We start from the raw sequence: 72089 nt of genomic DNA on the forward strand, positions 1-72089 counted from the left end.
GTCAGCAGACTGCAAAGAAATAAACAGCAAAGAGATACAGGACTTGTCTATTTACCAACTAAACCACTGTTTGTTTCCATGATAGGATGCAGTCAGAGATATATTTAGTGAACTGACATTTTCCTGTTCTTTCTTTTAAACATCATTTGTCAACGTCTTGAGTGTTATAAGACCTTGGGTTCAGAATATGGGACCTTTTATGTCAACTCATTGATAACCAACTGAAGAGGTAACACTAGAGTTAAATGGTAGATGATCCCAAATCATGGACAGAAAGCAGATGGTTGAAGATAATAGAATATAATACATTAAGTGTATCCTACCACTGAGTTGTTAGGTGTCTGGTCCTTGGCCTTATTGTCCTCTGGAATAAAGAGAGGGAGATGTCAATTACTTCTGAGTTTGTTATAGTACAATAATACCTCTGAATGGATTTCTTATAGACAATTCCTCTAAATACTTTCTGTCATTCAAGATAAATCACAAGCAAGCAATATACTGTTGTTCACAATGACAATACGTTTTGTATTTTTCTAAACTATTCTCGTTTTTATATTCACATAAAATGACTACTTACTATGCTTTATCCACATCTTCCATGTGACTAGGATACCAGCTGTCACCACCACCAACATGCCCAGAGAGATCAGTAGGACTTTCACATCTATGGAACTGGTGGATGGCATGCTCTATAAGAACTTTTAAATTGATCATTATAAATAGATCATTTGTGAAAAAGTTATAATTTGTTGTTTGCAGCTATACACGTGCGGAACTTCACCATGCAAATAAAGAGATTATATTATTACTATTGAGATTATTACTATACAAATGAGGTTGATTTTAAGTGTGCAACCTTTTTTCGACAGTGTGCTGGTCTCTATCTCGTCCAGTATTGTTATGTTGACTCCTACGCTCCTGGAACAGACACTTTTCAGTAGTAAGGACCTTAAAAGAGCGCAGACGGCCTCTGATCATATAAGTTTGCAACTTAACCATGCAAATGATAGACTGAGAATAACAGCAACATTGCTGCTACTTCTCACAAGGCAACCACAGAGATGTTATTCTACCCAAGAGGAAATGGTAACTCACGGGGCACACACTGGTTAAATCAACGTTGTTTGAACGTAATTTCTCAACGTATTGTGACGTGGAATCAATGTAAAATATATATTGGGTTTGAAAAAAGTCATCAACCAGTACTGTTTTCAGCTCTTAAATACATTGACTTAACCTGACTAACAGGTTGTTACATCAATCTATTTTTAACATAATCATCAAAACTATGTATGTTGAAATTGCGTTGAAAACATAAAATGTGATTTTTCTGTCTATATTCGATTGGGTGGTTGAAACTATGTTGAATTTGAGATTTGATTAGACATATTTTATTTGACCTTGTTCCAATGTTGATAGTAAAATGGTATGTTTGAATCAACTTCATTGTTTCAATGTCATGCTATTAACCTAAATAAAGAGGTATATTGAAATACAACGTGAAGTCACAGTCCTGAACAGTCACTCCTACTGGTATATGGGGCAATGCACTTCAGTGAGAACCAGTCTACCATCCAGATGCCAACCAGTCTACCATCCAGATGAAACAAGCTGTGTTCAATTCAGCTAAACTATCATGTCAACACATTTAGACATTGATCAGTTTCCACACTAATTTGCGTAGATTACCTAAATAATGTTAAATAGTTGAAAGTAACTCCTCTAACTTCTCTTACACAAGCTGTATGTGAAAGTAAATTCAGAGTGAGGTTGGGTTTATGTAGGCTACATTGACATCTGATTCGCCCAACAACGAACACCATCATTTCAACGTGAAGCTAGGTATGCTATCATTCGGCCTTGGTTGATTGTATCTTTGGAAGTTTAGAAACTTGAAGAAATGATATGATTACTATTGAAATTACGTTAATTTTATGTGTGGAACTCATTCAAAATGAGTGAGAATGACACCAACATTGCTGCTACTTCTCACAAGGCAACCACAGAGATGTTCTACCAAGAGGAAGTGCTAACAGTCTCTATATGCATTTAGGGAGGGTGTTTGGTTAGCTTTAACTGTTGTAGTGTATGATGGAATTGTAACATTTCTTTGTGTTCATATTATCAAACAATTGCCATAATATGTGGGATAATACAGCTGAATGAGTGATAATAACCTCTGGTGGACTTCCTCCATGTTCCCCTCAGCTCCTTGACTTGTGTTGTCAGTCTGAACAGGCTCAGCAGTTGGAGAGGCAGAGGGTTGTTGATTGGTTGGAGCTTGGGTTGCTGTGATGTAAAACAACAATGGCATCAATGAAATTACTGGTATACCAGATAGTCAGGTTGTATAGCAACATCACATTCATAGTTAATATTACAATTTGTTCCAGATGATGCCACTGGATTAAACAGAGTGAATCATGTTTGATCATAAAGTATGTGATTGATCTACTCACTTGACGTCATTGTAGTGGTTCTCTGTGTTGCAGTTTGTTGACTGACAGTGATGTGAACAGGCATCCCTAGTTCTCCCACTCTACACCAATACCAGTCAGTGTGCTCCATCTTCAGTCCACCCATAGTCACTGTGAAGACTTTTCTGATACCCATTAATGGCACAGAATACCCACTTCTACAACCACCACCCATCCTGCACCACTTCATATCTCCAGAGTTACTATAGTAACAACGGACAGTGACACTCCCTCCTTCTACTCCAGTCACCTCCTGTTGGTCCACATAGAGTTCTGGAGTACCTGAACACAGAGGTAAAAAACAAGAATTCAGAGGAGAAAAAAGTGTTTTTACAACAGGCTCTTTACAAATTCCTTAAAGCTGCAGTCTGTGATTGGTACATCCATTGTTGGTCTTTTAAATTCATGATAATTATATATAGCCATTAATTATTGAAGAATTTAACTTGCCTCCCGAATTTAGTTCAACTGTTACCCCATCATGACCCCAAATAGAATCTTGTTTTACTCAGTGGTTTGTAAATAATGTAATTGTAAACAAACACTGTCCAGCTTCAAAACACGGTCAGTTCTTGCACCTACGTATACAGTATAGCTCTGTCTATGAATTTCATACTGGTTACACATTTATCATTTCATTTGTTGTAAAACAATATTTATAATTGGGTCATTATTTTGTGTTTGACATTGCAGGTTTACAGGACAATCCATAGGACATTGCTGAGCACTATTCAATCTACTTTACTAGATACAAACAGTGAAGGGATCTTACCTGGAGTGACAGATAGGTAGAACCATTGTATCCTGATATCTGGTCCTCCATTGATCTCCACAACACACCTGTAATGCTCAGAGTCCTGTGACTTCAGGTTAGTCATGGTCATAGTGAAGATTCTCTTGTTGATGTCATCAGAGATTAAGGCATTACTACTGCTCTTAGGATGGTCAGTGCGTACCACATAAGAACATCCTTCCCAAAGTAATCCTTTACACCAGTATTTCACATGATTTATGTAATACTGATCATAGTGACATGGGATGGTGATGGAGCCTCCGGCCTGCACAGACACATACCTCACTGTGAACACATCAACACAAAACACATTTAGGTTGGAATTCAACAGAATCTGCACTGCAGAATAAAAATCCCATTGCTTATACACTATAAAACAGCTTGTTAATGATTGAGATTTATTACACCGTGTTTACAGTGAATTGACACACTGGACTTCAGCCCTTTATAGAAACATGTTACACATACCTGCTGATACTCTGTAGAGGATGAGGAAGAGGAGGAGGAGGAGGAGTGAGAGATGAAGAGCCATGTGAAGGTTTCAGTCTGCCTGTTATATTATATGGTACCTGAGCACAAATGTGTGTCAAGGACGAAGGCAACAGCGAGAATTATTACTTGTTCACAGACCTCACTTTCACTATCTTCCTGCTTCTGTTTGTGTGTACATGCCCCCCTCAGTGGCAGATACCAACTATTGCATCATATGGACTAGTTTAACCCAAACTCTTAGTCACTACAAAGTACTGCATATGCTAGAAATGTATAGATTTGAGGGGTCATGTGCTACAGCGATGTAGTGATGGGGACTAGACCAAGACCTCCACAGACTCTCATTTTAAACCAAGTCAGGGTTCAGGGTCCTCCGGACCACAACCCAGTCTGATATTATTTTACGTTCAACAAGAACGCTCTCTGTCTCTCACCCTTTTCTATACAGGAAATGTACAGCTCACAACCACAGATGTCCTCTAAGCATAAGTGTGAAAGTTAGCTCAGAATGCTGCAAGTTTAAGCTAAACTCATTCCATGATGTCATGTTAAATACTGAGCTATTCATTCTGTTGTTGGCTCCAATACAGCTAACTACTTCAGATACATCAGAATGTCACTCTCAAAATCACAAATGATTTTGAGAATAATACAATGTCTTAAAAAATATTCATGACATTTGTTTTGATCGCTTTCATACTATTTTCACACGTATATGGTAACATTTCACAACTCTTAGTACAAAACTCAAAACAGATCATCAAAAAGGCAGTTTTTTCAAAACTTTAAGCACATTTTCAATTGACTAAGTACAAAACACAAAATCACACAAACCTTTTCACCAAACATGATCAGTGTTTGATCTAGAAATACCTTTCATATAAAGTAATTGCCTTTAACAATGTAATAATCACAATACTTTTCATATGATTCTCTTCTCATTTGTTTAAATACATTTGACCAACATGCAATCCAACGGCGCTTAATGGTTAGTCACTTAACCGTTGGTAAACCTATTGATTTTTGACTGGTTTGTCTACTATATATGTATTTAGAGAACCACAGAAATACAATGTGTGTTTGTGTAGTTTAACATCTAAATGACATGTATGATACATGATAACCATACATAATGACCATTCATTAGTACTAATTGATTTCACATAGTCCCCTGTAGCTCAGTTGGTAGAGCATGGCGCTTGCAACGCCAGGGTTGTGGGTTCGTTTCCCACGGGGGGCCAGTATGAAAATGTATGCAATCACTAACTGTAAGTCGCTCTGGATAAGAGCGTCTGCTACATGACTAAAATGTAAAACATAGTGCAACCACTATTGGTCACCATATAAAAGGGTGTGTGTGAACACTTGCAATTTCTTTAACAAGGAGCAGGATAGACATCAAGGGAGAGGGAGAAATCAAAGAGCTGGTGGACAAGGGGCCGTCAGAGAGGTGGGCATGGGCCCCATCAAAGAGGTCAAAGAGGTGGGCATGGGCCCCATCATAGAGGTCAAAGAGGTGGGCATGGGCCCCATCAAAGAGGTCAAAGAGGTGGGCATTAGACCCATCAAAGAGGTCAAAGAGGTGGGCATGGGCCCCATCATAGAGGTGAAAGAGGTGGGCATGGGCCCCATGAAAGAGGTCAAAGAGGTGGGGAGTCGTGAAGGTTTGAGTCTGTGTGTGTGACACAGTATCTGTGTACTAATGTGTAGATCAGTCAAGGACAAAGGCACCAGTCGAGAATTACTCTACTTCCCAATGTTCACAGACCTCACTTTAACTCTTCTTGCTTCTGTTTGTGTGTACATGCCCCCGTCAGTGGCAGATAGCAACTATTGCATCATATGGACTAGTTTAACCCAAACTCATAGTCACTACAACATTGTTCAAGCCCCCATGCAGTTTCATTTTATTTTTAAATCACTGTCTGTGTTCATTTCATGAAAACAAATCAAAAATACATTTTTCATGATTTATTTTCCTGAGCCTCCTTTTGACATTGAAATGCTCTGTGTGATCATGTGTGCGTGTTGATACAAATTTAAATATATTTAAATACAGAGCCCTGATTGGCGGAGAGGATTGTATAGACTAGAGCCTACCCAGTTTACCCCTTCAAAGTAGGAGGATACATATGCAAATAAAACAGTATCAGAATAATCATTTCAGATTGTGATGTCATTCTGTGGGTCAAAAACTCCATTCCACCTGAACAGTCTGAAAATCCTGGCGTTTTTTTCTTCAAAAAGCTCTTACACTAAAAGGGCATTATCCAAATGTGTTACAATTTCACAGTATTATTTCAACCTCATTGTGTGGAAATATAATTTAAAAACAAACAAGAAACTCACATTTTTGACTGCACTGCCCCTTTCAGCAAGGGCTTTTTGGGAGCAATAGTCACGATTATCCTGTTACCTTCTGCTGGAAAATAGGTCACACATTGCCTCCTGGCTAACCACCTGTTCGTCAAGGCTTAGAAGTGCCAATTTCATCAGAAGGCTGTCTCCTTCTTAGGCTACCAAATCAGCCCGCAGGGAGTGAGGATGGACGACAAGAAGGTAGATGCAGTCAGGTTATGGCCAGTCCCGAACACCATAAAGGGGTTACAATGGTTTTTGGGGTTTGCCAACTTCTACCGCAGTTTCATCAGGAACTTCAACTTCGTCGCCGCCCCTCTCACCTCTCTCCTCAAGGGTGGTCCCCGTAGGTTGGTATGGAGCCCAGCAGCCGACGAGGCCTTCCGTCTACTCAAGGGATGTTTCACCTCCGCCCCATTGCTTAAACACTCAGATCCAACGATATCCTTTGTGGTGGCGGTGGACGCTTCAGAGGTGGGCGTGGGGGCAGTTCTGTCTCAACGACAGGGTAATCCACAGAAATTGTGTCCGTGTGCATATATCTCTTAGAAACTGACCCCTGCAGAAAGAATTTTGGACGTCGGTGATCGAGAGCTCCTGGTGTTGAAGTTGGCATTAGAGGAGTGGAGACACTGGCTGGAGGGCACCAAGGTACCATTCGTCATCCTCACCAACCATTGGAACCTGGAGTACATACGGACAGCGAGGAGGCTGAATCCTAGCTAAGCAAGGTGGGCCCTTTTCTTCACAAGGTTCGACTTCACGCTGACCTATCGCCCAGGTTCAAAGAACACCAAGGCCAATGCCCTGACCCGTCTCTACGATTCGGGAGAGGGTCCTGTCCTAAGTGCATCCTCCCGAGTCGTAGCTCCTGTGGTCTGGGATGTAGATGTTGCCAGGCTCTGGAGAGGGAGCCGCGACCACTAACTGTCCTCCCGAGCACATCTACGTTCCCACGGGAATAAGGGATTGGCTGCTGACCTTGGCACACACAGCTGTCGTCGCTGGACATCCAGGCATTTCTCGCACTACCCAATCCATCTCTGAGAAGTACTGGTGGCCCACCTTGGCGCATGGCATCATTCGCTACGTCAACTCCTGTTCCGTATGTGCCCAAACCAAATCCCCCCAGAACGCTCCAGCAGGGAAACTCCTTCCCGTCCCTCAGCGTCCCTGGTCCCATCTATCCACTGACTTAGTTACTGGTCTCCCCTCCTCTGAGGGTTTCACCACCATTTTGGTGGTTGTGGATAGATTTTCTAAATCCTGTCATTTAATCCCTCTTTCTGGCCTCCCTACCGCTCTCCAGGTCGCTGAGGCACTATTCCAGCAGGTCTTCCGGCATTATGGCCTTCCAGAGGACATTGTCTCCGACAGTGGCCCCCAATTCACATCATGGGTATGGAGAGCCTTTATGACAGTCAGCCTCATTTCCGGGTATAGGCCTCAGTCCAACGGGCAGGTAGCGAGGATGAACCAGGTGCTGGGGAGGTTCCTGAGGAGTCACTGTCAGGACCGGCAGGGAGAGTGGGCTCGACTCCTTCCATGGGCGGAGTACGCCCAGAACTCGCTACGTCACTCCTCCACTGGGTTGACCCCCTTCCAGTGTGTTCTGGGTTTTCAGCCGGCCCTGGCTCCGTGGAACCCGGGCCAGACCAAAACTCCTGCGGTTGAGTGGTTCAGCCGCACAGAAGAAGTGTGGAGCGATGACCACATGAGACTCCAGCTCGCCGTCCACCGTCAAAAGGAGCAGGCAGACCGCCACCGCAGTGCGACCCCTGTGTACCACCCTGGGGATTGTGTCTGGCTCTCTACCAGGAACCTCCCACTCCACTCCACCCTGGTCCTCTGTAGCTCAGCTGGTAGAGCACGGCGCTTGTAACGCCAAGGTAGTGGGTTCGATCCCCGGGACCACCCATACACAAAAATGTATGCACGCATGACTGTAAGTCGCTTTGGATAAAAGCGTCTGCTAAATGGCATATAATTATTATTATAGCTGAGTCCCCGGTTTCTGGGGCCATTCAAGGTTCTCTGGAGGGTCAACGAGGTGACAGATAGGTTACAGCTTCCCAGTGACTACCGTATCTCACCTTCTTTTCATGTCTCCCTTCTCAGGCCGGTGGTTCCTGGTCCCCTAGCTTATGCTGTCCCCCACGACACTCCTTCGCCCACCCCCCTCGACATCGAGGGGGTCCTGCTTATGCTGTCAGATCTCTACTGGACTCCCGACGTCATGGGGGTCGGCTCCAGTACCTGGTGGACTAGGAGGGGTATGGCCCAGAGGAGCGGTGTTGGGTTCCGGTGGAGGACATTCTGGATCCCAACATCATCCGTGATTTCCACCTTCGCCGCCCGGACCGGCCCGCTCCTCGTCCTCGGGGCTGCCCCGCTGGTCGGCGTTGTCCTGCGGCTGGAGCCGCGCTTCGGTGGGGGGAGTGGTACTGTCACGTCTACTCCCGCTCCACCCCTTCGGCATTCGACGTCGCCAGTATACTAGATTACATTCCTCTTAAGAGGTGCAGGTTAGTAGCTGGCACAGCCACAAAGTCATAACATCTGCTTTTATACCTAACTCTAACCTTAACCACACTGCTAACCCTAATGCCTAACCTTAAATTCAGACCAAAAAGCTAGTTTTTGTTTTTATACATTTTTACAATAAGCTACAGACAATTTTGACTTTGAAGCTGGCCCATCTAGCGGAAATCGCTCAGTTCTGCCTCAAGGACATCACAATAAACGTCAACCTGCTTAATTAGAAGAAGACACAAATATCAATTGAACAACATCTATTGCATAGCTTGCCATAAATGTATGTTGCATTTTACTTTATGGGTTGGTTATATAGGCTTCTTCTAACCCATTGCTTTCTACTACAGATAATAATATGATTAAGGCTATATATTTGCATTTACAAAACAGTCTGTCAGATATTTTGTCATTCCATTAATTTAATACTCCTTGATCTTCAACAATAGGTCTTGGAAATATAAATTAGTCAAATTGTTTTACCTGAGCATAACCTAAAAACCGAAGGACTATTAGCCTCCACTGTTGTTTATGATGTTGTTGTCATGGAGGACTGAGTGGGCTCATTGCTTCAAGTTGAAAAATAAAAGCTGCTCTCAGAATGGCATGCTTTGAGCACTACCAAAAAGTGATATTTGCATGTGAAAAATGTATTCCATATGCTGCATTTGCTATGGGTCTATTGTTTACGTTTTTGTTGGTGACACTTTGATATCTCGATAAGTCTATCAAAAGTGCGTGAGTTTGAGCATGCCATTTTTTTTTCAGCACTAATTAAATTGAGCAATAAAAGCCCCACTTTTGAAGCACAATACCATGGGGGGGTTTACATTTTACATTTTAGTCATTTAGCAGACGCTCTTATCCAGAGCGACTTACAGTTAGTGAATACATATTTTTTTATACTGGCCCCCCGTGGGAATCGAACCCACAACCCTGGCGTTGCAAACGCCATGCTCTATCAACGGAGCTACATCCCTGCCGGCCATTCCCTCCCCTACCCTGGACGACACTGGGCCAATTGTGCGCCGCCCATGAGTCTCCCGGTTGTGGCCGGCTGCGACAGAGCCTGGATTCAAACCAGGATCTCTAGTGGCACAGTTAGCACTGCGATGCAGTGCCTTAGACCACTGCGCCACTCAGGAGTAGAAGGTAGTAGGTAGAAACTCAAACTTTTATTCCATACACTATGCAGCTGTTGCAAGAGTGCATATTTCACTACCTGTCCACTGGGGCGTATTCATTGTGCAGATTATGTTGCAAAATGTTGCAAAAAAAGCCAATGGAATGAAACGGGGAGGGACCTACCTGACTTTGTCTGACAGAAACTCTTGTCACAGAGATTCTAAACCCAGAGGCGCAACATTGCGAGACTACCGGGACTACCTTTAGGGTACCTGTCTGGCATCTGTGCTGGTAAGGGAACAGATGCCAGACAGGTAGGATTCCAGTTGAGGTGGTTTAATAACGCTGAAGATGGACAGGCACGGAACAGCACCGCACAGTGTATGTAGTATGGATGGGCTAAGGCACTTAGTTGTCTGGCAAATTTCAACAAGGACGTACACTGGTCTTGGCTAACACAATGAAAGCTACCTGGTGGGAAAACACAAGGATGGCTGGAACTTTCTCTCACTTGACTTCTCTCGAGCTGATCTTCTCTGAGCTGGAGATCGCCCAGCATGCTCTGCTCCACTTCACCGGTGGGCGGAGCTACAGCTCTGATATGATGGACTAATTACTGATATGATTAACTACAAATACTTCACAGCCTTTTGTAGTCACAACTTTGTCTTACCGCTCGTGGTAACGTTAGCCATTACACGACTCATTAGCTAGCAAAGTAAACATTCAGAACGTTCATTTAGTGCCAAGTAGTTAGCTAGCATCACGATACATCAAGATACTGAGATATTAAATAGCTGAGATAGTCTGATCTCCACACAGCTTGATCCATATACAAAACATTCATAAGGCACTTTATTCAGCTAGACTAGACTTGTATGAGGATTATGACATGGTATATCACAAAAAAAGAGCGGAGCTCAACTTTCTACATACCTTCTTCGCCATAATGGAAAGGGAACTCAAATATGGCGGCAACGGTGAACTTGACACCAGACCAATACCATTTTATGCCAGGAGAGGGCGGAAGAACAATGCATAAGAGCTTGAATAGAGACAACATCTTGGAATTTATTCCCTTTAGAATGAGAATCAAATATTTTGACGAACTTCATACAAATACATGCAAGTGAAAACTGCTCCTGCTACATACAGTATACACCCCAGGAAGAATATGACACCTTTCCAAAAAATTATAGAGCACTTAAATATTATGGTCATTTTGTCATTTTCATAAATTCATAGAATGTTTGGGAATGAGATATACTAAAGCATTTGTGAAAATTCAATAGCAATAAAGAGTGGGAAAGCGGTCTTGCGTTTGGACAATTAATAGACACTGCAGTAAATAAAACCTAATAAAAACACATGCTCATCTAGGACCGAGTCTACACAGACCGGTGCGCCATAGTTATTCAGATCTACAGCAGGCCTATATGCAAATAAGCCATTTTTCACATGGGCCTGCCATCATTCAGTTTGAACTGTGTATTTACAGGCAGTAGCAACAGTGTGACTTTAGATCATTAGAATGCATTGGCCAAAAGCCACAAAATACACCTGAATGGATTTCTGGAAATATGTAAATACCACGGGAGTCCTCTTACATTTGGGAACTTCACAGTCCTATTGATCAAACAACTGTGAAAAGGTAGGGTCTCTCGCGCTCAGTTGCCTATGCACATCAACAACTAAAGCTGGCCAGAGCGAGATGAGAAAAAATCTAAGGAGAGAACATTAGATAAACCCTCAAACCTTTTCAGCTAGTTGGCCGTCAAAAACGCACTGATAAACAATGGGGAATAGTAGCCTGCTAGTCCATTCTGCAGCTTGCCTGCCAATGCATGCTTGTCCCAACCCATGTTTTGACAAAATTGGAACTTGCCTGCCTGCCCGCCTATTTGATCGATGCCAAATAGATTTGATTGACAACTAAGAGATATGCTAACTGTGGATAACAGTCGTTCATGTTCAGCATAGCTAGCTAGCAAAGCGGATTCACATTTCTTGCTAGCTAACCAAATGACACCAGTGTGTGTAGCTGTAGCCACTGAAAAGCGATGAAGGGAAAAAGTCTGTCACTCACCCACGCCTCCAATGACATGAAATCCTCCCAGCAGCTAGCTAGCTAACGTTAGGCTCCGTGTTTTTAGATTGCTAAATACATATCTACATAAATAGATACGCTAGCCTATTAGCCATGTTATGACTGATTTTGATTGTATTGACATCCCCAGCCTTAGTTACAGTCCTCCGTTTTTGTTCAAAATATTGAGTCATTGAAACTGAAAGACTGCATCCTGAATGGGTGGAGGCAGCAAACCATGTTAGGTCAGCTGTGATTTACAACCTGATAGCAATATTTTTTTGGACTACCAATAAATGTATTGGTGAATTATATCATGCATTGAACTGCATCCATCTATTCTGCCAACAATGTCTTACTGTACGTCATGGAATTTTGAGTCAAATAGAATCAATTTTTAAAACCTCTTATGAAGTTGGTTTTGAAGCATAAACTGGGAATTTGATATTTCTGACTGATATTATGATTGTCTGTTTGTTTCATGTCTGCAAAGTAGTTAAAACGCTGTCAGTTCCACTTTAAACTTGGCCTTTTTTCAATGCTGACTTGAATGTCATTGAGAAAACAGAAAGGTATCAACAACAAAAAATTCACAAACATATTTTCTGAATTTAAAAGTAATCCTTGAAGTAATCATCTCTTTGTAGTTTTCCAAAAGTATCTGTAATCTGATTACAATATTTTAGCTGGTAACCTAACGGATTACAGAAAAGAAAAAAAATGGTAATTTATTACTCCCAAACCCTTAGTGAATAATACTATACGATACTACAGCCATGTCCGCAAAAACACTACAGTGAATACTACAGTCATGTCTGCAAAAACACTACATTGAATACTATAGTATACCAGTCATGTCCGCAAAAAAACTGCAGTGAATACGACAGTAAAGTCTGCAAAAACACAACAGTGAATACTATTGTACACTACAGTCATGTCTGCAAAAACACTAGTCCGCAATACTATAGTATATAACTATAGTAATACTACAGTATTTAGACCATAGTATACTTTAGTATTTATTAATGTGGGTAAGCTGTAAATGTGTAATATATTTGATGTTTGAACTAGGATCACAATCGAAATAAATGTCAAAGGTTTTTTGTGTTATTCTCGACAAATTTCTAAATGCATTGTATCCACATTTGTGGTTGTATTGTTTTTTTAAGTAGTCAGATAAAATGTTCAATCAAGGGATACTACAGTGTGGAGTATAGTATTCTACAGTATATTGCAACATTCTATAGTAAGCGCTACATGATCGAGGGGGAACCTCAGTGGAAATCCCCGGCATCAGCTCCCCAAGGACAGCACGTTCAAATCAAAAGAGCATCGACAAAGCTAGCAGCTAGCAATAAAGCTAGCTAGCAGTCCAATCCATCTAAAAATTCTAAAGTAAGTACTACATGATTGAGGAATACTACAGTGTGTGGAATATAATTATCCAGTATACTACAAAATTATATTGTAAGCACTACACAATCGAGGTACACTACATTGTGGAGTATAGAATTCTACAGTATACTACAGCTTACTATAGTATTCTATAGTAAACTGTAATATTGTTTTATGTAGGAGGTTACACATACCTGCTGAGAGTCTGGGGAAGATGAGGAACAGGAGGATGAGGCGGGCAAGATTGGGAGCCATGTACTGATGTGTGTGTCAAGGACAAAGTCAACAGCGAGAAATACTCTACTTCCTTATGTTCACAGACATCACTTTCTTTAACTATCTTCCTGTGTCTGTGTACATTCCCCCCACAGTGGCAGATAGCAACTATTGCGTTAAATTGGCTAGTTTAACCCAAAAGTCATAGTCACTACAATGTACATGTATTTCAGCTTTCTCTAAGGCCTTTTATGCACCAAGAGTCACTACTATCCTGTTACCCTCTGATGGAAAACAGGCCACTAATGATACAAAGACTGGATGCAGGAGCATCATGCACCACATTTTCAATGGCCAAATTCAATATTTCTGAAGAAGGCCATTAAAGGCTGAAACGTCAGTCTTTTAAACTTGCTTAATAAAACAAATACTTTTTATGGTGAGCGAGCGTTGCACCTTTTCTTTTCTAAATTCAATATTTCTGAATTAATTCTGTATAAAATAAACTATATCATACATTTATGTCAAAGAAATTGATAGAATTCAGGTGTGCTGCATAGATGGAGTGATGGGAACTAGACCTCCACAGACTCTCACTTTAAGCCAGGTCAGGGTTCAGGGTCCTTCAGGGGCCAACTCAAAACCACAGGCAACTCAAAACCACAGATAATATCTTCATAGTGTCAAAATTAGCTCAGGTCAGGAAGTTGCAGTAACACAAGGCTGCAAGTCTTGGGTAAACTCATTCCACAACGTCATGTTAAATACTGAGCTACAGTGCATTTGGAAAGTAATCAGACCCCTTGACTTTTTCCACATTTTGTTAAATTACAGCCTTATTCTAAAATGGATTCAATAGTTTTTTCCCCTCATCAATCTACACACAATACCACATAATGACAAAGCAAAAACAGTTATTTAGACATTTTAGCAACAACCCCCCCACCCCCCCCCCCCCCTGAAATATCACATTTATGTAAGTATTTTTACCCTTTCCTCAGTACTTTGTTGAAGCACCTTTGGCAGTGATCACAGCCTTGAGTCTCGGGGGGGGGGGGGGGGGGGGAAACAATTGTGTAGATTGATGAGGGGGGAAAAACAATTGAATCATCAAGCTCTGTCAGGTTGGATGGGAACCATTGCTGCACAGCTATTTTCAGGTCTCTTCAGAGATGTTCGATCGGGTTCAAGTCCGGGCTCTGGCTGGGCCACTCAATGACATTCAGAGACTTGTCCCAAAGCCACTCCTACAGTGTCTTGGCTGTGTGCTTAGGGTCGTTGTCCTGTTGAAACGTAAACCTTTGCCCCAGTCTGAGGTCCTGAGCGCTCTGGACAGGTTTTCATCAAGGATCTCTTTGTACTTTGCTCCGTTCATCTTTCCCTCGATCCTGACTAGTCTCCCAGTCCCTGCTGCTGAAAAACATCCCCACAGCATGATGCTGCCACCACCATGCTTCACCGTAGGGATGGTGCCAGGTTTCCTCCAGACGTGACGCTTGGCATTCAAGCCAAAGAGTTCAATCTTGGTTTCATCAGACCAGAGAATCTTGTTTCTCATGGTCTGAGAATCTTTAGGTGCCTTTTGGCAAACTCCAAGCGGGCTGTCATGTGCCTTTTACTGAGGAGTGGCTTCCGTCTGGCCATTCTACCATAAAGGCCTGATTGGTGGAGTGATGCAGAGATGGTTGTCCTTCTGGAAAGTTCTTCCATCTCCACAGAGGAACTCTAGAGCTCTGTCAGAGTGACCATTGGGTTCTTGGGCTCCTCCTTGACCAAGGCCCTTCTCCCCCGATTTTTCAGTTTGGCCGGGAGGCCAGCTCTAGGAAGAGTCTTGTTGGTTCCAAACTTCTTCCATTTAAGAATGATGGATGCCACTGTGTTCTTGGGGACCTTCAATGCTGCAGAAATGTTTTGGTACCCTTCCCCAGATCTGTGCCTCGACACAATCCTGTCTCTGAGCTCTACGGACAATTCTTTCGACCTCATGGCTTGGTTTTTGCTCTGACATGCACTGTCAACTGTGGGACCTTATATAGACAGGTGTGTGAATTTCCAAATCATGTCCAATCAATTGAATTTACCACAGGTGGACTCCAATCAAGTTGTAGAAACATCTCAAGGATGATCAATGGAAACAGGATGCACTTGAGGTCAATGTCGAGTTTCATAGCAAAGGGTCTGAATACTTATATAAATACATATTTATTTAAAATTTCTCAACCTGTTTTTTTGTAAATAAGGTATGTTTTTTTTTCCATTTTTATATATTTGCAAAGTTTTCTAAAAAACTGTTTTTGCTTTGTCCTTATGGGGTATTCTGTGTAGATTGCTGAGGATTTTGATTTATTTAATCAATTTTAGAATAAGGCTGTAACGTAACAAAACGTGGAATAAGTCAAGGGTTCTGAATACTTTCCGAAGGCACTGTATACCTTCTATCTTTGGCTCCAACTCAGCAAACTACTTCCAATACATCAGAATATCACACTCAAACTCACAAAGCACAGAGCTCACATCATTTTTGATAGCCCACAGGCACTTCTCCAGTATGACATTTTCTTTTGAATTTCCTTTATTGTATTTTGGTTTTTTAGTTCTACTACCTTTGTTACTGCCTGTAGGGTTGGCCCAGCAGTTGGAGGCTTAAAAGCATTAAAGTGGAGGCAGCGATATGGAGTCACCATTGGGTTATTTTACAAAAAGATTGTGGAGTTCCAGAATCCGGTGAGGAAAATTACAGTGCAAGACAAAATAGAAAACGAAACAAAATGACAAACTTGAGACTAGACTTCAAGTTGGGCCCTAAAAGCTAAATACCTTGTGTCAAAGGTTCACCATGGTCTGCCCGGGAGGAGCTCTACCCCAGCCGTTGGTCGTGTTCCTCTGCTCAGATGTTGCTGACGCATGCCAGATCTTACAACGCCTGGTCTCAATTGGGCTCCCCTGATTAAATAAAAGTGAATAAATGATAATAACATATGATGTGGTTTGCTGATATGTAAAATACCAGGAGATCTGGTATGCATCAGCAACGTCTGAGCAGAGGAACACAACTCATATGTTATAGCAAGGACCGCACAGTCAATGACATGGAAGGCAACCATTGGTTGATGCATGCAACATCTGAGCAGGGGAACGCATCCTTTATGTTGCGTTAGCCCCACCTACGGAGACAAACCAAAACAGTTAATCAATCAAAAAACAACACATTCAAAAGGACAAATAATATTGTCTATAAGATAAGGTAAGCTACCATAAATTAATCAACGTAAATGTTGACTGCGAACAACAGTTACAAAATGACCATTTAATAAAGTGCATGGATTATGTGAATAGCGCTAGACCACACGGTTAACAAACATGTAATCTGATGTGTGCCGCTATGATGTTACTGAGATATACATGAAGGAAATGATTCTGGTGTGTGTAGGTGCTTCGGTAGCCTACTCTATAGGGCACAGCTTAGCCCCGTGACACAGCCGTAAGGCTTTGGCTAGCGACGCCTCCAACTTTGAGTTCTCCCCCCGGATCAGAAGGGTAAAACAACACTGGAAATAAAGGATTTGAGTCTTTGTCTGTGCAGCTGTTTAATGTAATAAAAAGTACATCTTTATAAGAGGCCACACAACTCTGGTCTCTCTTTTGGTACCAGCCACAGCATTACATAACAACCTCTCCCTCAACGTGATCAAGACAAAGGAGATGATTGTGGACTACAGGAAAAGGAGGACCGAGCACGCCCCCATTCTCATCGACGGGGCTGTAGTGGAGCAGGTTGAGAGCTTCAAGTTCCTTGGTGTCCACATCACCAACAAACTATCATGGTCCTAACACAACAAGACAGTCTTGAAGAGGGCACGACAAAGCCTATTCCCCCTCAGGAGACTGAAAAGATTTGGCATGGGGTCCTCAGATCCTCAAAAGGTTCTACAGCTGCACCGAGAGCATCCTGACTGGTTGCATCACCGTCTGGTATGGCAACTGCTCGGCCTCCGACCACGAGGCACTACAAAGGGTAGTGCGTACGGCCCAGTACATCGCTGGGGCCAAGCTTCCTCCCATCCAGGACCTCTATACCAGGCGGTGTCAGAGGAAGGCCCGCAAAATTGCCAAAGACTCCAGCCACCCTAATCATAGACTGTTCTCTCTGCTACCTCACGGCAAGCGGTACCAGAGCGCTAAGTCTGTCCAAAAAGCTTCTACCCCCAAGCCATAAGACTCCTGAACAGCTAATCAAATGGCTACCCGGATTACTTGCATTCCCCCCCCCCATCTATGCATAGTCACTTTACCTCTACCTACATGTACATATTACCTCAATTACCTCAACTAACATTTTTTTGACATTTTAGTCATTTAGCAGACACTCGTATCCAGAGCGACTTACAGGAGCAATTAGGGTTAAGTGCCTTGCTCAAGGGCACAGACAGATTTTTCACCTAGTCGGCACAATGCTCTTAACCACTAAGCTACCTGCCGCCCTGTGCCCCCGCACATTGACTCTGTACCGGTACCCCCTGTATATAGCCTCGCTACTGTTATTTTACTGCTGCTCTTTAATTATTTGTTATTTTCTATTTTTATTATTTTATTTCTTACTTATCTATTTTTTTACTTAACACTTTCTTAAAACTGCATTGTTGTTTAAGGGCTTGTAAGTAAGCATTTCACTGTAAGGTAGGTTGTATTCGGCGCATGTGACAAATACAATTTAATTTGATTTGATATAGAACTATTTAGCCTAATAGGATCTCTGTGGTGCCAGCAAACTCATTGTGTTCTGACTGCCATTTTATTCAGATTAGGCCTATCTTCATTCATAACTATCCCAATAGGGTGTTTGACCCACTGAATACTAATGATTTCTATCTTCATCCAGCAGGTGTCAGTAGAGTTCCACCTGCGATGTTGAAGTGATGAACCTACAGTAAGTGCAAAGTACAGCAAAATTTAGGAAGGAGTCAAGGACACAAAGCTGTTATTATTAATTTACACACATTTTTCAGAATGATTATTGATACAATTTACCCATTGATCTCGTCATAATACCGTTGTCAACTTCCATGAAACTATAATAGACAAAATAAAAAAATCCAGAAAACATTCAACTACTACATGTTCACATTTAGGGAACCTTATAGAATTAATTTGCTTATTTATGATTGTGTACAACTAAAGTTTTGGCATATTGATCGTTTATTTCCTAACTTGGCATAGGCTAAAGTATTTATGAATATTCACGAAGAGGCGTGGTCACTTGTGACGGAGCGTCTACACACCTCTTGTCAGTCAGGTTATCACAGTTTGCTGCGGGCGAAAGTCCACTATAAATTACGGAATTGTTACACCAAACACCACATTCCGTCTCTTCAAGGAATCCCCGCATGGTTCAGGTAAAACCAAATTACTTTATCTCCGTGTAGGCTTACTACTGCTCTTTGTGACTGTATCATTTCTCTGCGTTTTGGATAGGCTACCTGTAGCCCAATAATGGACTGGAACCTAACCTTAGTCCTTAGTCCAAGGACCTTACATGTTCGGTTTAACCCCCTAGAGTTTAAGGGCCCGGGGCTGGGTTTCTAGTAAGCTAACATATTGATTTGTTTAATGATGTGCATAACAAGGATCATTTAGCCACTAGATATAGAATTTTAGGACCCTGTAGGTATAAAAAAATATATATAAACATTATTAGATGAAATGTACTACTATTATCCCATAGAAGCACATTGAATAACAGATTCATGCATGGAAAAACAGATAGTTCCCCCCCAAAAATCCAAAGGAAGTTTGTTTTGAAGTGTCTGTCCTATCTATATCGTAGATCTATATCTCTCGTGTTTGTGAGTCTCATCTTTCCATAGAGGGGTCATACTAGTTTGTAGCCCAAACCGTTCGGATGCTACAGATGTTTTCTGGAGAAGACCGAATTTCGTAATGTCTCCTGGTCTGACTAACACCTGCGTAGCTCTGCCACCTTCCTCCACAGATGTGGAAGGCCGCCATAGGCGGATGCGGTGGATTGAGACTTAGCCCATGCAAAAAAAAACATATATCTAGCTTAAACAGACATATTTTAATGGTGATTTTATTATTATTAGATTTCCGCATGGGCGCAGACATCGGCTCTATCTTTTCAATGCAAGGGTTGTTTTCCCTTTGTTAGCGCAGGATAACACTGCAACTGTTAACTCCTATGTTTGCCATGAGTCTAATAACTATGATCTTGTTATTCTCCATTAGTATGTATTTTTGTGATAATTGCCAACTGCTGTACCTTTGTAACCCCTCCCAACTGACGTAACGCAATGTATGACTGATAAACACTATTCAACTGGAAATCTGTCTCATGGTCCTTTCAGTCTATAGTTCAAGTCAGTGGTTAACCAGAGCAAACATCTAGCTCCACCAATATCTAGTCTAGACATATTTCACTAAATATTATGTTACATATGGAGAGGCACGAAATACAATATGGATAGGTACGAACTACAATTTGGATAGGTACGAAATACAATTTGGATAGGGGTAAAGTGACTAGGCAACAGAATAGATAATAGACAGTAGCAACAGCATATGTGATGAGTGTGTGTGTGGCGAATGTGTGTACGTGTTATGTGAGTGTGTCTGTGTGTGTATGTAGAGTCCATTGTGTGTGTGTATAGAGTCAGAAATAGTAAAAGGGTCAATGCAGATAGTCCGGCTAGCTAGTTGGTTAACTATTTAGCAGTCTTATGGCTTGGGGGTAGAAGCTGTTCAGGAGCCTTTTGGTCCAGGACTTGGCGCTCCGGTACCACGTGCTGTATGATAGCAGAGAGAACAGTCTATGACTTGGGTGGCTGGGATGCTGGAGACGGTTGTAGACACAACATGGACCATAGCTGCAGCCACCTCTTCCAGTCAGCCACCTCTTCCAGTTCAGCTTGAGTTAGTGGTTTATTGAAAATATTGAAAAATACATTTTGAGAAACTGCCCTGTCAGTGGCTTATAAGTGTTGACATTCAACATTCATTAATTGGAGAGGGGTGAAATTTCCCCAGCCCCATCCCTCAGCTGTATAGCTGAACTAATGTTGTGAACTGTGATGCACATTGTCAAACGCCACACTGGTGTCCACTTCCTTTTCCACAAAGCTTAGAAAATTAGCTAAGCGAGATTTAATGCAGCCTATTGTTTGAGCAATTGCGATTCAGTAGACACTAAAACTAAGTTAGAATGTTGACGTTTTCTAGGAAGGAGACAATGTTTTTCTATATAATAAGAGGGTGAAGCCTTGACGATAGGATTAATCATGAAATGTTTGAATATTCTCAACATTCTGTTGTCCTCTTCTTTATGTCAGTCCTTCCTGTTTCTCCAATTAAAGTATCTGTTTCTTCTTTGAGTGTCTTTCCCGGATGTTTTTAGAATATTTTTGCACTTGTTCTGATGTTTCTATGACAATCAATGAAAAAAATTATTGCGAACAAGAGATGTAAATGCATTTTTATATGATTTGATTATTTCTATCAAATCGTAATTTTTATGAAAATCAAAGGTTGTAAAAGTAGGCCAGATGGTTTTAGAAATTGTTTCACTTGTTTGATGTTTCTATGGCAATCAATGAAAAGGTTGTTGTAAAAAAGAGATTTAAATGCATGTTTATATGATTTGATTATTTCTATCAAATCAATACTTGATGTTTTATACAAATCAAAGGTTGTAAAAGTAGGCCAGACCTTTTTAGAATAATGTTCACTTGTTTTGATGTTTCTATCACAATCAATGAAAAGGTTGTTGTAAAAAAGAGATTTAAATGCATTTTTAAATGATTTGATTATTTCTATCAAATCAACATTTGACTTTATGTGTCCACCCCTAACAAAAACATTAGCTCGTGAAAGATCCTTTCAAGTAATCAGAGAGAAATGGAAATGTATGTCAAACTTTAATTAGGCTAACGGTGAATGTCTGTTTAATGTCTGATATAAAACCTACTTTACCTCAGTCAGAGACTACTGGTTTTCTGTTCTACCTGATAGTTAAATGCACCACCCTGGTGTACCAGGTCTAAATCAGTCCCTGATCAGATGGGAACAATACAAAAATGCAGTGGAACTGACTTCGAGGTCCAGAGTTGAGTTTGAGGGGCATAGACTATCAATGTAAAAAATATGCTTTCCTATTATTGACGTCAGCGTAGCTTACTTTATATTGAACACCAGTGTATCATCATTTGTCCATTGTCTTGATTTTCTGTTCTAGTCCCTATCTTTTTCAGTATCTTCCATGGCTACTGTACATCAGCAGGTAACCTAGCCCTTGATCATGACTCTCAGTTCCATTACATTACACATGAGTCATTGGACCAGGGCATCTTCCGTTGGGGGAAGTTTTGTTAAGTGCCGCGATGCTCGGTCTGAACACTAAATGAGTGGCCAGTGGCTGCAAATCAGGTTGTTATGGACGTAGCTCTTCTGCAGATGTGTACACGTCCATAACAACCTGATTTGCAGCTACTTTAGGCCTATATCTGATAACAGCAAATTGTTATATTAATGAATTGCCTATGTAGCTAGCTAACCATGTAATGGAGATGGAGAACACAGTTTCTACTGCCGTGTCTTCTCATGTGTGTAAAGTAGCCTAAACGCACTTCATCCCATGTGAAGAGGTCTGGATCTTTATAGCACAAAGGGTAGTGACTTGCCCTCATATATAAATCATTGCTTGCCACCTACTACTGTATGTCACAACTGTACAATTTTTTTACCCATGTAGGAAGAGACACAATTGGGACTATGAATTTAAATGACCTTTGACTCATCAGACACGATGCCAGGTAGCATGTTAATGAGACCAGATTAACATGTTTAGGCTATGGATTACAATGACTTATGAGCATGGCTGTGACTACATATGAGGACACAGAGGTCAGGACCTCGTAATTTCTTCTAATAAAGCTAATAATAAAACAAATATATACTTTGTACACAATAAACAAAATCAAATACGGGTCAACCTCTAGATATTGATCCCAGCGTTGATCAAAGCTCAGAACGCTTATAGACTTGATCTGACTAAGTTATTCGCGCCTGCCTCTTTGCAAAGTTTTTATAAGTTAGGAACTAAAAAAAATAATACGTTAGGAACTTTAAAAAATAATATGTTAGGAACGTAAAAAAAGAATAAGTTAGGAACATAAAAAAAGAATACGTTAGGAACTTAAAAAATAATATGTTAGGAACTTTAAAAAAAATAATACGATAGGAACTTAAAACAATATGAACATCTCCACATGGCCTATCTTCCCTGTAGGCCGACATTAAAATATAATCAACATGCAAACAATACAGTTCTAAAAATGTCATAGGTTTCCATTTCGTCGCTGATGCTACGTGTCAGTGTGAATCATTTCTCATATTTCCCCCCTTTCAGGGGTATAACATTACAATTGTATAGCTAATAGGCTACAGTGGGGAAAAAAAGTATTTAGTCAGCCACCAATTGTGCAAGTTCTCCCACTTAAAAAGATGAGAGGCCTGTAATTTTCATCATAGGTACACGTCAACTATGACAGACAAAATGAGGAAAAAAAATCCAGAAAATCACATTGTAGGATTTTTTATGAATTTATTTGCAAATTATGGTGGAAAATAAGTATTTGGTCAATAACAAAAGTTTCTCAATACTTTGTTATATACCCTTTGTTGGCAATGACACAGGTCAAACGTTTTCTGTAAGTCTTCACAAGGTTTTCACACACTGTTGCTGGTATTTTGGCCCATTCCTCCATGCAGATCTCCTCTAGAGCAATGATATTTTGGGGCAACTCCCTCCAAAGATTTTCTATTGGGTTGAGATCTGGAGACTGGCTAGGCCACTCCAGGACCTTGAAATCCTTCTTACGAAGCCACTCCTTCGTTGCCCGGGTGGTGTGTTTGGGATCATTGTCATGCTGAAAGACCCAGCCACGTTTCATCTTCAATGCCCTTGCTGATGGAAGGAGGTTTTCACTCAAAATCTCACAATACATGGCCCCATTCATTCTTTCCTTTACACGGATCAGTCGTCCTGGTCCCTTTGCAGAAAAACAGCCCCAAAGCATGATGTTTCCACCCCCATGCTTCACAGTAGGTATGGTGTTCTTTGGATGCAACTCAGCATTCTTTGTCCTCCAAACACGACGAGTTGAGTTTTTACCAAAAAGTTCTATTTTGGTTTCATCTGACCATATGACATTCTCCCAATCCTCTTCTGGATCATCCAAATGCACTCTAGCAAACTTCAGACGGGCCTGGACATGTACTGGCTTAAGCAGGGGGACACATCTGGCACTGCAGGATTTGAGTCCCTGGCGGCGTAGTGTGTTACTGATGGTAGGCTTTGTTACTTTGGTCCCAGCTCTCTGCAGGTCATTCACTAGGTCCCCCCGTGTGGTTCTGGGATATTTGCTCACCGTTCTTGTGATCATTTTGACCCCACGGGGTGAGATCTTGCATGGAGCCCCAGATCGAGGGAGATTATCAGTGGTCTTGTATGTCTTCCATTTCCTAATAATTGCTCCCACAGTTGATTTCTTCAAACCAAGCTGCTTACCTATTGCAGATTCAGTCTTCCCAGCCTGGTGCAGGTCTACAATTTTGTTTCTGGTGTCCTTTGACAGCTCTTTGGTCTTGGCCATAGTGGAGTTTGGAGTGTGACTGTTTGAGGTTGTGGACAGGTGTCTTTTATACTGATAACAAGTTCAAACAGGTGCCATTAATACAGGTAACGAGTGGAGGACAGAGGAGCCTCTTAAAGAAGAAGTTACAGGTCTGTGAGAGCCAGAAATCTTGCCTGTTTGTAGGTGACCAAATATTTATTTTCCACCATAATTTGCAAATAAATTCATTAAAAATCCTACAATGTGATTTTCTGGAAAACATTTTCTCAATTTGTCTGTCATAGTTGACGTGTACCTATGATGAAAATTACAGGCCTCTCTCATCTTTTTAAGTGGGAGAACTTGCACAATTGGTGGCTGACTAAATACTTTTTTCCCCCACTGTATGTGTCTGTAGATGGACTGAGGTGAATGAACCTACAGTAGCCAAGGTGATAATGACTGGGATAATTTTGGCTTGTTTTGCTGTTCTCCAAACAGCATTTTAAAGTTGCATTGTATAGAAATGCAGAAAAATGAGCTTCAACATTCACAAAAATGTCCCCCCCCCCTTCAGGACCTCTCTGAAACTCCCTGATTACGGCCCTGCTTGTGAGTCGTCACCAGCATAATGGGTATGGCTGTATCATAGGTACCAGGTAGCATGGCAATCACATGAGAGCACCTGGGGCCATAAGTACGTATCGTAGTAAGAGTGCTGATTTAAGATACTTTTTGCTTTTTTAGATCACATTGAATCAGATTAAATGGACACGGAGGACCTGTTCCTAGATCAGCGCTGCTATTCTGAGACGCTTGATGCATTGGGCCACATACGGCCATCTAACATTAATGGACAGGCCCCAGATCTAACATTAATGGACAGGCCCCAGATCTAACATTAAAGGACAGGCCCCAGATCTAACATTAAAGGACAGGCCCCAGATCTAACATTAAAGGACAGGCCCCAGATCTAACATTAAAGGACAGGCCCCAGATCTAACAATAAAGGATAGGTGACAACAAGGGACCACTTCAAATGCTTTCCCACATCACAGTCATAGCAGATCAATGATTACCTCAAGGAAGGGAGGAGGAAAGGGTTCATGTTAGTATTGGAACATGTGCCACCATATCATCTAAAGACCCAGTGATGAGATTGGTAATGATCAGAGATTACTACCCTCTTCCATACTGAAGGGATGATTACTACCCCTTTCCATATTGAAGGGATGATTACTACCCCTTTCCATATTGAAGGGATGATTACTACCCCTTTCCATACTGAAGGGATGATTACTACCCCTTTCCATATTGAAGGGATGATTACTACCCCTTTCCATATTGAAGGGATGATTACTACCCTCTTCCATACTGAAGGGATGATTACTACCCCTTTCCATATTGAAAGGATGATTACTACCCTCTTCCATACTGAAGGGATGATTACTACCCTCTTCCATATTGAAGGGATGATTACTACCCTCTTCCATACTGAAGGGATGATTACAACCCCTTTCCATATTGAAGTTATGATTACTACCCCTTTCCATATTGAAGGGATGATTACTACCCCTTTCCATACTGAAGGGATGATTACTACCCCTTTCCATATTGAAGGGATGATTACTACCCCTTTCCATATTGAAGGGATGATTACTACCCTCTTCCATACTGAAGGGATGATTACTACCCCTTTCCAAATTGAAAGGATGATTACTACCCTCTTCCATACTGAAGGGATGATTACTACCCTCTTCCATATTGAAGGGATGATTACTACCCTCTTCCATATTGAAGGGATGATTACTACCCCTTTCCATATTGAAGGGATGATTACTCCCCCTTTCCATATTGAAGGGATGATTACTACCCCTTTCCATACTGAAGGGATGATTACTACCCCTTTCCATATTGAAGGGATGATTACTACCCCTTTCCATACTAAAGGGATGATTACTACCCCTTTCCAAACTAAAGGGATGATTACTACCCTCTTCCATACTAAAGGGATGATTACTACCCTCTTCCATACTAAAGGGATGATTACTACCCTCTTCCATAAAGAAGGGATGATTACTACCCTCTTCCATACTAAAGGGATGATTACTACCCTCTTCCATACTAAAGGGATGATTACTACCCTCTTCCATACTAAAGGGATGATTACTACCCTCTTCCATACTGAAGGGATGATTACTTCCATACCGAAGAGAGGATTACTTCCATATTCCATACTGAAGGGATGATTACTACCCTCTTCCATACTGAAGGGATGATTACTTCCATACCGAAGAGAGGATTACTTCCATATTCCATACTGAAGGGATGATTACTACCCTCTTCCATACTAAAGAGAGGATTACTACCCTCTTCCATACTGAAGGGATCAATGTCATCAAGAGGATTCAATGCTACAATTTCCAACCTGATTGGAGAATGTGAAGATAATGATGTTGTGTCATGCCTCAATAAAGGGTTAAATCATTTATTGATTATAAGCAGTTCATATGTGGCCTTACGGTTATTATTGATCCATTCTAATGGAAGAATACGTATTTATCTCTCCTCCGCTGCGTTTCAATCACTTCCATTGATCATTCATCCTTCCTATCACTTCCATTGATCATTCATCCTTCCTATCACTTCCATTGATCATTCATCCTTCCTATCACTTCCATTGATCATTCATCCTTCCCATCACTTCCATTGATCATTCATCCTTCCTATCACTTCCATTGATCATTCATCCTTCCTATCACTTCCATTGATCATTCATCCTTCCTATCACTTCCATTGATCATTCATCCTTCCTAACACTTCCATTGATCATTCATCCTTCCTATCACTTCCATTGATCATTCATCATTCCCATCACTTCCATTGATCATTCATCCTTCCTATCACTTCCATTGATCATTCATCCTTCCTATCACTTCCATTGATCATTCATACTTTCTATCACTTCCATTGATCATTCATCCTTCCAATCACTTCCATTGATCATTCATCCTTCCAATCACTTCCATTGATCATTCATCCTTCCAATCACTTCCATTGATCATTCATCCTTCCTATAATTTCCACTGATCATTTGTCCTTCAAATCACTTCCATTGATAATTCATCCTTCCAAGCACTTCCATTGATCATTCATCCTTCCAAGCACTTCCATTGATAATTTGTCCTTTCAATCAATCCATTGATCATTCATTCTTCTTTATGTTGTCCTGTAGAGGTCAGAGTCACACACATTTGTTCTTACTCTATTTAATAAAGGGAAAGTATTGTTAGTCAATGATGTTATAGACTTGCACATTCCAGCTGGGGATTGTATTGTGTGAGAGAGAACATTTCACATTCATTAAATTGTTCCCATTTGTTTTCCTGTTAACAAAAACAGAAAAACACTGTCTCTCTCTATGGATGTTCAATGGCATCAACTGTCATCTTTTTCACTAAGTGCAAACACACATGTGCGTGCACACACACACACACACACAAAGACTCATGATTGATGCCAAGCTGTGACAGGGCTCTGGAGATATCTGTAATTATGAGTTATCTTTCCATCGTTGGTCTCTATAAAGAGTTCATACATTCATAGAAAAAAAAGCTTTATATTGTGATGTGAATGGGGGAATCTTGGCTGTCTACCATTTCTTTATTAGACAGAGCTCATTGACACACAGTAATTGCCTAATACTGTAAATCAATTTTAGTGGATGTGTTCTAAGGAAACTCACAGTGGGTCGGAGTCGGGACCTAGATGATGTGTCCCGGAAACTTGGATTAGGACTGGGTGCTAGTAGCTATTATCCTCTGGATTAGGACTGGTTGCTAGTAGCTAATATCCTTTGGATTAGGACTGGGTGCTAGTAGCTATTATCCTCTGGATTAGGACTGGTTGCTAGTAGCTAATATCCTTTGGATTAGGACTGGTTGCTAGTAGCTAATATCCTTTGGATTAGGACTGGGTGAGGACAGAGGACCTACTCTGACAACCACTGGATTAGAGAGAGGGCAAGAGGCCAATGTTTTGGATTGCCTCTGGATGGTGGGATTATCTTCTGTAGAAAATAGTCTCTCTCTCTCTCTCTCTCTCTCTCTCTCTCTCTCTCTCTCTCTCTCTCTCTCTCTAAGATTTTGTCTGAGGTTGCATCATTAAGGTTTATCACTTTCTTATGAAGTAGTTTACAGGTAGCTCAACATTATCATCCTGCTGTGTATGTGTGTGGGGGGGTATAACGTTTTTTCTTAAACTGGACGTTCAGTAGTCCATGTGTTGTCAAAACTAAGACAGTGTGTACTGTGTGAACACTTCTTTACACTACCCTGTCTGTCCGTCTGATGATCCTGGCAGTGACAGCTCCCTCTACAGTGAGGAACTGATAAAGAGCTTTTCTCCTCCTCTGTCACGTCTTTAAGAGGGTCTTTAAGCAGCACTTTGTGATTGACTCAGACCTCCCTCTCTTAGGATGAGAGCTCCTCATCTCTGACAAGCTCTGATAGGATGCGAGCTCCTCACCTCTGAAAAACTGACGGATGGGAAACTTTAGAGAAATTATCATAATCAGACTCTCCCCATGGCATTTAATGATAATCCTTGAGCACTGTTTAAGAACTGTAGCATATAGCTCTCCCTATGGAACTATGTGTCTGTTCTATTTGTATTCCATGTGCTCCTGCCTACCTGATCTATGTTGTCCCACTTCTACGTTCTGCACCTGTGTGATCCTGCTCATTTCATCTGTGTTATACAATTTGTATGTGATGCACCTGTGTGCTGCCGTTGCGTTCCAGAGGTAGCTAGCTATGGCAAACGCAATCTGTTGTCATGGCAACACTGGGGAGCGTTGTGATGTTTTCAGAGACACTACAGGCGTCTACAGTGAGATTGCGCAGAGCCCCTCTCTGACGTGTGTGTTTCTTTAATGGAATGAGAGTGTGAACATTTCCACCAAAAGGATAGAGAGAACACTAAAAAGGCAGAGACTAAGGGTATTTATAATAGTGTGCTTGTGTGCTCGTGTGTGTGCGTTTTCGTGCACCTATTTGTGAGAAAGTTTATAGTAGTGTGTGTGATGGTATGAGACACAGAATTAGAGATCAGAACCTTTCTAAATCAGATGAGACAGGGTGAGCCTTGCTCTACACAATGCATCCAACAGTGTTTTTACAGCATGTGAATCCTTATGACGTAAAACCATAGAACTGAAGAGAGCTCAAGGGGAACTAAAGGAAGCTAGAGACATGCACTATGTCATGCTACAAAAGAGAGGGAACTGAGGGGAAGCTAGAGACACTGTGTTATGTTGCAACAGAGAGGGAACTGAAGGGAAGCTAGAGACACTATGTCATGCTGCAACAGAGAGGGAACTGAAGAGAAGCTAGAGACACTATGTCATGCTGCAACAGAGAGGGAACTGAAGGGAAGCTAGAGACACTATGTCATGCTGCAACAGAGAGGGAACTGAAGAGAAGCTAGAGACACTAGGTCATGCTGCAACAGAGAGGGAAATGAGGGGAAGCTGGAGACACTATGTCATGCTGCAACAGAGAGGGAACTGAAGGGAAGCTAGAGACACTGGGTCATGCTGCAACAGAGAGGGAACTGAAGAGAAGCTAGAGACACTATGTCATGCTGCAACAAAGAGGGAAGTGAGGGGAAGCTAGAGACCCTGTGTCATGCTGCAACAGAGAGGGAACTGAATAGAAACTAGAGACACTATGTCATGCTGCAACAGAGAGGGAACTGAGGGGTAGCTAGAGACACTATGTCAAGCTGCAACAGAGAGGGAACTGAAGAGAAGCTAGAGACACTATGTCATGCTGCAACAGAGAGGGAACTGAGGGGAAGCTAGAGACACTATGTCATGCTGCAACAGAGAGGGAACTGAGGGGAAGCTAGAGACACTATGTCATGCTGCAACAGAGAGGGAACTGAGGGGAAGCTAGAGACACTATGTCATGTAATTGTAAACAAACGCTGTCCAGCTTCAAAACACGGTCAGTTCTTGCACCTACGTATACAGTATAGCTCTGTCTATGAATTTCAGACTGGTTACACATTTATCATTTCATTTGTTGTAAAATGATATTTATAATTGGGTCATTATTTTTTATTTGACATTGCAGGTTTACAGGACAATCCATAGGACATTGCTGAGCACTATTCATTCTACTTTACTAGATACAAACAGTGAAGGGATCTTACCTGGAGTGAAAGATAGGTAGAACCATTCTATCCTGATATCTGGTCCTCCATTGATCTCCACAACACACCTGTAATTCTCAGAGTCCTGTGACTTCAGGTTAGTCATGGTCATAGTGAAGATTCTCTTGTTGATGTCATCAGAGATTGAGGCATTACTACTGCTCTTAGGATGGTCAGTACGTACCACATAAGAACACACTTCCCAACCTAATCCTTTACACCAGTATTTCACATGGTTGATGTGAATCAGATCATAGTGACATGGGATGGTGATGGAGCCTCCTGTCTGCACAGACACACACCTCACTGTGGACACATCTACACAAAACACATTTAAATTAGAATTAACATTTAACAGAATCTGTACAAAGGAAAAATACAAAATGAATCATATTGCTCCAACACACAGCTCGTTCATGATTGAGATTGATTATACAGTGTTTTAAGTGAATAGACCCAGGGGACTTCGCCCTTAATTCGTAGAAATAGTACCCTTACCTGCTGAGAGTACAAAGAGGATGAGGGTGAGGATGAGGAAGAGGAGGAGGAGGAGGAGGGAGAGATGAAGAGCCATGTTTATGGTTTCAGTCTGCCTGGTATATTATATGGTACCTGAGTACAAATGTGTGTCAAGGACCAAGGTACCAGCCAGAATGACTCTACTTCCTAATGTTAATAGACTTCACTGTCTGTAACTCTCTTCCTGCTTCTGTTTGTGTGTACATGGCCCCCTCAGTGGTAGATAGCAACTATTGCATCATATGGACTAGTTTAACCCCAAAATCATAGTCACTACAATGTAACTTATTTAAGCTTTCAGCTTTCTCTAAGGGCTCTTTGGGACAAAGAGTCACTACTATCCTGTTACCCTCTACTGGAACATAGGCCACTAATGATACAAAGACTTGATAATTGGGTGACATGCACAATATTTCCATTGTCAAAAATCTATATTTCGGTATATAAGAAACGATATGATAAATGTACTCTATGTGCTAGACATTGATAGATTAGAGGGGTCATGTGCTACAGCGATGTAGTGATGGGTACTAGACCAAGACCTCCACAGACTCTCATTTTAAACCAGGTTCATGGTTCAGGGTCCTCCGGACCACAACCCAGTCTGATATTATTTTACATTCAACAAGAACGCTCTCTGTCTCTCTCCCTTTTCTATACAGGAAATGTACAGCTCACAACCACAGATGTCCTCTAAGGATAAGTGTGAAAGTTAGCTCAGAATGCTGCAAGTTTAAGCTAAACTCATTCCATAATGTCATGTTAAATACTGAGCTATTCATTCTGTTGTTGGCTCCAATACAGCAAACTACTTCAGATACATCAGAATGTCACTCTCAAAATCACAAATGATCTTGAGAAGAATAAAATGTCTTTAAAAATATTCATGATTTTTTTTTTGATCGCTTTCATACTATTTTCACATGTATGTGGTAACATTTCACAACTCTTAGTACAAAACTGAAAACAGATCATCAAAAATGTCACGATCGTCTTCAAAAGGAGTAGACCAATACGCAGCGTGTTGAGCGAACATGATTGACTTTATTATATTAAAGTGCAAAAACCAAAACAATAGACGATACGTGAAGTCCACAGTAACAATGACCGTAAAGGAACAAAAACCCACAAACACAAAGTGAAACACAGACAGTTAAGTATGGCTCCCAATCAGAGACAACCAGCAAACAGCTGACACTCGTTGCCTCTGATTGGGAGTCCCTTAGGCCAACACAGAAAACAACAACCTAGAACACCCAACATAGAAACAACCCACACAGAACGAACACACCCTGGCTCAACATACAGAGTCCCGGAGCCAGAGCGTGACAGTACCCCCCCCTAAAGGCGCGGACTGCGACCGCGCCTCAATAAGGGCTAAACAAGGGAGGGCTGGGTGGGCATACCTCCTCGGCGGTGGTTCTGGCTCCGGCCTTGCCCACCACCCTCCAATCAACCCCCCATAGCGCCCCTGGTCCGGTCTGACCCCGCTGGCTGGATCTGGACTGGACATTGACGGAGCGGATTGCTTACGCTCCGTTGTGGAGCAGCTGACCGGTCTTACCAGGCGGACGACTCGTACCCCGGGCTTGGTGCGAGTAGCAGGAATGGGCTGAACCAGGCTGACGACTCGCACCCCTGGCTTGGTGCGAGTGGCAGGAACGGGCCGGGCTGGGCTGTCGACGCACACCGTAGGCTTGGTGCGTGGAGCAGGAACAGGCCGGGCTGGGCTGTCGACGCACACCGTAGGCTTGGTGCGTGGAGCAGGGACAGGCCGGGCTGGGCTGTCGACGCACACCGTAGGCTTGGTGCGTGGAGCAGGGACAGGCCGGGCAGGGCTGGCGACGCACACCGTAGGCTTGGTGCGTGGAGCAGGAACAGGCCGGGCTGGGCTGGCGACGCACACCGTAGGTTTGGTGCGTGGAGCAGGAACAGGCCGGGCAGGGCTGGCGACGCACACCGTAGGCTTGGTGCGTGGAGCAGGGACAGGCCATGCAGGGCTGGCGACGCACACCGTAGGCTTGGTGCGTGGAGCAGGAACAGGCCGGGCTGGGCTGGCGACGCACACCGTAGGTTTGGTGCGTGGAGCAGGAACAGGCCGGGCAGGGCTGGCGACGCACACCGTAGGCTTGGTGCGTGGAGCAGGGACAGGCCGGGCAGGGCTGGCGACGCACACCGTAGGCTTGGTGCGTGGAGCAGGAACAGGCCGGGCTGGGCTGGCGACGCACACCGTAGGTTTGGTGCGTGGAGCAGGAACAGGCCGGGCTGGGCTGGCGACGCACACCGTAGGCTTGGTGCGTGGAGCAGGAACAGGCCGGGCTGGGCTGGCGACGCACACCGTAGGTTTGGTGCGTGGAGCAGGAACAGGCCGGGCTGGGCTGGCGTTGCACACCGTAGGCTTGGTGCGTGGAGCAGGAACAGGCCGGGCAGGACTGGCGACGCACACCGTAGGCTTGGTGCGAGAGGCAGGAACAGGCCGGACCGGGCTGGAGACGCGCACCGTCCATTTGGTGCGAGGGGCCGTAACAGGCCGGACCGTACTGGGGACACACACCACTGGCTCTACTCCGGGAACTGGACCGGGCCGGACCGGACTGGTAACACACCCCAGTACCTCTCGCCGTGCCTCTAAACCTCCTTTCCCTACTTTGACCAGTGGCCCCCGTAACCTGGTGGCCTTTTGAATACGCCCCTTCTCTGCCTCCGTCAGCCCCGTCGTCCATGCCCTGTGCCCCCCCCTAAAAAATTCTTGGGGTGCCTCTCGTCCGTCCGACGATGGCACTGCTGACGCCGCTGCTCCTCTCTCGCCAGGGCCTTGATCCTACCCCAAGGTCCCTTGCCCCCGAGCATGTCCTCCCAGGACCACACTTTGCCCACCTGGGCCATCGCCAGCCTCTCCATCTCCTTTCCTGGCGCTTCCTCCCATGTCCAGTCTGCCTGCTCCTGGACACGCTGCTTGGTCGTTGTATGGTGGGTTTTTCTGTCACGATCGTCTTGAAGCGAAGTAGACCAATACGCAGCGTGTTGAGCGAACATGATTGACTTTATTATATTAAAGTGCAAAAACCAAAACAATAGACGATACGTGAAGTCCACAGTAACAATGACCGTAAAGGAACAAAAACCCACAAACACAAAGTGAAACACAGACAGTTAAGTATGGCTCCCAATCAGAGACAACCAGCAAACAGCTGACACTCGTTGCCTCTGATTGGGAGTCCCTTAGGCCAACACAGAAAACAACAACCTAGAACACCCAACATAGAAACAACCCACACAGAACGAACACACCCTGGCTCAACATACAGAGTCCCGGAGCCAGAGCGTGACAAAAAAGGCTGTTTTTTCAAAACTTTAAGCACATTTTCAATTGACTAAGTACAAAACACAAAATCACACAAACCTTTTCACCAAACATGATCAGTGTTTCATCTAGAAATACCTTTCATATAAAGTAATTGCCTTTAACAATGTAATAATCACAATACTTTTCATATGATTCTCTTCACATTTGTTTAAATACATTTGACCATCATGCAATCCAACGGCGCTTAATGGTTAGTCACTTAACCGTTGGTAAACATATTGATTTTTGACTGGTTTGTCTACTATATATGTATTTAGAGAACTACATAAATACAATGTGTGTTTGTATAGTATAAACATCTAAATGACATGTATGATACATGATAACCATACATAATGAATATTCATTAGTACTAATTGATTTCACATAGTCCCCTGTAGCTCAGTTGGTAGAGCATGGCGCTTGCAACGCCAGGGTTGTGGGTTCGTTTCCCACGGGGGGCCAGTATGAAAATGTATGCAATCACTAACTGTAAGTCGCTCTGGATAAGAGCGTCTGCTAAATGACTAAAATGTAAAACATAGTGCAACCACTATTGGTCACCATATAAAAGGGTGTGTGTGAACACTTGCAATTTCTTTAACAAGGAGCAGGATAGACAGCAAGGGGGAGGGAGAAATCAAAGAGCTGGTGGACAAGGGGCCGTCAGAGAGGTGGGCATGGGCCCCATCAAAGAGGTCAAAGAGGTGGGCATGGGCCCCATCATAGAGGTCAAAGAGGTGGGCATGGGCCCCATGAAAGAGGTCAAAGAGGTGGGGAGTCGTGAAGGTTTGAGTCTGTGTGTGTGACACAGTATCTGTGTACTAATGTGTAGATCAGTCAAGGACAAAGGCACCAGTCGAGAATGACTCTACTTCCCAATGTTCACAGACCTCACTTTAACTCTTCCTGCTTCTGTTTGTGTGTACATGCCCCCCTCAGTGGCAGATAGCAACTATTGCATTATATAGACTAGTTTAACCCAAACTCATAGTCACTACAACGTTGTTCAAGCCCCCATGCAGTTTCATTTTATTTTTAAATCACTGTCTGTGTTCATTTCATGAAAACAAATCAAAAATACATTTTTCATGATTTATTTTCCTGAGCCTCCTTTTGACATTGAAATGCTCTGTGTGATCATATGTGCGTGCTGATACAAATTTAAATATATTTAAATACAGAGCCCTGATTGGCGGAGAGGATTGTATAGACTAGAGCCTACCCAGCTTACCCCTTCAAAGTAGGAGGATACATATGCAAATAAAACAGAATCAGAATAATCATTTCAGATTGTGATGTCATTCTGTGGGTCAAAAACTCCATCCCACTTGAACATCTGAAAATCCTGGCATTTTTTTCTTCAAAAAGCTCTTACACTAAAAGGGCATTATCCAAATGTGTTACAATTTCACAGTATTATTTCAACCTCATTGTGTGGAAATATAATTTAAAAACAAACAAGAAACTCACATTTTTGATTGCACTGCCCCTTTCAGCAAGGGCTCTTTGGGATCAATAGTCACGATTATCCTGTTACCTTCTGCTGGAAAATAGGTCACTAATGATTACACAAAGAAATGTATAGAATTGAGAGGGCAGGTGCTGCAGAGATGGAGTGATGGCTGCCTTCTATACAGGAAATGAACCCTGGTCACAGTAGACACAACTCAAAACCTCAGATGTCCTCCAACCTAAAGTGTTAAAGTTATGTCAAGAAGTTGCAGTACCAGAAGGCTGCAGGTTCCATGACATGATGTTAACTACTGAGTTATAATTTCTATTGTTGGCTCCAACACAGCAAACTATTTCTGATACAACAATTTCACACCTAAACTCACAGAGCACATAATCTTGTAACAAATGATCTTGAGAACAGTATAATGTCTTTAAAAATGTTTATTAGCAAAGCATTTATATTTTCCATTAAAGCTGGAGAAGGTAAAGACAGAATAGTAGTCCAAGGCTCTGATTCAACAAGGAGAGGATTTGTTACAGTAAACCAGACGACCAAAAATCAACTACGAAACAACTCAAGAACTCAGGATTCATAAATCATGCTAAAAACAAACAAATTAAAATGTAACCTTGTTTTGTGTGTGTGTGTGTGTGTGTGTGTGTGTGTGTGTGTGTGTGTGTGTGTGTGGTTTAGTTCTACTATCCTTGTGGGGACCAGATGTCCTTACAATGACAGTAAAACAAGGACAAGTTGGGACAAGTGGGGACATTTCACTGGTCCCTACAAGGTAAAAGGCTATTTTAGGTTTAGGGGTTAGGTTTAGGGTTACGGTTAGGGTTTAGGTTAGAATTAGCATTAGGGTTAGGGAAAATAGGATTTTGAATGGGCATACTTTTTTGATCCCCACAAATACAGTAAAACAAACGTGTGTGTGTTTTATCCTGAAGAAAGCTCAAAATATTTGTGTACATGCCCCCCTCAGTGAAAGATGGTTTGGTTTGTTTCCAAGATGGCGTAGCAGTGCGGTCGCTTTTATTCATTGTCCTTGTGTAAATATCCCGTTTCTTGTTTTTTTTGTCTATTTTGTATATATTTCTAAATTTTTACTTTTCATTCTTTAACTAAATATACTTTCCTGCAACCCGCCTCACCCAACGTGGAAAGGATTATATTATTTCTTTATAACTTTCATCAAGAACCTTAAGCTGAAACTAGTGTAGCTAGTGTAGCTGCAACTGAATGGCTACTTGCTATTAGTCACCGTTAGCGTCTTCACCACTGTCCGTGGCCTACACTATCCACCAGCCAGCTCTAGCTCTAGCCTGGACAATTCGTCGGCCAGTCTGCACAGCGTGCTATCGACCCAGAGCTTATTGGACTTTCTGCCGGAATCACTGGACCCTAGTGCCGGATCATCGCAACCAGCTAGCTAGCTGCAACCTGTTGTTGGCTAATTACCATTGCCCTATAGCAAGCACCAGTTAGCCTTGAGCTAGCCTCAGGCCCATCGCCCGGCTATCTACCTCTCTGTCAACCGGACGGGACCTCCTAGTGTTGACACTGAGCCCCGCCGATCCAACACGACTGGTTTGCCGACGAAATAGTCTGATGTGGTTTCAACAGGCTTCCCGTTGCGACGACCACGAAGATCCATCTGCCAGCCCCGGCCCGCTAGCACACGCAAACTACAACTGTGCTCCCTGCTAGCTGTGCTGAAGCACCAATTTGAACTGCTCTCGGACTCGCATATTGCTGTTCACTGGACCTTATGATCACTCAGCTGCACAGCTGATGCCTGCTGGACTGTTCCTTTACACGGTACCCTGTCCTGTTTATTCTGTTTAGCCTTAGCCCAAACGTTATCGCTATTTCCAGTTGTTGTCGTAGCTCTCTCTAATAACACCTGTGACTGCTTTATGCCTCCCTCCCATGTCAATTATGCCTTGCCTATTGCTGTTTGGGTTAGTTCTTATTATACAATGTCACTGTAGAACCCCTAGTCCCTCTCAAACTGCCTCAAATAGTTCCTTTGTTCCACCCCCCATACACGCCGAGACCAGCTCAATCGGTGCCTCCAGTGACGCTATCTCTTTCATTGTTACCCAACGCTTAGGGTTACCTGAACTGTACTCATATCCTTCCATATCCTTTTCTGTACATAATGCCCTGAATCTTTTCTACAACGCCCGGAGAACTGCCCCCTTTATTCTATGTACCCAACGCACTAGAAGACCAGTTCTTAAAGCCTTTAGTCGTATCCTTATTCTAGTCCTCCTCTGTTCCTCTGGTGATGTAGAGGCTAACCCAGGCCCTGCAGCCCCCAGTATCACTCCTACTCCCCAGGAGCTATCATTTGTTGACTTCTGTAACCGTAAAAGTCTTGGTTTTCTGCACGTAAATATCAAAAGCCTCCTTCCTAAGTTTGAGTTATTCACTGCGTTAGCACACTCCGCCAACCCTGATGTTCTAGCAGTGTCTGAATCCTGGCTTAGGAAGGCCACCAAAAATTCTGAAATTTCCATCCCCAACTATAACATTTTCCATCTAGATAGAACTGCCAAAGGGGGTGGAGTTGCAATCTACTGTAGAGATAGCCTGCAGAGCTCTATCATACTATCCAGGTCTGTGCCCAAACAGTTTGAGCTTCTACTTCTAAAAATCCACCTTTCCAGAAATAAATCTCTCACTGTTGCCGCTTGCTACAGACCCCCCTCAGCCCCCAGCTGTGCCCTGGACTCCATATGTGAATTGATTGCCCCCCATCTATCCTCAGAGTTCGTACTGCTTGGTGACCTAAATTGGGATATGCTTAACACCCCGGCCATCCTACAATCTAAACTAGATGCCCTCAATCTCACACAAATTATCAACGAACCTACCAGGTACAACCCTAAATCCGTAAACATGGGTACCCTCATAGATATCATCCTGACTAACTTACCCTCTAAATACACCTCCGCTGTCTTCAACCAGGATCTCAGCGATCACTGCCTTATTGCCTGCGTCCGTAACGGGTCCGCGGTCAAACGACCACCCCTCATCACTGTCAAACGCTCCCAAAAACACTTCAGCGAGCAGGCCTTCCTAATTGACCTGGCCCAGGTATCCTGGATGGATATAGATCTCATTCCGTCAGTAGAGGATGCCTGGTTGCTCTTTAAAAGTAATTTCCTCTCAATCTTAAATAAACATGCCCCTTTCAAAAAATACAGAACTAAGAACAGATATAGCCCCTGGTTCTCCTCAGACTTGACTGCCCTTGACCAGCACAAACACATCCTGTGGCGTACTGCATTAGCATCAAATAGCCCCCGCGATATGCAACTTTTCAGGGAAGTTAGGAACCAATATACACAAGCAGTTAGGAAAGCAAAGGCTAACTTTTTCAAACAGAAATTTGCATCCTGTAGCACTAACTCCAAAAAGTTTTGGGACACTGTAAAGTCCATGGAAAATAAGAGCACTTCCTCCCAGCTGCCCACTGCACTGAGGCTAGGAAACACTATCACCACCGATAAATCTACAATAATCGAGAATTTCAACAAGCATTTTGCTACGGCTGGCCATGCTTTCCACCTGGCTACCACTACCCCGGCCACCAGCTCTGCACCCTCCGCTGCAACTTGCCCATGCCCCCCCCGCTTCTCCTTCACACAAATCCAGACAGCTGATGTTCTGAAAGAGCTGCAAAATCTGGACCCCTACAAATCATCTGGGCTAGACAATCTGGACCCTTTCTTTCTAAAACTAGCCGCCGAAATTGTCGCAACCCCTATTACTAGCCTGTTCAACCTCTCTTGCGTGACGTCTGAGATCCCCAGAGATTGGAAAGCTGCCGCGGTCATCCCCCTCTTCAAAGGGGGTGACACTCTAGATCCAAACTGTTACAGACCCATATCCATCCTGCCCTGCCTTTCAAAAGATTTTGAAAGCCAAGTCAACAAACAGATCACCGACCATTTCGAATCCCACCGTACCTTCTCCGCTATGCAATCCGGTTTCCGAGCTGGTCATGGGTGCACTTCAGCCACGCTCAAGGTCCAAAACGATATTATAACCGCGATCGATAATAGACAGTACTGTGCAGCCGTTTTCATTGACCTAGCCAAGGCTTTCGACTCTGTCAACCACCGCATTCTTATTGGCAGACTAAATAGCCTTGGTTTCTCAAATGACTGCCTCGCCTGGTTCACCAACTACTTCTCAGATAGAGTTCAATGTGTCAAATCGGAGGGCCTGTTGTCTGGACCTATGGCAGTCTCGATGGGGGTGCCACAGGGTTCAATTCTTGGGCCGACTCTTTTCTCTGTGTATATCAATGACGTCGCTCTTGCTGCTGGTGACTCTCAGATCCACCTCTACGCAGACGACACCATTTTGTATACATCTGGCCCTTCATTGGACACTGTGTTAACAAACCTCCAAACGAGCTTCAATGCCATACAACACTCCTTCAGTAGCCTCCAACTGCTCTTAAACACTAGTAAAACTAAATTTATGCTCTTCAACCGAACGCTGCTTGCACCCGCCCACCCGACTAGAATCACTACTCTCGACAGGTCTGACCTAGAGTATGTGGACAACTACAAATATCTAGGTGTCTGGTTAGACTGTAAACTCTCCTTCCAGACTCACATTAAGAATCTCCAATCCAAAGTTAAATCTAGAATCGGTTTCCTATTTCGCAACAAAGCCTCCTTCACTCATGCTGCCAAACATGCCCTCGTAAAACTGACTATCCTACCGATCCTTGACTTCGGCGATGTCATTTACAAAATAGCCTCCAACACTCTACTCAGCAAATTGGATGTAGTCTATCACAGTGACATCCGTTTTGTCTCCAAAGCCCCATATACTACCCACCACTGTGACCTGTACGCTCTTGTTGGCTGGTCCTCACTACATATTCGTCGCCAAACCCACTGGCTCCAGGCCATCTATAAATCACTGCTAGGCAAATCCCCGCCTTATCTTAGCTCATTGGTCACCATAGCAACACCCACCCGTAGTCTGCGCTCCAGCAGGTATATCTCACTGGTCATCCCCAAAGCCAACACCTCCTTTGGCCGCCATTCCTTCCAGTTCTCTGCTGCCAATGACTGGAACAAATTGCAAAAATCTCTGAAGCTGGAGACACTTATCTCCCCCACTAACTTTAAGCATCAGTTGTCAGAGCACCTTACCGATCACTGCACCTGTACACAGCCCATCTGAAATTAGCCCGCCCAACTACCTCATCCCTATATTGTTATTTATTTTGCTCATTTGTACCCCAGTATCTCTATTTGCACATTATCTCTTGCACATCTATCATTCCAGTGTTAATACTAATTGTAATTATTTTGCACTATAGCCTATTTATTGCCTTACCTCCATAACTTGCTACATTTGCACACACTGTATATATATGTATTTCTGTTGTATTTTTGACTTTGTTTTGTTTTACCCCATATGTAACTCTGTGTTGTTGTTTTTATCGCACTGCTTTGCTTTATCTTGGCCAGGTCGCAGTTGTAAATGAGAACTTGTTCTCAACTGGTTTACCTGGTTAAATAAAGGTGAAAAAAAAAAAAAAAAAGATAGCAACTATTGCATTATATATACTAGTTTAACCCAAAACTCATAGTCACTACAATGTTTTCAGCTTCCAACATTCTCTAAGGGCTCTTTGGGACCAAGAGTCACTATTATCCTGTTACCCTCTGATGGAAAATAGGTCACTAATGATTACACAAAGACATTTATAGAATTGAGAGGGCAGGTGCTGCAGAGATGGAGTGATCACTGCCTTCTACTTACAGATGAAAGCTGGTCATAGACGCAGCTCAAAACCTCAGATGTCCTTCAACCTAAAGTGTTAAAGTTAGCTCAGGAAGCTGCTGTACCACAAGGCAGGTTTCTGGTAAACGAACTCATTCCATGACATCATGTTAGACACTGAGCTAAACGTTATATTGTTGGCTCTAACACAGCAAATGACCTCCTACACAGTTCATTCGGAAAGTATTCAGACCCCTTGACTTTTTCCACATTTTGTTACGTTACAGCCTTATTCTAAAATTGATTAAATTGTTTTTAACCCTCATCAAACTACACACACTACCCCATAATGACAAAGCAAATACTATTTTTTTTGAAATTTTAGCAAATGTAAATTTATAAACAAATTAAAAAATGAAAGCTCAGTATTTTGTTGAAGCACCTTTGGCAGCGATTACAGCCTCAAGTCTTCTTGGGTATGACGCTAAAAGCTTGGCACACCTGTATTTGGGGAGTTTCTCCCATTCTTCTCTGCAGATCCTCCCAAGCTCTGTCAGGTTGGATGGGGAGCATTGCTGCAAAGCTATTTTCAGATCGCTCCAGAGATGTTCGATCAGGTTCAAGTCCGGGCCAAGGCAGGGCCACTCAAGGAAATTCAGAGACTTGTCCCGAAGCCACTCCTGCGTTGTGTCTTGGCTGTGTGCTTAGGGCCGTTGTCCTGTTGGAAGGTGAACCTTCGCTCCAGTCTGAGGTCCTAAACACTCTGGAGCAGGTTTTCATCAAGGATTTCTCTGTACTTTGCTCTGTTCATCTTTACCTCGATCCTGACTAGTCTCCCAGTCCCTGCCGTTGAAAAACATCCCCACAGCATGGCGCTGCCACTACCGTGCTTCACCGTAGGGATGGTGCCAGGTTTCCTCCTGATGTGACGCTTGGCATTCAGGCCAAAGAGTTCAATCTTGGTTTCATCAGACCAGAGAATCTTGTTTCTCATGGTCTTTAGGTGCCTTTTGGCAAACTCCAAGAGGGTTGTCATGTGCCTTTTACTGAGGAGTAGCTTCCGTCTGGCCACTCTACCATAAAAGCCTGATTGGTGGAGTGCTGGAGAGATGCTTGTCCTTCTGGAAGGTTCTCCCATCTCCACAGAGAAACTCAAGAGCTCTGTCAGAGTGACCTTTGGGTTATTGGTCACCTCCCTGACCAAGACCCTTCTCCCCCAGTTGCTTGGCCGAGCGGCCAGCTCTAGGAAGAGTCTTGGTGGTTCCAAACTTCATCCACTTAAGAATGATAGAGGCCACTGTGTTCTTGGGGACCTTCAATTCTGCAGAAATATTTTGGTACCCTTCCCCAGATCTGTGCCTCGTCACAATCCTCTCTCCGAGCTCTATGGACCTCATGGCTTGGTGTTTGCTCTGACATGCACTGTCAACTGTGGGACCTTAAAACAGGTGTGTGCCTTTCCAAATCATGTCCAATCAATTGAATTGACCATATTATTCTTTATTTGATTTACCACAGGTGGACTCCAATGAAGTTGTAGAACCATCTCAAGGATCATCAATGGAAACAGGATGCACATGAGCTCAATTTCGAGTCTCATATCAAAGGGTCAGAATACGTATGTAAATTAGGTATTTCTGGTTTTTATTTTTTATAAATTAGCAAACATTTCTAAAAAACATTATGGGGTATTGTGTGTAGATTGCTGAGGATTTTTATTTATTTAATCAATTTTAGAATAAGGCTGTAACGTAACAAAATGTGGAAAAAGTAAAGGGGTCTGAGTACTTTCTTAAGGCACTGTAATTTCACAGAATTTCTTAACAGATGATCTTGAGAAGAGTAAAAAATGTTTATTAGCAAAGAATTTAAATATACCAATAAAGCTAGAGAAGGAGAAGAAGGTGAAGAAGGTAAAGACATATCCCTCAATGAAAAATTTGTAAATGCTAAATAAATCTAGTTTCTACTCATCCTGTTTGACCTCAGAGTCGGTTTGCCGTGAACTTCACCACAGCAATGATGGTGCACAGGAGGAAGAGCACTGCATTAACAGTTTTCGGAAGGTAGAAGAGTGTTCTTTCCCATCTGTAAAATAACAACATTGCTTTGAGGACATGACACTATGCAAATTGCAACCAGACAGTGTTAGTTGAAGACTGAGGCATACAGAAGGCATTTAGTTTTTTATTTTAAAACAACACAATTTATTCATCATATAATTAAAATAAATGACCTTTTTGCTTATTGAGTACCGACTAAAGAGGTGGTAGTGTTCACCTACCCCTGGGCTCCATCGTGTGTGTTGTTGACTGGGGCCTGAGAGGTGGAAGAGGACACAGCAGGAACTACAGTTGTGGGTGAGGTCAGAGAGATGTCTTGAGGGGTCAGCTTTTCTCTCAAGGTTCAACAGTTTCTGTATTTCATTTATTAGTGTTTAAGTGACACAATTTCAGCGTGATATATCAATGTATCATGTATGCAAAATGACTTAAGTTGAATTCTGTGAATTTGAAAGACTAATTTCACTATATTTGGTTAAAACTGGTCTCTCATTACTTACTGATGATGGTGTCAGTCTGCGTTGTGGTCAGTTGATCAACAGTGGAGATGGTGATGGTGGAAGTGGGGGTAGGGGTGGTGGTGGAGGCAGGTGTGATACTCTGCGTTGTGGTCAGTTGATTGACAGTGATGTGAACAGGCATCTGTAGGTCACCTGTGGAACATCAGTACCAGCAAGTATCCCCCATATTCAATCCATTCAGAGTCACTGTTAAAATGTGTCTGTTGTTGTTATCAGTGGTCTGCTGTGATGTCACTGATGTTCCATCTAAAAGACCTGAATATCTTCCCACCAAGGGGACATAGTAAATACCCATCTTACACCACAACCACTTCTTAGCCACAGTGTTACTATAGTGACAACAGACAGTGACACTCCCTCCTTCAACTCCAGTCACCTCCTGTTGGTCCACATAGAGTCCTGGAGTACCTGAACACAGAGGTACAGACACAAATTCACCAAGGGAGAAGCAACGCATGTCATTTCATAGACAATGATGTACACTGAGTGTACAAAACATTAAGATCACCTGCTCTCTCCATGACATAGACTGACCAGGTGAATCCAGGTGAAAGCTAGTATCCTTTATTAATGTCACTTGTTAAATCCGCTTCAATCAGTGTAGATGAAGGAAAAGAGACAGGTTAAAGAAGGATTTTTAAGCCTTGAGCAAATTGAGACATGGATTGTGTATGTATGCCATTAAGAGGGTGAATGGGCAATAACAAATATTTAAGTGCCTTTGAACGGGGTACGGTAGTACGTGCCAGGCGCACCGGTTTGAGTGTGTCAAGAACTGCAACGCTGCTGGGTTTTTCACGCTCAACCGTTTCCCATGTGTATCAAGAATGGTCCACCACCCAAAGGATATCCAGCCAACTTCACACAACTGTGGGAAGCATTGGAGTCAACTGTCAGCGTCTGGGTGCAGTGGGGAAACGGAATCAGGCGCAGGACACAGAACTGAGAATAAATGGCTTTACTCGACTCCAAGTAAATATAGCAAACCCTCCACGCAGGGAAGAGCAAAAACAACAGCTCAACAGACGACGTAACAAAGAACAATCACGCACACACTCAGGAGGGAAAACAGAGGTAATATAGGGAAACTAATAAGCCTAATGAGTAACAGGTGAGAACAATACAGACAGAACTAGTGAGACACAGAAACATCGATCGGTGGCAGCTAGTACTCCATTGACGACGACCGCCGAAGCCTGCCCGAATGAGGAGAAGGGGCAGCCTCGGCCGTATCCGTGACAGTACCCCCCACCTGACGCGCGGCTCCAGCCGTGCGTCGACACCGGCCTCGGGGACGGCCAGGAGGACGCGGAGCAGGGCGAGTCGGATGACGACGATGGAACTCCCTTAACAAGGAGGGATCGAGGATGTCCCTCCTGGGAACCCAGCTCCGTTCCTCCGGACCGTACCCCTCCCACTCCACGAGATACTGCAGGCCTCCAACCCGACGCCTCAAATCCATGATGGAACGGACCGAGTAGGCCGGTGCCCCCTCAATGTCCAATGGGGGCGGAGGAACCTCCCGCACCTCGGACTCCTGGAGCGGACCAGCTACCACCGGCCTGAGGAGAGACACATGGAACGAGGGGTTAATACGGTAATCGGGGGGAGCTGTAACCTATAACAAACCTTGTTCAACCTCCTCAGGACTTTAAAGGGCCCCACAAACCGCCAACCCAGCTTCCGGCAGGGCAGGCGAAGGGGCAGGTTTCGGGTTGAGAGCCAGACCCGGTCCCCCGGTGCATAAACCGGAGCCTCACTGCGGTGGCGGTCGGCACTCGCCTTCTGTCTCCTAATCGCCCTTTGCAGGCGTACATGGGCAGCGTTCCATGTCTCCTCCGAGCGCTGAAACCATTCATCCACCGCAGGAGCCTCGATCTGGCTCTGATGCCACGGTGCCAGGACCGGCTGGTAACCTAGTACACACTGAAAGGGAGACAGGTCAGTGGAGGAGTGTCGGAGGGAATTTTGTGCCATTTCTGCCCAGGGGATGTAAACTGACCAATCCCCCTGCCGGTCCTGGCAATACGACCTCAGAAACCTACCCACATCCTGGTTTACTCTTTCCACCTGCCCATTACTCTTGGGGTGAAAACCTGAGGTCAGGCTGACCGAGACCCCCAGATGGTCCATAAACGCCTTCCAGACCCTCGATGTGAACTGGGGACCCCGATCAGACACTATAGGGCAAAGGAATGAGACGACAGGACTTAGAAAACCGATCCACAACGACCAGGATTGTGGTGTTACCCTTTGACGGAGGAAGATCTGTAACAAAGTCCACCGATAGGTGTGACCACGGCCGCTGTGGAACGGGGAGAGGTTGTAATTTACCTCTGGGCAGGTGTCTAGGTGCTTTGCACTGAGCGCACACCGAACAGGAAGAAACATAAACCCTCACATCCTGAGCTAAGGTGGGCCACCAGTACTTCCCACTAAGACAGCGCACAGTCCGACCAATGCAAGGATGGCCAGAAGAAGGTGACGTGTGAGCCCAATAAATCAAATGATCGCGAACCTCTGACGGAATGTACGCACGACCCACTGGACACTGGGAGGGAGTGGGCTCCTTGCGTAACGCCCGCTCGATGTCCGCGTCAACCTCCCATACCACCGGCTCCACCAGACAAGAAGCCGTAAGTATGGGAGTAGGCTCCCTGGTCCGATCCTCTGAGTCATATAGCCGGGAAAGAGCGTCTGCCTTAGCATTCTGGGAACCTGGTCTATACGATAGGGTGAACACAAAACGCGTGAAAAACATGGCCCACCTTGCCTGACGAGGATTCAGTCTCCTCACTGCCCGAATGTACTCCAGATTGCGGTGGTCAGTCAAAATGAGAGAAGGGTGTTTAGCCCCCTCAAGCCAATGTCTCCACACCTTAAGAGCTTTCACAACAGCTAACAGCTCCTGATCCCCCACATCGTAGTTTTGCTCCGCCGGGCTGAGCTTCTTCGAGAAGAAACCACAGGGGCGGAGTTTGGGAGGCGTACCCGAGCGCTGAGACAGTACAGCTCCTATCCCCGCCTCGGACGCGTCCACCTCGACTATGAATTGCAAGGACAGATCCGGATGAGCCAGCACGGGAGCCGTGGTGAACAGCGCCTTCAGCTGACCAAAAACCACTGCAGGCGCACCGATCCGCCCTTTAGCAAAGAGGTTATGGGAGCTGCTACCTGGCCAAAGCCCTGGATAAATCTCCGGTAGTAGTTGGCAAAACCCCAAAATCGCTGCACCTCCTTTACCGTGGTAGGAGTCGGCCAATTACGCACGGCTGAAATGCGGTCACACTCCATCTCGACCCCTGACTCTGACAAGCGGTATCCTAAGAAGGAGACGGACTGTTTGAAGAACAGACATTTCTCAGCCTTAACGTACAGGTCATGCTCCAACAGTCTACCAAGCACCTTGCGCACGAGGGACACATGCTCGTCGCGTGTAGCGGAGTATATGAGAATATCATCTATATACACCACTACACCCTGTCCGTGCAGGTCCCTGAAAATCTCATCGACAAAAGATTGAAAGACTGAGGGAGCCATCATCAACCCGTACGGCATGACGAGGTACTCATAGTGACCAGAGGTGATACTAAATGCCGTCTTCCACTCGTCCCCCTCCCGGATCAGATTGTACGCGCTCCTGAGGTCCAATTTTGTGAAGAAGCGTGCCCCGTGCAATGACTCCGTCATACTAGCAATGAGAGGAAGAGGATAGCTGTATTTTACGGTTATCTGATTTAGACCTCGATAGTCAATGCACGGGCGTAAACCTCCATCCTTTTTCTTCACAAAAAAGCAACTCGAGGAGGCAGGGGAAGTGGAGGGCCGAATGTATCCCTGTCCCAGAGATTCGGTGACATATGTCTCCATAGCCACCGTCTCCTCCTGTGACAGAGGATACACGTGACTCCTGGGAAGTGCAGCACCCTCACTGAGATCTATCGCACAATCCCCTCGTCGATGGGGTGGTAATTGAGTCGCCTTCCTTTTACAGAAGGCGAGAGCCAAATCGGCATATTCTGAGGGAATGTGCATTGGGGAGACATGGTTTGGACTCTCCACCGTGGTTGCCCCTACGGAAACACCTACACACCTTCCCGAGCACTGAGGTGACCATCCCTTAAGAGCCCTCTGTTGCCACGAAATACTGGGGTCATGGGTGGCTAGCCAGGGAAGGCCCAGCACCATGGGAAACGCAGGGGTATCAAAAAGGAAGAGACTAATTCTCTCTTCATGACCCCCCTGTGTCTCCATCCGAAGTGGAGCTGTGACCTCCCTAACCATACCTGACCCTAATGGTCGACTATCTAGGGCAAGTATGGGGAAGGGCACATCTAACGGCAATATAGGAATCCCTAATCTATGCGCAACCAATCTGTCCATGAAATTCCCAGCTGCGCCGGAATCTATGAGCGCCCTATGCTGGGAATGTGGGGAAAACTCAGGCTCCATAGGTGTGGACTCGGAAGTGCTGGGGGATGGACTGGACGGACCCTGATCTGGACGTCCGCGGGTAGCCAACAGGTTATCCAGCCGGATCGATAAATCTAACAGCTGGTCCAGGTTAAGATTAGTGTCCCTGCAGGCCAGCTCCCGACGAACGTCCTCCCGTACACTGCATCGGTAGTGATCAATCAGGGCCCTCTCGTTCCATCCCGCTTTGGCTGCCAGTGTCCTGAAATCCAGGGTGTATTCCTGTGCGCTCCTCCTTCCCTGGCTGAGGTGAAACAGACGCTCCCCCGCCGCTCTCCCTTCAGGCGGATGATCGAATACTGCCCGGAAACGGCGGGTAAAGTCCTCATAACGAACGGACTCAGCGTCTATTCCACCCCACTCCGCGTTGGCCCATTCCAGGGCTCTGCCCGACAGACAGGAGATGAGGGCGGACACGCTCTCGTATCCCGAGGGAGCCGGGTGGATGGTGGCCAGGTAAAGTTCCACCTGGAGCAGGAAACCCTTACACCCGGCAGCTGTCCCATCGTATTCCCTCGGGAGCGAGAGCCGAAGACCACTGGACCCAGGGTTTGAGGATCTTGATGGAAGAGAAATCGGCGAAAGAGGAGGTGTAGAAAACCCAACTCTCTACCATCGATCCATGGTGTGGATCACTTGATCCAGAGCCGAACCTAGTCGCTGCAGCATGGTCGCATGCTGGTGGATGCGTTCCTCCAACGAAGCGCTGGGATCGGGCGTGCCTGCTGACTCCATAACGGGTGCGTGATTCTGTCAGCGTCTGGGTGCAGTGGGGAAACGGAATCAGGCGCAGGACACAGAACTGAGAATAAATGGCTTTACTCGGCTCCAAGTAAATATAGCAAACCCTCCACGCAGGGAAGAGCAAAAACAACAGCTCAACAGACGGCATAACAAAGAACAATCACGCACACACTCAGGAGGGAAAACAGAGGTAATATAGGGAAACTAATAAGCCTAATGAGTAACAGGTGTGAACAATACAGACAGAACTAGTGAGACACAGAAACATCGATCGGTGGCAGCTAGTACTCCTCGGCCGTATCCGTGACATCAACATGGGCCAGCATCTCTGTGGAACACATTTGACACCTTGTAGAGTCCATGCCCTGACGAATTGAGGCTGTTCTGAGGTCAAAAGGGGGTGCAACTCAATATTAGGAAAGTGTTCCTAATGTTTTGTACACTCAGTGTATACAAACACTAGATTGCTGATGCTATGTATTGGCCAATGAGAGGCTTTGAAGCCACCGTCCGCCATATTGGTACTCCTCAGAAGGAGCGGTCTTCAATAGGAAGAATGGAATTCTACAGTATTTCAATTTAACGTCTCAAAGATAATTAATAAATCAGCGTTTGGTTGTGCTTTTGATTTCATTATGCATGGCTTATGAATGTGTTATGAAGTCCTTATGTAGAAACCCTTCATAATAAAGTGTTTCTGTTCTCCACAGTATAACAATGTATACCCACAACGAAAACACACTCCATACAGACATTGTATCTGCCTATATGTATAGCCATGTAAATACATTGTATTTAGAGCCTTAAAACAGTCTTCCCCAAATCAATAGCTACATAGCTGTGTCATACTGAACAAATAAAAAAACCGTGTGATTGAGGAGAGGTATGGGGAGCTAACCTGTGGTAACTGACAGGTGCAAGTATGTATGTTGATCTCTTCCTGTAGTCTCCACAGCACACCAGTAATACCCAGAGTCCTCTGGCTGCAGATCAGTCATGGTAACAGAGAAGATTCTTCGGGTGACATCATCAGAGATTGACACCGTCCCAGATATCTTTGGTTGGTCTGTGCGTACTAGAGCAGAACAAGAATTCCAGTAATCTCCTTGACACCAGTATTTGACATATTCTATGTATCTCAGATTATAGCGACATGGGATGGTGATGGAGTTTCCTGTCTTCACAGACACCTTACTCACTGTGGACACACCGTACTCCCCTGCCTGGGTACCTGCAGACACAGCAACAGAAAACACATTTAGACTCAGTCCTTTCGGTCAACTGATAAGGTGGTCTACCAATTACCCATTCAGGTGGACAAGGACAACAGTCGGAGTGAGTAGTGTACAAAATGGCTGGTATGGCAGGGATGAGTGTGGGCTGAATATGTAGGCTAGCTAATATTTTGTCTGACTTCAAGCAGCAGTGCACTGAACCATGAGACTTTTTCACTTCATAAAAACATTTTACCCTTACCTGAGAGTCTGGAGAAGAGGAGGAGGAGGAGGGAGAGATGAAGAGCCATGTGTGGTTTGTGTTTCTGTGTTATAGTACCTGTACACAAATGTATGTGTCAAGGACAGAGGCACCAAAGACAATGACTCCTATACACATCACTGTCTGTACCCCTCATTCTGCTTCTGTTAAAGTGAACATTCCCCTGATTGGCTGGTAACAATACATTCTGTGGATCAGTCATTACAATTGATATAATTTGATTTGTTCAAATTAATTGATTTCAATTATTTATTTATGTACTTACTTGATGTATTTGTTCCCAATAAAGTTAGACCAATATCTCCACAGACCAGACCAAAAATCAGCTTCAAAGTAAACCCATGATTAGACTTCCAGTCTATGTGATTTTAAGGTGTTTTGCCAAAATCCAGATATGAACCCTCTCTGTCTTAAAAAGAATTAGACTAGAAAGGAATAGAAATAGAAACAATAAACGTTGTCCAGGAAATAAACCCTGGTCATAGACACAGCTCCAAACCACATTGTCCTGTAAGGTAGCGGATCAGCAGTAGCTCAGGCAGCTGCTGTACCACAAGACTACAGGTTTCAGGTTAACTCAATGCATTACATGTTGATAAAAGACTGCTTAGCTAAACTGTAGGGTTGGTTGGCAGTGGCTGGTATGGTGTCACCATTGGTTTATTTGACAAAAAGGTTGTTGGAGTTCCAGAATCCAGTGTGGAATATTTGCAGTGCGGGACAAAAACAGGAAAACCACACCAAAAAATTACAAACTTGAAAAACACGAGACTAGACTTCAACTTGGTTTTCAGTCGATGCCCATATTTCTTGGGTTCTAAACGTTACATGCTTCTGCATCAAAGGTTCATTGCCGCGTTCACGTGCTGTCGGATTTCTTTGAAATTCCTAGTCCTGACTGGGAATTTTCACATGAAAAACCCTCCAAGTCGGAATTACAAGGGGATTTGAGAAAATGTTGCCGCCTGAGTTGTTGAGTTGTGAAGTTTCACCACTGACCTTTTAACCTTTTCAACCAAAGGATGACAACAAATACATTTTTGACCACTACAGCCTCATCAATATGTATAATGTAGCTAGTTTGACCATATTGTCAATGTTAAGTAAGCTAGCTAAACTCTTATTAGTTGAAGAATTGTTCCGACCAAATCACTAAAAAGTACATGAATGAAACAAAGTTGTATTTCCGACACCAAAACTAGGAAATAGGAAGTTCTGATGAGCAGGTGAATGCAGCATTTCATGGTCGTCACTAGCTTCCATAGCCACAAAGTCATAAACCCCGCCCATTTCTACAATTGATGTTCTTAAAATTCTATTTTAAACCTAACCTTAACCCTAACCTAACCACACTGCTAACCTTATGCCTAACCTTAAATAAAATGTTGACTTTGTGGCTGTGGAATCTGACTCGGTGGCTATGGAAGCTAGTGGAATCTGCTTATCATGGTCTGCCCGCGACTCCAGGTCCGGGACGAGCTCTACCCCAGCCTTTAAATTGCCATAGCCCCTCCTACGGAAACAATCAAATTCAATAAAGAAACTATACATTCAAAATTGCTAAAACTATTCTAAAAAACATAATAAAAGGTGCCATAAATTAATCAAAGCAAATGTTTACAGAAACCAACTTAAGGTACTTAAACAGTAACATATGATAAATGCCCCACTGTTCATCAATTCCCCTGCCCTGTACTTTAACAGATTTGGTTTGAACCCCGGGAACTCCTCCACAATTGTCCTTTGACTCTCCACTCGGGTTAATAATTCATTTTGGGCAGACGGAGACCAGGACACGTGAATGTTCAATGGCGACCACAAACAGTTCTGATTTTGTATATAGGTTCAGAACCTTTATGAAACAGCAGAGTTGAAAAATATATAGCAAATAAAAATCAAAACTGGAGGGTCTTCAGAGATAGATAGGATGGGTTGAGGGTAGCTGAAGGATGGGAATAAAAACAAACAAAAGAGAGCTATTGTAAAATATACTGTGTCCGTAAAATGTATATAGTTTGTATAAGCTGGAAGTAGAAGCTTAAGTGTTGTTGTCCATTAGTTTACTGGAAAGAGGAGACAGAGGGCTGTGAGACAGAGGTTTAATCCTTGATACATGAAAAGAGGGATGTATACGGAGGGTGCGGGGCTAAGAATCTTAGAGATGGGGAAAGGGCCAATATAACGGGGGGATAGTTTGCGGAACTCCACCCGGAGGGGCAGATCCCGAGTGGTCCGCCATACCCTCTGCCCGAGACGACAATGGGGAGCCGGAGTCCGATGGCGGTCCTCCTGTCGTCCATACCTGGAGGTGGTCTTGAGAAGAGCATACCGGGCTCTCTTCCAGGTACGGCGACAGTGGCGGACGGACATCTGGGCCGAGGGTATGCTGACCTTGTCCTCTTGCTCAGGGAAGAGCGGGGGCTGATATCCCATCGAACACCCGAAAGGCGAGAGACCAGTGACTGAGCAAGGAAGGGTGTTGCGGGCATATTCCACCCACACGAGTTGCTGGCTCCAGGAGGTGGGGTTGGCGGAGACGAGGCAACGAAGAGTCGTCTCCAGGTCCTGATTGGCTCCCTCCGACTGGCCGTTAGATTGGGGGTGAAAACCGGAGGACAGGCTGGCCGATGCCCCAATGAGGGTGCAGAACGCCTTCCAGAACCAGAACGAAAACAGAGGACCGCGATCGGAGACCACCGGAGGTCCATGGATCCGGAAGACGTGCTGCACCATGAGCTGGGCCATTTCATTGGCTGAGGGTGACTTGGGAAGGGGAATGAAGTTGTTGGCTTTGGAAAACCTATCCACCAACGTGAGGATAGTGGTATTGCCATCTGATGGAGGGAGACCCTTGACGAAGTCCAGGGATATATGGGACCTGGTGCGGTGAGGAACGGGAAGAGGTTGAAGGAGGCCAGCCGGAGCTTGCCTTAGAATTTTATTCTGAGTACACACAGTGCAGGCGGTGATGAACATGGAGACGTCATGAACCAAGGTGGGCCACCAAAAAAGTAGTCGTACAAAGGTCAGGGTCCGACGGGAGCCAGGATGGCTGGCCAGTCGGGAGGAATGAGCCCATTCCAGAACTGGGGAACAGGCAGAGTCCGGGACAAACATCTGGGTAACCAGGCCCCCTCCCCGGGGTCCGTCTGGGAACACTGCGCCTCACGGACCTGGTTCTCTATACCCCAGACGAATGCAGCCGCGAGACAAGAGTTAGGGTAGGGCGGTCTCAGGGTCCGTTGGTGTAGCAGAGGGGCTATAGAGGCGTGAAAGCTCATCCAGCTTCACATTCTTGGATCCCGGGCTGAAGGAGATGGTGAAGTTGAACCGAGTGAATAGCAGGGCCTGTCGAGATTGCCTGGAGTTGAGGCGCTTGGCGGTGTGGAGATATTCCAGGTTCTTGTGATCCATCCACACTATGAAAGGGTGTTCCTTCCTCTCTAACCAGTGCCTCCACTCCTCTAACGCCATCTTAACCGTGAAGAGTTCTCGGTTACCCGCGTCATAATTCCTTTCAGTGGTGTTGAGACGATGGGAGAGGAAAGTGCAGGGATGCAACATTTGGTCTTGGGCCGAACGCTGGGACAGGACAGACCCCAATCTGATGTCCAAGGCGTCGACCTCCAACACGAACTGCCAGGACTGATCCGGATGGATTAGGATGGGGGCGGTTGTGAATCGGTGCTTGAGGTCCAAGAACCCCCGGTCTGCAGCTGGAGACCACGTGTACGGGACCTTTGGAGAGGTGAGTGCTGAAAAACATGGAGGACATGTTCTTGAGCCAAGCGGGAAAAAACAAGAATGTCATTGAGGTAGACGAACACGAACCGGTTCAACATGTCACGGAGAACATTGTTAACCAGGGCCTGGAACACTGCAGGAGCGTTGGTCTGTCCGAATGGCATAACAAGGTATTCGTAGTGCCTGCTAGCCGTGTTAAAGGATGTCTTCTACTTGTCCCCTTCCCGTATCCGTACCAGATGGTAGGCGTTCAGGAGGTCCAACTTGGAGAAGATGGTAGCCCCCTGGAGTGACTCAAAAGCCGAGGCGATGAGGTGAAGTGGGTAACGGTTTTTAACCGTGATGTCATTCAGGCCCCGGTAGTCGATACGCAGACGCAAGGTTTTGTCCTTCTTCTCCACAAAGAAGAACCCTGTGCCGGCGGGGGAGGCAGAAGGACGGATACACCCTGCAGCCAGGGAGTCCTCAATGTACGTTTCCATCGCCTTGGTCTCCGGACCCGACAGGGAATAGAGCCACCCCTGAGGCGGTGCAGTGCCCGGGAGAAGGTCAATGGCGCAATCATAGGGCCGATGCGGAGGAAGTGAGGTGGCACGGGCCTTGCTGAAAACCTCCCGGACGTCCTGGTATTCCACGGGAATGGCGAAGAGGTCAGAGACTTTACCCAAGCCTGCAGGAAGATGTCCCGGGGCAGGCTGCACCTACTTCAGGCATTGAGCATGGCAGAATGCGCTCCAAACCTTGATCGAACCCACAGTCCAGTCCACAAGGGGATTGTGTCTTTGGAGCCATGAAAACCCCAACACAACGGGTACCTGAGGGGATTCGATAAGAAGAAACTGGATCGTCTCGCTGTGGTTGCCTGACACTCGCAGGTTGATAGGAACCATGTTGTGGGTGACTCTGCCAATAGAACGCTCATCCAGCGCTCCGACGTCCATGGGAATGGAGAGGGTTTGAGTGGGGATTCCCAACTCTGACACCAGGGTAGCGTAATTAAAACTCTTGTCGGCCCCAGAGTCAATGAGTACCGGGAGAGATTTGGACCGGTCACCGCACAGCAGGATGGCATGGAGAGGGGTACGAGTAATGGGAGACTGGACATTCTCCGTAATGGCCACCAGTGTACTCATACCTCCTGATGAGCCGGGTCTTTTTACAGGACACGTAGAAATATAATGACAGCCCTATGTGTTCAGTCTGTGTAACCATTCGGCAGGAGACAATCTAGCTCTGCCAAGTTGCATAGGCTCCGGAGGAGGCGAGTCGGCAACCCTCTGTGATTTCTGAGAGAACTCGGGTGACATCGGATTCACTCGGAAGTGTAGACTTCGGGGATTTCCGGGATTCCTTGGAGGCGAGGTGGAAATTGAGGACGTGCGAGGGCAACCGGAACAGAAGATGAGGGAGTACTGGGAGAGAAAAGCCTGGCAGGTTCCAGAATCTCCAGCATAGCGCTCCGGAGGTAAGCAAGGTTCTCGGGACACCATGGTAGGCTGGGAAGAAGTGCCGCTGGTGGCAGGGTTGCTGAGAGTCTGGGGGATTAAAGTAGTGGCAGCTGCCTAATAGACAATCCGCTGACTTTCTCCGGCAATGTATAGAAAGCACAGCCGTGGCGTTCAGCCAAGGTCTGGAATCCTTCCATAAGGTTGTGAAGTAACTTGTCCGAGTCTGCTGGGTCAGCCAGTTTGTACAATCAGGAATCAGGATAAGACCCATATGCAAACAGTTCAAATCATCGATGTTTATTACAAAACAGTGGGCAGGCAAACGACAGGTCAAGGGCAGGCAGAGGTCAGTATTCCAGGGCAGAGTCAATAAGGTAGAGAACGGCAGGCAGGCTCAGGGTCAGGTCAGGCAGAGGTTTGTAAAACAGGTCAGAGTCAGATATGTCCAGGACAGCAGGCACGCTCGGAGTCAGGACAGGTAGAATAGGTCAGAACCGGGAGAACTAGAAAACAGGGACTAGAGAGAATAGAAGTACGGGAAAAACACGCTGGTAGGCTTGACGAAACAAGACAAACTGGCAACAGACAAACAGAAAACACAGGTAGAAATGCACAGGGGATACTGGGAAATGACTTTATTAAAGTTTTCAACAAAGCCGATACCAGTCTGCAGAGGGGCACACATCCTTAAGGTCTCCCTCCATCTTATGTAGTCCTCTTCAGTTTTCCCGCTCTTTTATTGCTCCGCCCACTTCCTCTGTCCCTGAGGACGGCTGCTATTACTCCAACCAATCACCCGCTCCCCTGTCTCTCACACACACTCATGTTAAGTTTAAACATGACAAGGCCCTAAATTACACAAACCTCACCCCCTCATGCTGTAATCAATCAAGAAGATACCAAGGAGACAAAGGTCTAGCCCAAACTTTATTCAACCCTGGTGCTGCTCCCTTCACTGTGTTTGAAGAGAGAGACAAAAACAAACGGCCCAATTCAGTTAGCCACAAAGAATGTTAACTATATGTTCATGATTAACTCAATTTTATCTGATAATCCATTAAAAATACACATCAGGTGTGACAGATGTCCATTGTGAAATATAGACAGTATAGTACATTTTATTATCGCAGTACAGTAGTTATTGTAAATAGTAGCTACTATACTATACTATCTATACTTTTGATCATGATTAGTTACAGGCATAGGACAATTAATTAGGTGAGAGAAATAAGATGATGATGTAAAAAACAAGTGACAAGGGGAAAGGTGGATGGAAAATAACTAATAACAGATATGTGTTAACAATGAAAACTAACACAGCAGACTGTCTTCAGTAGTTTATGGACACAAAAGGATAGAGGGGTCTTTCTGGCGTGGGTTAAGAGGTATGACAGAAGCATATTGGAGGCAGATAGATGTTGTGACACAGGAGAGGGGAGTGGGCTGTCCTTCCAGGATAAGGACTCCACCAAGGTCACTCAGTCAGTCACTGCTGTGCTGCTGCTGCCCTCTGCTGGAGAGAACGTGTAACATTCAGTCACAATCACTGTGGTGACATTTCCAATAGATAGAGATCTAGAATCATCTTCCCCTCCCCCAATCCTAACCTTAACCTTTAGTGGGATTTAAAAAAAAAATCTGACCCAAGATCAGCATTTAGGGGCAACTTCACCCTAAACCCAGGCACACTCCACACTGTAATGTTATGGATACACACTGAAAACAATGAGGTTAGCTGGTCACAACATGATTATACAGTTTTTCATGCAGCAAAACTAAAAAGACTAAGAAAGATTTGTGTGATTAAAGAGTGACGTTTACAACACATAGCAATGTGGTGTTGTCTGTATCTTTGTTGAGAAATCAGCATCATCTGGTACAACAGACAGAGGAGACACCAACACTGACCTGTGTGGTCACCTGTAGAGCTAGTGAGCTGTAGACCACATTATCATCTGGTTCTGCTGCCTACAGAGGAGGAACAGGTAGAGAGGTGAACAGGGACAGTTCTGTTATAATGGAGAGTACAGTTTAAAACACAGTTCTCTGTGAAAGACAGTTGTAATTGTGATATGTGACATAAAGGTGATATATTATGCCTATAGGTATAATGGTGACATAACCATGACTATATTAACACTGAGGAAACAATCACCTACTGTTGTTTCTGATAACATAATACTAGCTGTGGCTAATCAGCAGAGCAGCTTTACCTTGGCCTGTACTTTTAGTTGAGCCTTGTGCTGGGGGATGACAGTGCTGTATGTGACATCATCATCATCTTCAGGAAATGGGGCCTGCTGATAGAGAGAGACCCAGATAACAAAAACGTATTGTTGTATTGTTATAGTGTACATTTATCTATTGCTTGTTCCAAGAAAGAAAATGAAACTCTAAATACAATTGTTTTCTAAAACAGATGCAAATTTGCCAAGGCTATGACGTTTTATGAGTAACATCCATAATGTTGTCTAAGACCAACGATGCATGTAGCCATATGTTGACCTTCTGTTCTGTCCTGAACTGATCAGGCATCACAGTGCTGTACATCACGTCATGGTGGCTCTCTGGCTTTGGACCCTGAGAAATGGACAGTACAGAAGGTAAACATATGGCGACATGCATAGGAATACAGAGTATAGGAACTTCAGATACTCAGCTCAACACTGCAGGGATTGAAAATCACAGTCTAATTGAATCACAGTCTACTTGAATCACAGTCTACTTGAACAGAGCAATACTCAATCATGAGGCATCAAAGCCAAAGGAACTGAATAATATTAAGAAATGCTATAGATGGAAGGAAAGTAGTGTTGAAACCTACCAAAAAACAATTAGGAACAAATTCAATCCATTCTAGACAACTTCCTGGACAAAACGTTCCACTGTAATAGTGTAAACTTGGCAGTAGAAAACCTAAACAGTATATTTGACCTCTCAGCTTCCCTATCAAATCTAAAAATCTCTAACAGAAAACCAAAGAAAAGTAACAACAGTGATAAATGGTTTGATGAATAATGCAAAAACATAAGAAAGAAATTGAGAAACCTATCCAACCAAAAACATAGAGACCCAGAAAACCACTATGGTAAATCACTAAAACAATACAGAAATACACTACGGAAAAATAATAACAGCATGTCAGAAATCAGCTCAATGTAATTGAAGAATCCATAGACTCTAACCACTTCTGGGAAAATTGGAAAACACTAAACAAACAACAACACGAAGAGCTATCTATCCAAAACAGAGATGTGTGGGTAAACCACTTCTCCAATCTTTTTGGCCCTATAACAGAGAACAAACAGCAAAAAAATATACATTATCAAATGCAAATCTTAGAATCAACTATTAAAGAATACCAGAACCCACTGGATTCTCCAATTACATTGAATGAACTACAGGACAAAATACAAACCCTCCAACCCCAAAAGGTGTTGATGGTATCCTCAATGAAATGATAAAATATACAGACCACAAATTTCAATTAGCTATACTTAAACTCTTTAACATCATCCTTAGTTCTGGCATCTTCCCCAATATTTGGAACCAAGGACTGATCACCCCAATCCACAAAAGTGGAGACAAATTTGACCCCAATAACTACCGTGGGATATGCGTCAACAGCAACCTTGGGAAAATCCTCTGCATTATCATTAACAGCAGACTAGTTCATTTCCTCAGTGAAAACAATGTACTGAAAAAATGTCAAATTGGCTTTTTACCAAATTACCATACGACAGACCACGTATTCACCTTGCACACCCTAATTGACAAACAAACAAACCAAAACAAAGGCAAAGTCTTCTCATGCTTTGTTGATTTCAAAAAAGCTTTTGACTCAATTTGGCATGAGGGTCTGCCATACAAATTGATGGAAAGTGGGGTTGGGGAAAAACATACGACATTATGAAATCCATGTACACAAACAACAAGTGCTCGGTTAAAATTGGCAAAAAACACACACATTTCTTTCCACAGGGCCGTGGGGTGAGACAGGGATGCAGTTTAAGCCCCACCCTCTTCAACATATATATCAACGAATAGGCGAGGGCACTAGAACAGTCTGCAGCACCCGGCCTCACCCTACTAGAATCTGAAGTCAAATGTCTACTGTTTGCTGATGATCTGTTGCTTCTGTCACCAACCAAGGAGGGCCTACAGCAGCACCTAGATCTTCTGCACAGATTTTGTCAGACCTGGGCCCTGACAGTAAATCTCAGTAAGACAAAAATAATGGTGTTCCAAAAAAGGTCCAGGTGCTAGGACCACAAATACAAATTCCATCTAGACACCGTTGCCCTAGAGCACACAAAAAACTATACATACCTTGGCCTAAACATCAGCGCCACAGGTAACTTCCACATAGCTGTGAACGATCTGAGAGACAAGGCAAGAAGGGCCTTCTATGCCTTTAAAAGGAACATAGAATTCGACATACCAATTAGGATCTGGCAAAAAATACTTGAATCAGTTATAGAACCCATTGCCCTTTATGGTTGTGAGGTCTGGGGTCCGCTCACCAACCAAGAATTCACAAAATGGGACAAACACCAAATTGAGACTCTGCATGCAGAATTCTGCAAAAACATCCTCTGTGTACAACGTAAAACACCAAATAATGCATACAGAGCAGAATTAGGCCAATACCCGCTAATTATCAAAATCCAGAAAAGAGCCGTTAAATTCTATAACCACTTAAAAGGAAGCGATTCCCAAAACTTCCTTAACAAAGCCATCACCTACAGAGAGATGAACTTGGAGAAGACTCCCCTAAGTAAGCTGGCCCTGGGGCTCTGTTCACAAACACAAACAGACCCCACAGAGCCCCAGGACAACAACAACAACAACAACAACAACACAATTAGACCCAACCAAATCATGAGAAAACAAAAAGAGAATTACTTGACACATTGGAAAGAACAAACAAAAAAACAGAGCAAACTAGAATGCTATTTGGCCCTAAACAGAGAGTACACAGTGGCAGAATACCTGACCACTGTGACTGACCCAAACCATTGTAAATACAACCCATATTTATGTTTATTTATTTTCCCATTTGTACTTTAACTATTTGCACATTGTTACAACACTGTATATATACATAATATGACATTTGAAATGTCTTTATTCTTTTGAAACTTCTGAGTGTAATGTTTACTGTTAATATTTATTGTTTATTTCACCTTTGTTTACTATCTACTTCACTTGCTTTGGCAATATTAACATACGTTTCCCATGCCAATAGAGACCTTAAATTGAAAAATGTAATTTAATTGAATTGAGAGAGAGCGAGAGAGAGAGAGAGAGAGAGAGAGAGAGAGAGAGAGAGAGAGAGAGAGAGAGAGAGAGAGAGAGAGAGAGAGAGAGAGAGAGAGAGAGAGAGAGAGAGAGAGAGAGAGAGAGAGAGAGAGAGAGAGAGAGAGAGAGAGAGAGAGAGAGAGAGAGAGAGAGAGAGAGAGAGAGAGAGAGAGAGAGAACCCAAGCTCACATTGCAGAAATGGAGGAGAGAGAAAGAGAGAGAGAACCTTAGCTCCATGCAGAGATGGTGTGATTGGTACTAGTCCAAGATCTCCACAGACCTAAACCAGGTTTATTCAGTTTGTACCTGCTGTGCTGTTTCTCTGGTGTGGCTCACTGTGCTGTATGTAATGTCCTGCTCAGGGTCAGCAGACTGCAAAGAAATAAATACCAAAGAGAAACAGGACTTGTCTATTTACCAACTAAACCACAGTTTGTTTCCATGATAGGATGCAGTCACAGATATATTTAGTGAACTGACAACTTCCTGTTCTCTGTCTTTTAAACATCATTTTTTAACGTCTTGAGTGTTATAAGACCTTGGGTTCAGAATATGGGACTTTTTATTACATTTACATTTTAGTCATTTAGCAGACGCTCTTATCCAGAGCGACTTACAGGAGCAATTGGGGTTAAGTGCCTTGCTCAAGGGCACATTAACGTCATTTAGCAGACGCTCTTAGCCAGAGCGACTCACAAATTGATGCGTTTACCCTATAGCCAGTGGGATAACCACTTTACAATTTGTAAATGTCTCCGGAAGGTGGTGAGTGACTCCGCTGTGGGGTGGGGGGGGGGGGTAGAAGGATTACTTTTTCCTATCCCAGGTATTCCTTAAAGAGGTGGGGTTTCAAATGTCTCCGGAAGGTGGTGAGTGACTCCGCTGTGGGGTGGGGGGGGGGGGGTAGAAGGATTACTTTATCCTATCCCAGGTATTCCTTAAAGAGGTGGGGTTTCAGATGTCTCCGGAAGGTGGTGAGCGACTCCGCTGTGTGTGTGGGGGGGGGGGTGGGGGGGGGGTAGAAGGATTACTTTATCCTATCCCAGGTATTCCTTAAAGAGGTGGGGTTTCAAATGTCTCCGGAAGGGGGTGAGCGACTCCGCTGTGTGTGTGGGGGGGGGGGGGGGGGGTAGAAGGATTGCTTTATCCTATCCCAGGTATTCCTTAAAGAGGTGGGGTTTCAAATGTCTCCGGAAGGTGGTGAGTGACTCCGCTGTCCTGGCGTCGTGAGGGAGCTTGTTCCACCATTGGGGTGCCAAAGCAGCGAACAGTTTTGCCTGGGCTGAGCGGGAACTATGCTTCCGCAGAGGAAGGGGAGCCAGCAGGCCAGAGGTGGATGAACGCAATGCCCTCGTTTGGGTGTAGGGACTGATCAGAGCCTGAAGGTACAGAGGTGCCGTTCCCCTCACTGCTCCATAGGCAAGCACCATGGTCTTGTAGCGGATGCGAGCTTCAACTGGAAGCCAGTGGAGTGTGCGGAGGAGGGGGGTGACGTGAGAGAACTTGGGAAGGTTGAACACCAGACGGGCTGCGGCATTCTGGATGAGTTGTAGGGGTTTAATGGCACAGGCAGGGAGGCCAGCCAACAGCGAGTTGCAATAGTCCAGACGGGAGATGACAAGTGCCTGGATTAGGACCTGTGCCGCTTCCTGTGTAAGGCAGGGTCGTACTCTCCGAATGTTGTAGAGCATGAACCTGCAGGATCGGGTCACCGCCTTGATGTTGGCGGAGAACGACAGGGTGTTGTCCAGGGTCACGCCTAGGCTCTTCGCACTCTGGGAGGAGGACACAGCGGAGTTGTCAACCGTGATGGCGAGATCATGGAACGGGCAGTCCTTCCCCGGGAGGAAGAGCAGCTCCGTCTTGCCAGGGTTCAGCTTGAGGTGGTGATCCGTCATCCATACTGATATGTCTGCCAGACATGCAGAGATGCGATTCGCCACCTGGTTATCAGAAGGGGGAAAGGAGAAGATTAGTTGTGTATCGTCAGCGTAGCAATGATATGAAAGGCCATGTGAGGATATGACAGAGCCAAGTGACTTGGTGTATAGGGAGAAAAGGAGAGGGCCTAGAACTGAGCCCTGGGGGACACCAGTGGTGAGGGCACGTGGTGCGGAGACAACTTCTCGCCACGCCACTTGGTAGGAGCGACCGGTCAGGTAGGACGCAATCCAGGAGTGAGCCGCGCCGGAAATGCCCAGCTCGGAGAGGGTGGAGAGGAGGATCTGATGGTTCACAGTATCAAAGGCAGCAGACAGGTCTAGAAGGACAAGAGCAGAGGAGAGAGAGTTAGCTTTAGCAGTACGGAGAGTCTCCGTGACACAGAGAAGAGCAGTCTCAGTTGAATGACCAGTCCTGAAACCTGATTGGTTTGGATCAAGAAGGTCATTCTGAGAGAGATAGCAAGAGAGTTGGCTAAAGACGGCACGCTCAATAGTTTTGGACAGAAAAGAAAGAAGGGATACTGGTCTGTAGTTGTTGACATCAGTGGGGTCGAGTGTTGGTTTTTTGAGAAGGGGAGTAACTCTCGCTCTCTTGAAGACGGAAGGGACATGGCCAGCGGTCAGGGATGAGTTGATCAGCGAGGTGAGGTAGGGGAGAAGGTCACCGGAGATGGTCTGGAGAAGGGAGGAGGGGATGGGGTCAAGCGGGCAGGTTGTTGGGCGGCCTGCAGTCACAAGTCGCAGGATTTTTTTTTATGTCAACTCATTGATAACCAACTGAAGAGGTAATACTAGAGTCAAATGGTAGATGATCTGAACTCAAGAACAGAAAAGCAGATGGTTGAAAATAATAGAATATAATAAATTAAGTGTATCCTACCACTGAGTTGTTAGTTGTCTGGTCCTTGGCCTTATTGTCCTCTGGAATAAAGAGAGGGAGATGTCAATTACTTCTGAGTTTGTTATAGTACAATAATACCTCTGAATGGATTTCTTATAGACAATTCCTCTAAATACTATCTGTCATTCAAGATAAATCACAAGCAAGCAATATAATGTTGTTCACAATGACAATACGTTTTGTATTTTTCTAAACTATTCTCGTTTTTATATTCACATAAAATGACTACTTACTATGCTTTGTCCACATCTTCCATGTGACTAGGATACCAGCTGTCACCACCACCAACATGCCCCAAGGAATCAGTAGGACTTTCACATCTATGGACCTGATGGATTACATAGAAGAACTTGAATCAAAAATACAATTAAAATAGATCATTATAAATTGATCATTTGTGAAAAAGTAATAACTTGTTGTTTACACTGTTGTGATAAATGGAACAATTATTTAGATATTCACATGTGTGGAAGTTGACCATACAATTGAAGAGATGATATGATTATTATTGAGATTATTACTATACAAATAATGTTTTCTTTTTTTAAGAGTGCAACTTGTCCTTGCAAATGAGTGAGAATAACACAAACATTTCTGCTACTTCTCCAAAGAGATGTTCTACCCAAGAGGAAGTGCTAACAGTCTCTATATGCATTTAGGGAGGGTGTTTGGTTATCTTCAGCTGTTGTAGTGTATGATGGAATTGTAACATTTCTTTGTGTTCATATTATCAAACAATTGCCACAATATGTGGGATATTACAGCTGAATGAGTGATAATAACCTCTGGTGGACGTCCTCCATGTTCCCCTCAGCTCCTTGACTTGTGTTGTCAGTCTGAACAGGCTCAGCAGTTGGAGAGACAGAGGGTTGTTGATTGGTTGGAGCTTGGGTTGCTGTGATGTAAAACAACAATGCCATCAATGAAATTACTGGTATACCAGATAGTCAGGTTGTATAGCAACATCACATTCATAGTCAATATTCCAATTTGTTTCAAATGATGAAACAAAGTGAATCTGCTGTCAATGATTATGAAAACAGTAGCAGATTTTCACTGACTATCATCTATGTCAAGAAGTAAATCATGGAATAAATACATATTTTCAGGGTGATATTAATGTAAGAAAATTACATCATTTTGATATGAAGTAACTATGGATATTAAACTATTTTTGTGACCCAAACAGAAAGTACTTACTGATAGCAGTGATGATTTGTGTTGCAGTTTGTTGACTGACAGTGATGTGAACAGGCATCTCTAGTTCTCCCACTTCACACCAATACCAGTCAGTGTTCTCCATCTTCAGTCCACTCATAGTCACTGTTAAGACTGTTCTGTTGTTGGCCAGACTGATACCCTTTAATGTCACTGATGTTCCATGTAAAGTCCCAGAATACGACACACAATCACCACCCATCCTGCACCACTTTATATCTCCAGAGTTACTATAGTAACAACGGACAGTGACACTCCCTCCTTCTACTCCAGTCACTTCCTGTTGGTCCACATAGAGTTCTGGAGTACCTGAACACAGAGGTACAGACACCAAAGAAAGAACTCAGCAGCAGAACTTAAAATGTTTTAAAACCGACCACAGCGGAGTTTAAACAAAGTTTACACTACAATCTACATACAGAGATCATAAAGTATTCTTCAGGTCAACTTACATTTACATTTACATTTACGTTTTGAACAACTTGAACAATAATGGTGATACCAGTTACCAGACAAGGAACCAGTTACCAGGAAATGAAATGAGAACACCATTCATTTAGTTTGTGGAAGCAGGCTATTTCTGATTGTCTCATCATTACTGAGAACTGCCTATTCTACTTTTCTGAATTGTAAGAGTTGCAGGGATCTTACCTGGAGTGACAGACAGGTAGAACCGTTGTATCATGATATCTGGTCCTCCATTGATCTCCACAACACACCTGTAATTCTTAGAGTCCTCTGGCTCCAGATCAGTCATGGTCACAGTGAAGACTCTCTGGTTGATGTCATCAGATATTGAGGCATTACCACTGCTCTTAGGATGGTCACTGCGTACTAGAGAGGAGCAACTATTCCAATCATACCCTTTACACCAGTATTTCACATGATTTATGTAATACTGATCATAGTGACATGGGATGGTGATGGAGCCTCCGGCCTGCACAGACACATACCTCACTGTGAACACATCAACACAAAACACATTTAGGTTGGAATTCAACAGAATCTGCACTGCAGGATAAAAATCCCATTGCTTATACACTATAAAACAGCTTGTTAATGATTGAGATTTATTACACCGTGTTTACAGTGAATTGACCCACTGGACTTCAGCCCTTTATAGAAACATGTTACACATACCTGCTGATACTCTGTAGAGGATGAGGAAGAGGAGGAGGAGGAGGAGGAGGGAGAGATGAAGAGCCATGTGAAGGTTTCAGTCTGCCTGGTATATTATATGGTACCTGAGCACAAATGTTTGTCAAGGACGAAGGCAACAGCCAGAATGACTGTACTTCCTAATGTTAATAGACTTCACTGTCTGTAACTCTCTTCCTGCTTCTGTTTGTGGGTACATGGCCCCCTCAGTGGCAGATAGCAACTATTGCATCATATAGACTAGTTTAACCCAAAACGCATAGTCACTACAACGTTGTTCAAGCCCCCATGCAGTTTCATTTTATTTTGAAATCACTGTCTGTGTTCATTTCATGAAAATAACTCAAAATACATTTTTCCTGATTTATTTTCCTGATCCTCCTTTTGACATTGAAATGCTCTGTGTGATCATGTGGGCGTGTTGATACAAATTTAAATATATTTAAATACAGAGCCCTGATTGGCGGAGAGGATTGTATAGACTAGAGCCTACCCAGCTTACCCCTTCAAAGTAGGAGGATACATATGCAAATAAAACAGAATCAGAATAGTCATTTCAGATTGTGATGTCATTCTGTGGATCAAAAACTCCAACTCCATTTTCTTCAATAAGCTCTTACACTAAAAGGGCATTATCCAAATTTGTTACAATTTCACAGTATTATTCCAACCTCATTGTGTGGAAATATAATTTAAAAACAAACAGAAAACTCACATTTTTGACTGCACTGCCCCTTTCAACTTTCTCTAAGGGCTCTTTGGGACCAATAGTCACTACTATCCTCTTACCATCTGCTGGAAAATAGGTCACTAATGATTACACAAAGAAATGTATAGAATTGAGAGGGCAGGTGCTGCAGAGATGGAGTGATGGCTGCCTTCTATACAGGAAATGAACCCTGGTCACAGTAGACACAACTCAAAACCTCAGATGTCCTCCAACCTAAAGTGTTAAAGTTATGTCAGGAAGTTGCAGTACCAGAAGGATGCAGGTTTCAGGTAAACTCATTCCATGACATGATGTTAACTACTGAGTTATAATTTCTATTGTTGGCTCCAACACAGCCAACAATTTCTGATACAACAATTTCACACCTAAACCCACAGAGCACATAATCTTGTGACAAATGATCTTGAGAACAGTATAATGTCTTTAAAAATGTTTATTAGCAAAGCATTTATATTTTCCATTAAAGCTGGAGAAGGTAAAGACAGAATAGTAGTCCAAGGCTCTGATTCAACAAGGAGAGGATTTGTTACAGTAAACCAGACGACCAAATATCAACTACGAAACAACTCAAGAACTAAGGATTCATAAATCATGCTAAAAACAAACAAATTAAAATGTAACCTTGCTTTGTGTGTGTGTGTGTGTGTGTGTGTGTGTGTGTGTGTGTGTGTGTGTGTGTGTGTGTGTGTGTGTGTGTGTGTGTGTGTGTGTGTGGTTTAGTTCTACTATCCTTGTGGGGACCAGATGTCCTTACAATGATAGTAAAACAACGACAATTTGGACAAGTGGGGACATTTCACTGCTCCCTACATGGTAAAAGGCTATTTTAGGCCTAGGGGTTAGGTTTAGGGTTACGGTTAGGGTTTAGGTTAGAATTAGCATTAGGGTTAGGGAAAATAGGATTTTGAATGGGCATACTTTTTTGATCCCCACAAATACAGTAAAACAAACGTGTGTGTGTTTTATCCTGAAGAAATCTCAAAATATTTGTGTACATGCCCCCCTCAGTGAAAGTTAGCAACTATTGCATTATATATACTAGTTTAACCCAAAACTCATAGTCACTACAATGTTTTCAGCTTCCAACATTCTCTAAGGGCTCTTTGGGACCAAGAGTCACTATTATCATGTTACCCTCTGCTGGAAAATAGGTCACTAATGATTACACAAAGACATTTATAGAATTGAGAGGGCAGGTGCTGCAGAGATGGAGTGATGACTGCCTTCTACTTAGAGATGAAAGCTGGTCATAGACGCAGCTCAAAACCACAGATGTCCTCCAACCTAAAGTGTTAAAGTTAGCTGAGGAAGCTGCTGTACCACAAGGCAGGTTTCTGGTAAACTAACTGATAGATGAATTTGTGTATAAAAAAATAATGACTAAAGATTTCACCCCAAATACAGTAGAAATGTGTATACGATATTCAAATTATCATGTAGTGTCAACCCACTAACATTACTAAACATTCAAGGGTAAAGAAGAAGGCGGGAACTGTTTTAAGAAAGCCACCTAAAGGTGGGAGGAGCATAATGCCTTTGTTTGTCAAGGGGTATAAAAACAGTGTGTTTGTGTTTTTGGTCAGAGCTCTCCTTGAATAAAATTTACCGATAATTACTTGTGGATTGTGGACCTTGAATCATTGATGATTAAAACCAGAGCTTTACAACCTCTGGTAATGATTAAAGCTTAGGTTGAATTAGAGATAGAAATTCACGTGACAGATTGGTCCTTCGAGCCGGATCTTAATACATCTTTATCGTTCTAGAGACACCGAAATCCGTGCACGGCCGGGTGATTGCATCCGTGAAGAATAGTCCTGGCCTTCGACGTTAAGGTTAATAAACAGGCCGGTGATTACTCTTTATGAACGATAAAGACGTTAACGAGTTTGAAAAATTATTTGAATCCAAACTACAAGGAAAAGGTCAGTAATTTTATTCATGAATTTTGGTAAAATAATTTGAACTTGTATGAGAGAGTGAGAGAGGGCAGAAAATAGTTACCAAAGTAATAATTATTACGAAACAGGGAGGGTCCGCAATTGACCCTAGGTAAATATCTATTACCAGAATAATCTAGTCCGAAATGACAAGGGATGAAGGCCATCACCAATGTAAACTAGTTTTTTATTGAGACTGTATTGGGTACAGTACTACGATAAACAGGGAAAGGGATGATTTTCGTCGTGTGCTATAGATAAAACGGGTCAAAAGTTGCGTATACAACTGGGGATTTGCTAGAACTCTGTGTGTTTCATGAAACTAGAGCAGTTACGACCTCTAGGTTACAAATAGGTTTAGCAAATGACTGTATAATGTTATGTACGTGTGAGACTTGAGTATCCATCAGTGTACGTGTAAATCGTTTCAAGGAAGGAGCTAAATTATTAAGTCGCGTGAGAAAAAATGGTTATCTGACTCTTCTCATGAAACCGGAGTTTTAAATAAAAGCTCTGGGTTAGGGGTTGAATAATTTTAAATGGTTAATTACAAGAGCAAATCATACATTGGCTCAAGAGACGCACAAAAATAATAAGCTCCTAGAAGAATAATTCTGGGAATTATTACGAAAGGGGGGAATTTTTTTAGTTTTCCACCATGGGAAATAAATCTTCCCGGGAATTAACAGGGGATGAAAGATATATGTTAGGGAGAGATCGAAGGAATGTGTTTTATGGATCCGTTTGGGAGAAAAAGTATGGATTTATTGGTCATCTCGAAGTAGAAAAATTAGAACTTATGATCAAACAGATGCATGTACACTGCGGAACCAATTTGAAAAAACAGCGAAAGGAGGGGCTAGAAACAGCGAGGGTATGGCTGTTTGAGGCGCGAAAAAGAGAGGAAGGACAAAATAAAAAATTATTAGAGATGCAAAGAGAAAGGGACAGAAAAAAAGAAGTTTCAGGGCCTCCCCCAGAGCAAAGAGCAGAGAGGTTATATCCAGAGTTGGTAGAGCAAGCTTGGAAAGAAAGCCCAGATGATACCGTTGTCATGTGTAGGAGAAGTTTAGGGGTGATCCCCGTCCCTCCCCCACCATATGACGGCCAAGCCGGAATGTTGGAAGGGCAAGAAGAGGGGGGGCATAGTAAAGAGGCCAGTAAAGAAAACAAAGAGGGGGACATTTTACTAAATGAAATAGTCAGGTTAAGGGCAGAATTGGATAGAGAGAAAGAGGCAGGAAAAGCAAGAGAGAGTAAACACAGAGAGTTTAAAAACAGGGAGTTAAAAAGATTAGAAAACTACAATAAGCCAGGGAAGAAAGAGTGGTTAGATAATGAGGAAGGGGATGACCAGTACCCTTTGATAGCCTTGCCGAACCCAAGGGCAGGGGAGGAGCATGCACCAGACACACTGGATGTATATAGGGCATGGACACAGCGAGATGTAGTGAGAGCTATAGAGGGTGTAGTGCACCCTAAGACAGGAATAGAGGGGTTCAGGAGGGATTTGGAGAGTCTAGCGGCAAGCTTTAAGCTAAACACAGGGGAAATTGAAAGGGCAATCAGAACCCTAGTTGGGAAAGATTGGGCAGCTGTTCGGGGGCAGTGGGTTTCAGGGGATGCCAATGGAGCAGTCCTACCATGGGCAGATGATGGGCAATATGTTGGGAAAATAACTGAATTGTGTAATAATTTAAGGGAACATTACCATCGACATGCTGAATTCTCCAAAGTACATGAATGTAAACAGGAAGACAGTGAGACCATCAGCCAATACTTAGAGAGACTGAGAAATGTATTTAACGCAAATAGTGGGATACCTGAGCCTCCCCAAGGGCAAGGGAATGATACTCCGTACCATCAGCAGTTAAAAATAGCATTCCTTAGTGGAATGAGACCAGAAATAAACAGGAATATTAAGAGAACTTTAGTGGGATGGGGAACTACATCGTTAGCCGAGGTCAAAAGATATGCAATCCATCATGAGCAGAATAGTAAACAGGATAGAGTAAGAAAGGAACAAAAGGGAGCAGAATATTTAATGGCTACTCTAGGGGAGATAGCTGGGAGAGGTAGAACTCCAGAAGAGGGGGGAGCGAGGCCTCGCTCTTTCCTGCCCTATGGGAAAGGAAGTAGGTGTTTTAACTGTGACAAAGAAGGACACTTTGCAAGAGAATGTTGTGCCCCGTGTAAATACTGTAACGAGACAGGTCATAACCATCGCGACTGCGGCAATAAAAGAAGGGGCAAACAAGATAATCGGGGTGGAAAAAGAGAGAGGGCCTACAAACACCCACCACCCAGTTCCGGTAGGGAGGAAGAGGAAGATGAGGCATGACTAGAGCAAGGGGAAGATAGTAAGACAGATAGTGAAGGAGAGGGGTCAGAGGATACCATTGATACGGGGTGTGAAGTGTTTGAATTGGAAACGATTGAATTGGCTCTGCAGCAAGAACAGAAACCATACCTCACCTTAACAATATTGGGGAAAAATATTAAATTATTGTGTGACACAGGGGCATGTCGCACAGCGATCTGTGTAGCCGACATACCCAAAGGAATTAGAATTAATGGGGAAAAAATCATGGTACGCTCGGCCTCGGGCCATCAATTTATAGAGCGATTATCGGCCCCGGTGACTTTAAAACATGAAGATTCAGGGGGAGAGGTATGCATACCTGTACTTGTATCAAGCCTGTGTCCGGTCAATTTGCTAGGAAGGGATGCCATGACTCAGTTGAACGTAGCTGTAAAGCCAACGCTAAGGGGTATGAAGGCATATGTCGTAAGAGATAATATGGTATTGAGCGGGGAGGGAAAACCATGCTATTGGTATAGCCAGGATCTGCTAAGAGGGGGACTCACAGACATACCGAAATCACTAATGGACCTAAGTAATGAGTTAGTGATTGGATCAACCAAGATGACGGTAGATGACTTACACTGTACATTATGGTGTAATGAGCACCCAGGTCCTAACCCAGATTATGAGGAAGAATTGTTAA

General features: G+C 43.8%; 2 protein-coding genes across 2 annotated transcripts; both read right to left on the minus strand.

Moving 5' to 3' along the window:
- Window positions 1-323: 323 nt before the first annotated feature.
- Window positions 324-30889, minus strand: LOC311122188 (polymeric immunoglobulin receptor-like; the record flags this gene model as incomplete). Its single annotated transcript, XM_084196583.1, has 6 exons — window positions 324-364; window positions 578-672; window positions 2178-2289; window positions 2460-2759; window positions 30316-30621; window positions 30814-30889. Coding segments are annotated over 6 exons (930 nt in total), but the record flags the coding sequence as incomplete, so codon positions are not given.
- Window positions 30890-57072: 26183 nt separating this feature from the next.
- On the minus strand, window positions 57073-66504 carry LOC311122192 (polymeric immunoglobulin receptor-like). Its single transcript, XM_084196585.1, has 11 exons — window positions 66394-66504; window positions 65905-66210; window positions 65236-65562; window positions 64819-64930; window positions 64269-64363; window positions 64015-64055; window positions 61498-61563; window positions 58395-58469; window positions 58103-58189; window positions 57798-57857; window positions 57073-57402 (listed from the first exon to the last, which is right to left on the minus strand). Exons 1-11 carry the CDS (start codon window positions 66458-66460, stop codon window positions 57376-57378), a joined length of 1263 nt encoding a protein of 420 aa, XP_084052711.1. The 5' UTR covers window positions 66461-66504; the 3' UTR covers window positions 57073-57375.
- Between the last annotated feature and the right edge of the window lie 5585 nt (window positions 66505-72089).

Source organism: Coregonus lavaretus (genome assembly GCF_964263955.1).
Source record: "Coregonus lavaretus genome assembly, contig: HAP1_SCAFFOLD_1366, whole genome shotgun sequence".
Lineage (NCBI taxonomy): Eukaryota > Metazoa > Chordata > Actinopteri > Salmoniformes > Salmonidae > Coregonus > Coregonus lavaretus.

Coding starts and splice junctions, on each gene's coding strand:
- LOC311122192 (XM_084196585.1), bottom strand. CDS start 66,460: ATGGCTCTTCATCTCTCCCTCCTCCTCCTCCTCCTCCTCTTCCTCATC. Junction 66,211..66,393: donor CCTCTACAGAGTATCAGCAG/GTATGTGTAACA, acceptor ATGTGTTCACAG/TGAGGTATGTGTCTGTGCAG. Junction 61,564..64,014: donor AGACAACTAACAACTCAGTG/GTAGGATACACT, acceptor ATTTCTTTGCAG/TCTGCTGACCCTGAGCAGGA.